Source organism: Molothrus ater, chromosome 4, assembly GCF_012460135.2.
Source record: "Molothrus ater isolate BHLD 08-10-18 breed brown headed cowbird chromosome 4, BPBGC_Mater_1.1, whole genome shotgun sequence".
Taxonomy (NCBI): domain Eukaryota; kingdom Metazoa; phylum Chordata; class Aves; order Passeriformes; family Icteridae; genus Molothrus; species Molothrus ater.
In genome coordinates, this window is record NC_050481.2 from 28,417,062 (window position 1) to 28,488,872 (window position 71,811).

The following is a 71,811-nucleotide window of genomic DNA, read 5'->3' on the forward strand; positions in this document are numbered from 1 at the left end:
CAGTCAGGCTGTTTATGAGGTCAATTTTTCCAGTTTTTTCTGAGAGCTGACAAAGAGGGAGAAGAGCAAACATACTGCACTTCATTCTCATTGTGGTTGAAGGTTTGTGATTAATTGCCATCAGTTGCATTGAATCTCTAAGGGGCAGAGCACAGGACTATTACAAGATCATGTTTTGATAGCCTTCAACTCTAGAGCTCTGCTAAGATTTCTTCCACAGATGTTGGGAAAATTGCTGTAAGAAGGAGGGGTACCAAAATTTTGCACTCTGTCCTGAGGAGGAGAAGAGAGAGAATCTGTGCTGGTTGATTAGACAACTCAGGTAAGAGACTTGCTTTGGGGGTCTGTACTCCCATCCCATGGCACATGGGAATAAAAAAACCTTTCCATAACTAATTGAGCAGATACAGTCAAGGCTAGTTGCAATTTCTCAAATTAAAAAAAAAAAAAAGAGGACCCATTTCCATGTAAAAGAAAACCCCCCACCCCAGCTCTAGCTGCACAGCCCAGAGCCTCTCGCTGCTGGGGCACCTTGTTGGAGCCACTTCCTCTCCCTATTCTGGTGGCCCTTGCATCCTGTTGGTTGCAGGCAGCTCTCTCAGGGAGACTTTCTAACATGAAGCAGCTGTGATTTTCAGCAGGGCCACTTTACACAGCCCAGATAAGAGCCAGCTGAGGGCTCTTGTTGCTTGTTTTGCTCCTCTGTTCCTGGCTGTGTTATCCCCCTCTACCTGGGCTCACTCACTGCTCACAAACATGTGCTTTGAAAGGATCCCAAGCTCCAGTAGGAAAGCTGGTGATGTATAATATATCCTAAGGAAAGATTTGCCTCTGTTTAAAAACCTTCCTGACCTCATGACTGAAGAAGAACAAAATAATGTATTAACAAAAACATGGTTCACTGCCAAAGAAAAGGAGTTCCTGTAAGGACTGAAACAATAAATCTCCTCTGTACTGAACTCCCAGAGGGAGTATGTTGTATTTCCTCCTGTTCTTTATCAAAGTCCCCAAAATAAGCAGGAATGGGCTGTGACCAGGCACAGTCACCACACACCTTTTTCCATGGAGTAATTAAGGCCTGCCTCAGAGTGAGAGCACTCCCTGCCCAGCTGCACAAGGGAGAGCTGACAGCACTACCACCAAGCATGAAGCTCCTGGCGACTGCCTTCTTTTTCCTTGCTGTACTCTGTGTTTGCACTGTGGGAGGTAAGTTCTTTGGCTTTTTTGGATAGACTTGTCACATCTCTCAAGTGGTTTGTGAACAAAAGCTGAGCTGTCAGTCGGTGTGTGCTTTTTCTTCATTTCTACTGCAGTGATTGAAAGACTGTGTGTTGGAGGAGAAGGTACTAACTGGCAGCTGAGTTATATGTGTTCTGTGAAAAACTTTCCTGCCATTGTATTTTTGTGACAGTTTTCTTTCTAGGTGTCATGAAGCTCCTAAATCTGAGAGGAGTCAAAAGCAGAGGTGTATTTACAAAAGTTTGCAGTTCTGTTTTTCTTCTACATGTTAAAGCATTTTTTGCAAAGATGGCTTTAAGGGGACAATTGAAATGCCTGAAAGATTTTGCAGTTTTTGCACTTGCAAATTAGATCCATCCTGATAGATTTCCCTTGCACTATGCCAGCTATAGGTTTGGCCAAGAATGACTTTAAGAAATTATTTTAGTTTTGGCCCCAAAGATATAGGGACTTAAAACATCTGTCAAGTGTCAGATAATGAGGGCTGCAAGCCCAGGGGTCACATTGGTTACTGGGCACAGTATCTTTTAGATATGATTCTTAAATGCACAGATTTAATACAATTTTTGGTGTTCAGGTGGTCACTGAGCTGATGTTTTCGTTATTCTTCCTCTTGAAAGATCATGCTTTTAAAATGGAATTAACTAGTAAAACTTGAAAGGGTGAAAGAACCTGCAACAAGGGCCAGAGTCTATCATCACCTTTGCCAAAAGATACATTTGAAGTAAAATCTGCCTTTTATCTGTACTTTCATTTCATTTCTCTCTGGGCTACAGCTTCCACAAATGCCTATAGATTTCCTGAAAAGGATCTATTAACCAGAATTAAAATTTGATAACACTAGATTACCTGATCTAAATGAAGTTAATCAACTTTTGCTCAGGTTATGTGTTGAAATCTAGTATTATGTGGTGTATCTTATTCTATTGCTTGGGCTCATTGCTGTTAGGAAAACAGATCAATAAAGGAGATTAAAAATAAACCTGTGCCACAGAAAGAACTGCTTTTAAAGTTATGTCAAGTAAGTACAAGCCCCAAAAGTCTGTCTTGGGGTGCTATTTATTCTCTGTCTGCTACTCCTTGTAAAAATAGTCTTCCTGTCATTGTCAAAGCTTTAATTTCACAATTTCTGAAAAGCAAAGTGGAGTTGCATCAAAAAGAGCATATTTAACACAACAGTCCATAAAGCTTACCAGAAAGCAACATACAAAGGTGGGAGGAATCCTGCTAATTTTGTACAGTCCTTTCTTAAAAAAGGATTTTTCCTCCTCTGCATGATATGAACATGGCAGAAATGATGACAGTGAATAAGCAGATTTTATATATGATACATTTGTTCTGAACGATTTTGGTTCTATAAAACAGGGAAAACCAGTATTTTTTAACACTTAATTGCAAGATAGATGTGGTAGTGAAATTCTATTGGTAAATTCATGCCAGAAAATTAAGGAAATTTATGGGGAAATTTGGAGTATGTTTTTTTCTACCTTGTGAAATAAAGTTATACGCTTTATAGCCAAGCTTGCTTCAGGCGGCCCCATGCACCAACCTGTTAAGACAGAACTGGTTTTATTGTCTGTTGTGCAAAGCTGGACCAGATTACTTGAATTTCCACTTTTTGTGATCTCTAAAGTTCTCTGGTCATCTGGGCTATAACAGCAGAATCTTGTAATCTGAAGCTGGGAAGTGATGGTGAGGAGACTCACACCACTCTCCCTTTTTTGAGCATTGGAGACAGCAACAAGACTTTTCTCCAGCTATTTAGTATTTTTAAATGATGAATTATAATATAATTATTATATATAATATGATTTTTAGAGAAGACCAAATCCCACCCCAGTGTTTCTATACTCCCTCCCCCAGGTTTTGGAGTAATTTGTTTTCAAAGCTCACCAAGACAAATGTGCGGGCTTCCAACTTTTTCATATGCTACACACAAGGTGTTTCTCTGTGTATTTTTTGTATATCATACATAGGACATTTCCACTGTGGTTAGTAAAGAATATACCTGGTCTTCTGTGGGGCTTCCAAATGTCATGCTTTTTCTTCAGCTGTATGCTCATAGTGCTTTTCTTTGCAATTTTCTTACTTGTCCTGGGATCTTTCATCTTTAAAAGCCCATAATGTTTCAGTGGAGTCAGCCCTCTGTCAGCACATTACTAGAGGCTCAGTTAGGTACAGATGTGGAGGCTGATAGCTCCCTGACAACTTGTTCCTCCTACCTAGACTTTTCTCAGCCCTCTAGGGAGTTAAATGGCATGCTTAAAATAGGAGTTTCTTCATGCTCATCTCAAGGTGTTCAGTTCTCCTGGCATATTGCCCTTTATTCTTACCTGTTCCAAAATGTAGCTCAAATAAAAATGCTTTCTAGGTTGGTTCATAGCATTTTCAGCTTTAAACAGGCAGCACTGGAATGTGTCAAAAAATACAATGTCAAATTATAGTAATCAAATATGAATGCTCTTGAATCTGCCTTAGGATGTAATTACTTTAAAAATGCATAAAGGTGAACTTGTTTCCTTCTAAAAGATGAGAGGAGAAGCCTTGGCATGTGCTTATAATGTAAGTGTTTAGATGTTGCATTTTCTTGTGCCTTGATCTTGGAATACAGTGTGGCTGTGGCTGCACAGCACAGCAAACATCCTCCACACAGTGCTGGTAGCACAGCACTGCATCCTTCTCACCCAGGCACCCAGGCTGGTGTCTTGCAGAAGTGGTGTCAGAGGACAGAGGGCTGTGCTCCTCCTGGCATCGGGCTGGGCGTGTCCAGGTTGTGCACCTGAGCAGAGGGGCTGGAATGAGTCACCCTGTGTTGGACATCTCCAGGGCTGGGATGTTAACACCCGATTGCTGACCCCTGTTGACAGCCAGAAGTAGCTTTATCCGAGTGCTCCGTCAGTGTGGATGGCACCACAAAGAAACAAGGAACTTCTTTTTTAAAGGTAGGAGCAAATCTTGGCATTGAGAGTTTGGTCCAAATCCCCCTGAAGTAATTTGGAGCTGCTCTGTTTCACTGTGGATCAGCCCTAAAATATGAGTTTCCCAGCCCCTTTCCTCATTATGGGGATGCTGTGTAGCATCCCAAACCTATAGCACAGCTGGTTAATCCTGACTCCCAAGCTGATAGCTTGAGAAAAGTTCCACTGAGCCAGGGCTCCTGTAGTTACTACACACATTTGCAGCTGTCTGAATGCTGCTCTTGTTGATGTAAATTAGAGGAGATGGATAGCCTTTTCCTTTTCCAGCTTCTGTGCTCTCTGCTCACAAGCCCTCAGGTATTTTAAAAATTAATTTTTAAAATTAAATACTAACTAAACTGTTTTGAGCAGTGAAAGCTTTTGAGAATGGTCTCACCTCACTCTGGGTTATTATTCATGTTTGTTCTCTGGAAAACCAGCAAGGCACAGACAGTCAAAGTTGGATCATTGTCTCATTTCTGGAAATTTGAGAAATGTGAATGGGGTTTAGATATTACTTTCTTACACCTTTAACTTGCTGGAGCCAAAAGTTTGGATGTCTTGAGAATTTGCCTATTGTGAAAAAAAATGAAATTGTATTTGGTGCTTTCACTGTTTTTCACTGTTTCTAGCGGTTTGCCAAGATTAGCTTTGAGAAAAATCAAATTATAGTGCTGGAACTTATGGTAGCCTTTAATGGAATATTGAATTTTTATTCCTGTGCAGATTTTTTTTTGTTCTTTTTTTTCCCCCTGCTGCCACATTCCTTTCATTCATTAGATCCTTTGCATTTTGGGGCAGCTTTTGACTAATGGAGTTTAAAGGTGTATTTATTACTGGAGAGAAGGAAACTGCATATTGTATCCCCAAACCTGAAAGCAAGTTTGCCGCATTTACTGAGGATAGAAGCAGATGGCTTGATACCTGCTTGGTTATGATTTACAGCCAAAATAAATGGAAACTGAGTATTAAGGGCAAGTTGCCTACAGCATTCAGTTCCAAACCTGGGAAAACATAATGCTGTGTAACATGCCCAAAAATTGATTATCTTTTCCGAAAATTTACCAGAATATCTTATCTTTTCTTTAGCTGACTCTTTTTATCTGTGTTCAAAACTAGAGTTCTTATTAATCTTCACTAGTTTATAAATTAGGAAAAAAAGATCTGCTGAGGTTTGGTTTGGTTTTGTGGGGTTTTTTTCCTAATTAGGAAAGTACCTCGAATTTGGACTCAAATTGTTTATACATCTGAGTCTTGTGTGGAAAAACCTGCTGAAGTACTTTAACTTTTTTTTTTTGTACTATAATTTATACTGCAAAAGTAAAAATTGAAAATAATCTTTAAGAATCTCTTAACCTTGAAATGGGAGTACATTTAACTGGTACTATTTGATAGCCAGACTAAGTTCAACATGTAAAATTAGTAAAATCTCATGGAAAACCATCATTTTTATTTATGGCCCTTATGAAATGGGGTGGGGGGAGAGGGTGGTGTTGTTTGTAATTTTTGCTGCAGCAGCTCAAGGAAGACTCATTAATGGGTTTATTTCACAATTCAGTAAACAGAGAGACAAAGTTGGATTTGTGTGTAGCAGGCGTTATTTCCAAATGCAAGTGAGGAATTAAATATTTGGCTCCTTCGGAAGACAAACAACTACTTTTGGTTTCAACTAGCACTCTAAAAATGGGTTTCTCTATTAAAATAGGTCTCCCTTTAAACCAGAAAGGTCAAAACTCTGATTTGCAGCCCTGCAAGTCACTGTCATTGTTCCAGCAGCTGGCATATCAGGTAGCAATACCTTGGCACTCCTCTTGTGAAAGTGGATCCTTGGATGCCCTAACAGTGGCATGTGGTATCAGCCAGACCTACCTGCCACAGGAAAAGGAGTTTGACACAATTTAATATGATCTTCTCTCCACACTGTGCCTTCTGGTCCTACCTCCCCATGAGAGAAGACTGAGCTGATGATCACTTGCTGATATGATGACTTGGAATAAAATTCAGCAAGTGTCATCTGCTGGGGTGTTGTAGGAAGGGGTAGAAAGCTCTCTGCTGCCACCCACACGTGTACTAGAGGCTGGTCTGGAAGGGTCCAAATTAATTTTAAAATACTTTTTTTCTCAGCAGTCAGAGTGGCCAACAACCCCTTTCAGGCCAGACTAACTAGCTGGTACTCCAAAGGTTATGTTTCAAACTAGGAACAGGACAAGGATTTTCTGGCTGCTTTTATGTGGAAAATGGATACTTGCCTTTGGTACAAGTGCAAATTCTATACATCAGTAGATCAATAGTGTAGTTTTACAACAATTTTGAATCCTTTCTTTTTTTTTTTTTTTTTTTGTTTTTGTTTTTGCAATGGCAGTAATGTGCTTCCGGGTGTTAGATGCATGTTGTAGATAGCAATGCATCTCAGGTTTCTGAAACCACAGAGCAAGTGGCACGTAATTTTGTATCACAATTTTCTGCTGTAACCATTCTGCCTTGTCTTATCACTTTGACAAAATTATGTCTTTTGCTGGGATGGGAGCACTACAGCAGCCTTTTTGTCTGCAGATTTCTACAAGATAAGTAATCATTCTAAAAAGCACATTCAGTTTGTCTTAATGGTGTGATTTCTCAGTGTGATTGATGGTGTGATTTACTTGGTGTGAGGAGTGTCAGTGTAACTTTAGGGTTAAATCAATTAACATTATGATATTAATGAGATGTTTGTTCTTCCTGCAGATTTCTTCTTTCATAATCTTTAGCAGGAGATTAATGTTGGGTTTGGGCTTGAGAAATTCAGCTATTGAAGCAACAACTCATAAGAATGGCAAAAACTTTGGATTTTAGTTGGTCTGAGGAAAACAGTGCCAGGAGATTTTCTAACCTTCTTGGCCAATTTGCATTATTTTCCTCTGCAAAATATTTATTTGTTGAGGTATCTTTCCACTGCATAATAATTACCTGAAGTGATCAGAACCCCATATATTCCTTAATTTTTTACCACTTTTCCTACTTTTTCTCATGCTCAACATTGAGTCTAAGGTTTTGTTTGAAATACAGTGTTGATAACCTTCTAAACATTACTATATGGGTGCTATCTATCCCATTGGGAGGGATATCCCATTGGGAGGCCTGAAATAATCTTTCCTAGACAGATGAATTACTCCTCCTCATCTCAGCATGGGTTATATATCACAACAATATAGATGTTTGCAAACTCATTCAAAGGTTATAGAAGCAAAGATATCACCAAATATTTCTATACAAAATGGCAAAAATAGGTGATGATTAATCTGCAAAGAAATGTGTAATTCAAATCCTTTCCACCCAAATTCCAGGTCTCATGTCCAGTAGAGAGGGGCAGCTTTTGACATGATACATGGCTGATGCTTCCATGGCCATTCAAAGTCCACAAAAGCAATAATTTGAGGGTTTTCTTTACCCAGCAATTCTCGACACTCTGAAACTTCTGCCAAGTTGTCAAACCTCATCTACCCCTAACTCCTCCAGATGCTCCTAAAGTCAGAAATGTGTGGTGTGTTGAAGGAAATGTTTGGGACCAGTGTGCAATTCCACTGTTGTTACTCATTCTTGCAAAGGACTGTTAAAACCTCTTTGTGAAAACTACTGAATTCTTTGAATTATGGAGCTTTCTGGACGTCCTATAGAGTCCAGATGGAGTCTGGACATCCTCTGTTTTGACTTAGATCACATAATATTTGGAAGTTGTAGCTACACCAAAGGCTGGCTGCCCAGAAAGGCTCTTTGTTGTGTTTTGACAGGAAGTAGGTTTTCTAGGGATATGCTGTGGTCACCAACAGGTGTTCAGATTTTAATATTGGCACCTGGTGTGGCCACTGGGCACATGGATATGCCTCTGAGAACACAGGGGTTAAAAAGCAGAGCACTCCCGTGGGAAGCTCTCTTGGGTTTTGGCGGGGAAAGAGTTCAGATCTCTCCCCCGTCCAGCAGCTGCTGCTGGGCCGGGGAGGGCAGCCATACAGCCGAGTGAAGTAGGCCGGGGCTTGGACAGAGAGGGGAGGTGAAGAGGCCCCAGCATGGAAGGGTGGGAGAAGCACCAGGAAGTATCAGGCAGCTCCCCCAGGAGAGAGAGAGAGAGAGAGAGTACAGCCTGTGCCTGTGACTGCTTCCTTGGAACTTGATAACATGTGCCGGCAGCACAGCCGAGAAGGAGAAGAAGGGGGGGTGCAGCGAGAAGGTGTCCGGCCGCTTGTGGGAGTCTCCATGGCGGTCAGAGCCCGAGCTTTTAACCCTTTTTTGGACAATGAAAACTTTGCAGAACATTAACCTTTCCTAGAAGAGAGATAGAGATTAAATGGAAGAAGGAAATGTGCAAGTGTGAAGGTCTGGGCAAGTGAAAGATTTCGGAAGAGTAGAGAAGAATCTTAGGTGGGAAGAGATGATGGAGTGGCTTTAGCTGGACTCTCCTTGTTATAGCCATGGACAGAACCATGTTTCCTGTGACACAGAGACTGCATCTAGGGGGAAGCAATGGCTCAGAGCCAAGAGGGTTCAGTGTTGGTACCCCTCGGCCCCAGGGGGTGAAATCTGGGGCAGACAGGTGTCCCAAAAGTAAGACTGTGCTCTTTTTGGAACGGGACAAAGCATCCTTAAAAAGATGACCCTAGAAGCAGCTCTAGTCCATGTGCAGTGGTGAGAGCACTGGACATGGAAGGAAGAGGTCACGATGGCAGATGTTCTCCAAGCGGTGCCACGAGTGACACGGAAACACACAAGGTTTCAACTGTGTTTCCAGGGGAAGCCTATGGCACAAGAAGGACTCCTCTCCTCTTGATGAACTGAGAATTGATTATCTAAAGGGTGGTGATGGACTGAGAGTTGAAATTTGGGGGATGGATGTATTGGAATTTGGTGGGGGGAGGAGGAAATGTTTTTGGAAGGTTTTCATTTTCCCTGTGTGTTTCTTTTTACTTAGAGTTGTAGTTTAGTTAATAAAGTCTTTTTTTCTTTATTTCTAAGTGGGGGCCTGCTTTGCTTATTCCTGGTCTCACAGCAGACACCAGGGAGAAGGTATTTTCATGGGGGCCCTGGCATTGTGCCAGCGTCAAACCATGACACTCTTCCAGCAAAACAATTTTAGGTTCTCTTTAGGAAGTTTTTTTTCTTACAAAAGTAGTTTATAAATATATTTGCTGTTATTCCGAAGATAGCAAATGTGTTTTAAAAAGTGTTGGGCTTGCAACAACTCACTAGTTTCCAACATGCCAGCAACAAAAAAAAGGACTTACTCAAGATCTATGCCAAATAACCCAGTCCTTGAGATGTGCAAGGGAAGGACACAGTACATGTACTAGAGGCAAAAAAATCCTCCCAGTGCACAGTGGTCTTTTGGTTCTCTGCACATTTTATCCTGTCTAGTTCAAATGGCTCCAGAGGATTCCACTACTTTTGCAAGCCATCCCCAGTGCTAATGGAGTCATGTGGCTGGCATGTCTTAATGCTCTTGAATTTAGGTGAACTAGTGCCCAATTTATCTTACTGACTTAGAGATGCTTTCTTGTAGTACACTGTCTGCCTCTTCCCTATTTGCTTTCGCCTTGCATTTCCAAGAGCTGGCAGGAACTGCTGTTTCCAGATGCAAAATAGAAAGTGGGGATTGATCATTCATGGGATGAAAGGTTGAAGAAGAGCAGAAAGGTTTGTGTAGGAATGGAACAGCTCATTCACAATTGTAATGTAACAGTTGTAATTGTCCTGGGAATACAATTGCTCTAATTGCCAATGAAAATACAAGGGATGTCTTTAGCTGTTCACCAGCATGATGGGATCAGCTCCCAGCTCACCATGGCTTCCCAGTGCACTGACTGGGAGCTGGGATTTTGACAGGCCTGGGAATCCTGAATGCAGGCCACTCTGTTGCTGTAGGAAGCTGTTTTTCAGAGTGGGAGCCAGCGTGGCTAATGCAGCAGTTCCCACTGCTCTTTGGTAGGATGAGTTCTCAGTGCTGACACTCTGTTTCAAGTCTCTTTGTAGTAACTTTGTTTTTAAATGGGCATACTTCGTTACGTAAAGTGTATGAGAAGATTTTCAGTTTTGCATCTGACCTTAGCAGTAGTATCAGATTGGTAGAAATTCAGAACAACACGAGTTATAATCAGCTTGGCAAGATAGAGACAGGCAAGAGAAGGTCTTCATCAGCTGTATGTGCCAATTAGAGGAATGAGATATTTTCAAAGTGTTCCCTTCATCCTTGCCTGTAAAGTAACTCCAGTGAGACTGTGCTGCATGCAGGGCTTGCAAAGCCCATTTGGGGCCTTCCCTTTGGGATATTCTGTACCATTTAACCTTTGTTCTAGGCAGTGTGGAAAAGATGAAGAGAGTCTCAATGGACCAGTGAGCATGGAATTACATTAATTATAGAAGGAATTTACAGTGTTTCCACAGAGTTTTCTGACAGGAACTGCTTTTGGATGTTCCAGAGGCTTTCAGAGCTTTGTCAGGAACAGAATGGCATGGGCGGGTGTGGCTAAAATGGGTGTCTGGGCTGATCCCGGATGTTCTAAAAATAAATACATCATAGCAGACACTGCAGTGACCCTTTCCTGAATTATACAATTAGTCATGCTGCTGGAGATGCACTTGGGTCACAAACATAGCACAGAGCTATATGACTTTCCTAACTTCTGCAGCACATTGAAAAGGAGAGCTGCTGATTGACCGGGACTCAGCTTCCGCTCTGGCTGTTCTGTATCTGCCCTACCCAAACGTGCTCTTTCATGGGAAACAAAAATAGGCTTGCCAATAGCATGTTAAGGAAAAAGCATTGTAAGCATTACAATTTTCTCTCTGCCTTCTGGGTGGGGGTGAATTGCACCAACACTTACCCCTTCCTGTTGCAAGGAAAAGGGCTCTCCTTTATTTCTTTTTCTCCTTCTGTTCAGCAATGCACAATATGTATAAAGCTTTCTATATAAAATAGCACCCTCTAAGGACATTTTTCAAATTTATTTAGCTTGACTAACACAAAGGGAGGGGGTGGCAGTTCATTTTCTGTATGTACTATAATATAGTCCTTAGAAACTCCTGGCTTTTATCTTACACGTGGACAAACAAATATATCATAATCAAAGGGTGACAATCTGGTGGTTTAAATAGCTTTAAAGGGTTTAATTAAAACCTGTTAAATACTTTTAACAGGCTTAAATAAAGAGAAGTGCAGAGCTTGGAGCCTTCATTCAAGGAAGGCTGGAGTGCTGATGAGCATGCTGAGCGCATTTATCGTTCTGTGGAGTGCAAACAATGTACTCATCCCTCTGTAGTACACAGTAATAGAGATATCCACCAACCTTCACGTGAGCAGAAGGCACACTAAGAAAACTGGTGACTAAAAGCCTTTCATAGGAAGTTTGCTTTTCTTCTAAGGCAATAAAAAACTCCCTTAAAACTGGCTATTTAAGTGCCCAGATTTCTATGTCCACACATGCAGAGAGGCAAATCATGCTGTGCTTGGGTTGTTTCAAATACTCAGTGACACAGGGGCACTCATCCAACATTTCTCATTAATGTTTTGAGGAGGGGAGCCTTACCAACCTACAGCCATGCTGGCTGAGGCTGGTCCTTGGCATCTGCCTTGTCAATATTTCTTTGTGCAGCAGGTCCCTAAGCAGGAGCTGTTTGCTGGGTGCTGTGAGCAGGCTTTGTGGGAGCCTTTTGCCTGGGGGTTGGTGATTCCCAGGAGCTCTATGCTATGCTTAGTGTTGGGTCATGCTAGCCCCATGCCTGGGTGAGCAGGAGGAGCTCTGGGGCAGTGCTGGCACCAAAGCTGCATTTCCTGCCTTCTCTCTGTTCCCTGCTGGAAAAATTGTGGCAGCTACCTCCCTTTCCTTCCTCCCCTCAGTTCTTACTGCTGGCTGCCTCCAGCCCACCCACTTTATGTTTCCTCTGCAGAAACCAAATCCCACATTGCCCCAGTTGCTGCTGCCCATTCCCATGCAATGCAGGAGGAGCCCTGGCCCTGTCTCCTTTTCCAACTATGGGGCTTCACATTTATGCTCTCCCTTCCTTAATATCCATCCCTTTTGGCTGTTTTCAGGTGCTTTTGCCCTTTGTGGGGAGAGTGTTATGTGTCTCTGACCCAGGAACTTCTCCTGCCTTTGTGTCCTCCCCATGCTCATGCCTGTAAGTTTTCCCCACTCTTGTGCAGCAGACTGTCTCTGGCATGTGACACCAGCCTGCAAACCCGGACCAGCAGCTACAGAGAAGAAGTAGAAACTTGACCTTGAGTGTAAAATCTCCCCTTGTAGGATTTGTATAGTTTGTTTTTAGTTTGTTGCTGAAGAGAGACATGACTGGAAGGAAGGTGACAGCTTGGCAAACCGGAGGTGGTTTCCCACCTCCCTAGGCAGTGGGAATCACAGGCTTCCAGCTGATTGGCATCAGGCAGCAAAGGATGTGGCCTTTCTCCCTGCCTTATGGTTTTAGCATTGCCTGCAGTATCTAAATACACCTCAAACATGGCCAGTGTAACTCTGTTCAGGGTCTGCATTGTCCTTCCAGCTGCCAATGTGAGAATTTCACAGCAGAGAAAATCCCGAGGTGGAAAATGCCTTATGTTGCAGGAGGCTGTGTTAAGAGCTTTTGCAGCAGTGCAAAACCATTGTGAGACCAGGCTGGAAAAACACTGTGCAATTCTGGCTTTTGGTGATAGGGAAGTGGCAGTGACCAGCATGGGGCTGTTACTGGGGACACAGCTTTCCTTTCACCAGGGGCTGTCACAGCCTGAATGGTTGTGTGCATGTCCTGGTACAGGCACAGCTGAATGTGTGTGTGAGGCATGCCACACTTTGGGTATTGCTTAGTGTACTAAAGAAATGTGGAAACACAAAGTTTTTGAGGTGTTTTGAGTTTGCTTCAAATTCAGGAAGCTTGCAAATGGCTGTATTTAATTTAATATCCTTCCACACACTTATCTGCTGTGTCAGCTGTTATCAGCTTCAGCCATTCACAGGATTACATCAGAACCTTGGTTCCCATTTAAAATCTAGTTTATGTGAATTTAGAAGAAAAATCTTAAGCATGAGTCCTTAAGGATGAAACACTAGAAACTATTAAATACTAGAAACAGTATTACTTCTCTAAGATGATTTCTTTCAGAGAAAAATACCTGGGGGAGGGGGGTTATTCCCTTTTTTCTAAAAATTTATTTCTGGAGTATTTCATAAATTTTTTTTTATTATTTTTGCTCTTTGAATAGCAAGAAAGGAGTTGATGTTTCCAAACAGCGCTGTTAAAATTGCACTTAAACCTCTTCTATTAGTATATCTGTATTTTTGTTCTTTGGATAATGTATGAACCTTTATACAAAATGCACTACAAAAGAAAAAATAAATTTATCTCAAAAGTTAGGGTAAATGGTCATGCACTGGAAAGGAAGACAAATGAGTAGTGAAAACAGAAATAGGAGAAGTGCAAGGACTGTACGGAGCCTGGGGAAAGGTGAGATAAGAGAATGTAGAGATGAAGCAGCATTATATGAAAGAGGAAACATAACAGACAACAGAGCTCCAAGGTAAGAGTAAGCAAGTCGTTTACTTGGTGTCAGGCAGCAGCTATTTCTTGGGACCTCTGAGTTCCCAGATCTGTACCAGAGTGTCTACAAGGACAGCTATTTCTTTCTTGAAAAAGGACCTTTTTTTTCTTTTACTGGAACAGTGGTTACAGGAGGCTCTTTCATGGTCACAAGGGCTGGCAGAATTATCATGGGCTAGAAAGAGATCACTATTTATTCCTGATGGTGTGGAAAAACAAATCAAAAAAGCAACTTTGACTTCTCCATAACTTGTGTGTAGTTGCAAAGGCCCAGGGTCACACAAAAAACCCCATCATATAACATCCTGAAAGAGAGTAGGTTTAGATCAGATATTAGAAAGACATTTTTTACTAGAATTAGAGTAGAATTAGTGAGGGTGGTGAGGTACTGGAACAGGTTGCCTGGGGAAGCTGTGGATGCTTTTTCCCTGGAAGTGTTCAAGACCAGACGGATGAGCTCTGAGCAAACTGGTCTAGTGGAAGATGTCCTTGCCAACAGCAGGGAGACTGGATTTAGATCATCTTTAAGATCCCTTCCAACCCAAACCATTCTGTGATTCTATGATAATACATAATACACAAACATAATATAAACACCTGTAGGTTCTGCTTTATAACCTTGAAGCAAGGAATTATCATGTGCAGGATTCTCCAGGACACCTCTTTGGTAATTGCTCCCAGGTAGAGCCTGTAGAGCATTGGTCAGGTTTGGAGTGGGAATATACCACATCCTCATCAGCAAAGTGGTGAAAGCACCAGCTGCTGGCTGTTATGCCACCAGTTTGACACAGGCACTGAAATACCTGCAGGGTTTATAGTCCAAATCCCTTGTCCATTACCTCTCATTCAAACTGCAGAGGACATTAGTTTATTCCTTTGCCTTGGCTGCAGCTACTCCTGCACCTACTGACTGCTGTTGTTGTGCCTTCCATTAATCCTTCCCTCTCTAGGCTGAGCAAATGTAATTTTTGCAATCCTTCCTGAGATGTCATTTTTCTCTAGACTCCTGATGATTTTTATGGTTCTCTGCTAACTCCCCACCTCCTGAAGTCCACATCCTTTTTCACATGCTTCTGAAGCTGGACCAAGTACTTCATCTGAATGAAAGGATTTTAGCCATGTGGTTTTGTCTATCTAGTGCACTGTCAAGTGAAAGAAATATCAAACAGGCCATTCCACTTGTTATCTGCAACAAGAGTGACTTTTCCATAAAAATAATTTCCTTTCAAAGTTAGGTATTGATGCCAAACCAGAAAGCACTTAAATTCAGTAATTCATATAATGAATATAATCAGTATCTATTTTGAACTATCTATTAATCTTTAAAAATGTTTTTGCTTTGGCATTTGGTTTTCTATTATCTGTTTCATGTGGTGTTTCAAACTTTGTCGTTCGTAACCTGTGGTATCCTGTAGGGTGTAAACAGAAGTACTGATATAATAACATGCAATTTTTCGCTTTTTTTAATGTTTTGATTGTAGCAATAACAGGCACCCAATTAATACGAGATCAGAACCTGTCTCTCTTTCTAGTGTAAAGGTAAAAATAATAAGAGAGAGAGAGAAAAGGTTATGAGAACTCCAAGCTCAGATCTTAGAGACTGAAGCCTATATCAAAAGCTGCAGTCTGAGGACAACTGTGGTCATCTGTCAGTCCTGTCTCGATTCAAGAGCTCCTTCTGAATTTAAAAGAAGAAAGTAAGTTCAGTGTTCTGGTTCATCCATTTCAAAATCTAAAGACCAATGCTTTCATTTTAGAACAAATATATCATTTAAATCCAACCTAGGAAAGACAATAAATGGAAATTCTGTGAACCTGAAAAAAAGCCCAAACAAGCCACAACAGTTACTCTCTTTTCAGTTTGGTCTTGTGGCCATGTCACATGTTCTTGGATCTTAATTCCTTCATATTTTTCCCTGTGACCCTGTCTTACTGTCTCTAGACCTTTCTGCCCTTCTCTTCTTCCTCTCTTGTTATGTTTCTCCCAGTCTGGATTTCTTTTTGCCTTATTATCTGCTTTAAAATATGGTGGGTTTTGGGTTTTTTTTCTTTTTGGATCTTACCACCAGCAGCATCCCCCCTTCACTCAGCACAGTGCTGTGTCTGAGAGCCTTTTAGCTCCACATGTGTTCTCTGGACACAAGGGTCTCCCATGCTCCTTTAGCTGGGTTTACTACCAGCAAACGGTGGTGGTTTCTGTGTGGAAACAGTGGCTGAGTAGATTTTGGCTACTTCTATGTCAGAGTACATCTATGTGCTCTCATATCAAAGGGTTCACTGCATTCAAATCTGCTAAAAAAACAGGCAATTGTAACTTTACTTAGTTGTCCATCATCTGAGCCTGCACCCAACCTGACATGAGCAGAAAAATGAAGATTTCTGTCCCTCTCTTTGTCTATCAGCCATCTCTGATGGTGAAAATTATTTTCTCTATCATTTTCTTTGATCTCTTACTTTTATCCCCCATAGGACTCTCCTTAGTTACAATTTAACATTGCAAATAAGAGCATAATAAGCCACCAGCTCTATCATATCTTTTAATCAAACAGTTCCCCCCACAATCCTGTCAAGGTTTAAACATTTTTGCATGATGTTTTCAACTTAATTTTAAAGTATAGTTAATTATTCAACATTTTAAGAAAACAATTAATTCATAAAACTCTATTGTACTCTGTTAATTGAATTTTTCTTAGTTTATCTCTAACCTGTGATAAAATCAACAAATAGTGAGTCATAATAGAACTGTGACTTATAGTCACTTTTTTTTTTTAGTTTTGAGGAAACCTTGGCCTATCAACATGGTTATTAAATGGAACACCTTTAAAGGATGAATAATCTAAGTATTGCAATGAGCTTCCTACAAAGTCATGCTGAGTTAGAGGAAGAGTTTTGGAAAGAATGAGTTTGGGAATGAGCTGATTGGCCAGCTAGTACATTTAGCTGGCATTACAGACATGGTAGCTACTGAGATATGTTAAAACAAAACCAGCTGAAATGTAGGCACTGTTGAAAAAACATTCTGTTCTACTGCTGTGGCCTTGTGGTGTGGGGGATTACAGGAGCTTTGTCAGCAGTACATAATGAGAATGAAGAAATGGAAAAAAGCTTGCTGTTTAGGGAAACAAGATTGCCTGTAGGTCTCTCTGGATAAAATTTGTTTTCCAAGTTTTTCAAGTGTGGGCTATGAAGCATCACTCTCACTGGGTAACCATGTGGCAAGAAAACCTGTATTTTAAATGCAGTGTGCACGAGTCTGTGCATGGTGTGACTGTGTCCACATGTTCTGGGGAGTAGAGCTGGGGCAGCAGCAGGCCCACAGGGGACACATTTAATTTTATATAGGATATGCCCACATCAAACTGGGCCAGCATGTGCCATGACAAGGCATTTTGGAGGCAACAGCATACCTAGAAAAGATGCCCAAGAAAGTGGGGCTCACTGGGAAGGGGCTGACACCAGTTAGAAAAATGCAGGTGCCAAGAGCACTGATAACACACTGCTTGGAGAGGAGTTCATCTGGTTAGACCTTAATACGTTTCTGCAGAGCCCCTTCAGTTGTATTATGTTGTGTGGGGGTTTTTTTCCAGGTTAGATCTGTGGCTCTTGCAGGCTTCGGGTGCTGCCTCGTGAAATTTTAATCAGAGCGCAGTACACCGAGCAAAGAGAACAAAACTGACTGTTCTGCCCTGTAGCCAAAAAAAGAGAGAATGCCAGCAGATATTACCATGAATGGAGTCACACAAGAATACTGACATGCTGTCCTGACTCAGTTTAGCATGTCTGTATTACAGCATGCTAATGCAGCCTGACAGGATGCCACGCTTCAAACCTGACAGCACATGGGGATTAGCCTGTGCCATTTTCCTCTCCCATTCAGTTACAGAGTTGATCTATTCCTCCACAAATGTACCCATACTTGTCTCACAGCAGTCTAAAATGGTTGAGAAATGCCTGTTTCTGAGTCAGTGCAGCTTTTTCACCCCTTTCAATACCCCCTAACTTCTTTTAGTAAAAAAATATGAACTCCACAGCAATAAGACTGAAAATCTTGCTTGAAGCCAAAACACTTTTTAAGTTATGATGTTAAAACCTTGCAGCACAGTAAGAAGAGACAGAAATTATTTTTCTCATTGAAGTTTCTTTTTTGGATTATTTATTTGTTTATATTGAAGCGCCACCTACTAATGATGCTTTAAGACTGGCATCGTTTATGGCAGTAAAACCCCAACAGCTGGATCACTGTGTTGAGGGCAATGGGGAAAGTCAGTCTTTCAATGTGGTGCTTCTTGAGCCATGATCTGGGAATTCTCCTCTTCTTCCCACATTTAGGCATTTGGGTGATGCTGAAAAGCCCTCCTGAAGTGCTTGCACTAGCCAGGGAACTAGTACAATTTTGTTACTTCAAGGCAGGAGAAGGGCTGCTTACTCCTGTGGCCAGTTATTTTAGTTAATCCTCCACCCTGAAGACTCAGAGCAGCTGTGGTTGTATCCACGGAGAGGAGGAGATAGCAAAAACCTCTTTAATTGTCTCCATTTCCCCCCTCCCAACTGGTCTGGTAAAAGAGCATGCAGTCCAAGGTGGGAGGCAGCAGCAGATGCTTCCCATTACAGCAGTCAGGGCAAAATGAAGAGATTTAGGCTATACCTTGAAAATGTTGGTAGCAGAGTTCTATGATTTATTTGCTTCTGCTGATAAGCTTCTGAACTTGATTTTCCAGGAAGGTCCATGCTGCTCTCTGCTATTATGACTGTGTAGTGCTAAAGAGATCTGGAAGGTACAGAAGTGATATGATTCTTTCTGTGTTTCTTTCAGAAGATGACATTCAAAACACTTCTGTCAAGACAACCATTTCTGCAGTAACATCAAAAGCTGGTAAGACTTCCAATTTGCTGTTATCTGGTGTTCTGAAGATTCTGTTGTCTTTCTAGCTTTCAGCTTTTCCAGCTTCTGGGAGAAACCAGGTGAATTATTTCATCCAGGGTGATCATAGAGCAATGTATTTCCCCAAATCTCTTATGAAACTCTGTTGCAAAGAAAGTATTGAAGTATCTTAGTATGGAGACACTTAATTTGAGCAGGCTGGACTTTTTGTTTCAGGTGAAAAAGGTTCTCTGAGTTCCTGTGCTCTCAAAGAGTGGTTCAAGTGAGATCAGAGATTCATAAATTACCAAAGACTCCCAGTTCAAGAGGACTTAACGGAGAAAATACATACTTCACATGTTAAAAGTCTGTGATTCTGGTCTACATCTTCAACTGTCACATTCAGTTCTCTTTATTATGCAGCTTTGTTATGAAATTGTATGAAAAATCAATACTTACCATATTTCAATCATGTGAACTTCTTAGTCTGAATATTGAAGACTGCTGCATTTAATAAGTTATACATATGAAAGGAGAAAATGTGGACAGAATGTTCTATTTTTTGATAACTGGGGATACTAATGAGTCTGCTGTGGAGCTGAAAGCACTGAGATGATGAAGTATACACTTGAAATGCTAGTAATGGAGGTGGATAAGATGCAACCAGGTGAAATATGTGTATATTATGTTTGTTACAGCAAAGGTTTTGACCTGTTCAAATTGTGTTGCAGCTCTTTTATGCAGTTCTCAAAAATCCTGATGTTTATGTCAGCTTAAAAGACACTTCATAAATGTACCTCACAGTGAGTTAAATCTTTGAATGCTTCACTGAAATTTTTCTTGCAGCTTTTTTCCATTGAAGGGAGAGCAATGTTGGTATTTATGCCACTATGAAAAAAGCTTTAGAAACCCAGTATGAGATTAAAACAATTTGTAAGTGTGGAACAAGCAGGCCCATTCCTCGAGGCATTGCTACTCTAGGTGAACAGCCAGAAAACTGAGAGCAGAGAAAGAATGTATAAGTCATATTTCAAAAGTTCCAGTGTGAACATTGCATTTAGAAGTACTTGAGTCTTATGAGAGAAAATTACATGGGGTGCAATGATTTATTCCTATTCTTTCACATATATCATCCATTAAAAATGCCAGAAGATTAGTATGTAGGTAGAGATAGTAGTCAGGTCTTTAGTTGAGCCTGTTTAGCTGACAGTAGCACTTCCTGTTTGCATTAGATCACAGAATTAAAAGCTGAACTCATAAATTGATTGGTTATAGGGTTTTTTAGTTTCCTGGCTGTAATTTGGTAAGTCCATTCCTTTGGGCAAGTGCTGGGGGTACATGGGACCTGCAATAGGCCATCCATGCATAGCAAGACAAGGTGATTTAAACCCTGCTATTGCTTTAGTGATCTTTGGGCAACTCTTCTCCCATCTCTCATAGCAGCAGTGGCTGGGAAGGGATTCCTGCTGCCTGCAGGAGCCCTTTCCCTTCCCCTTAGCCTCCAAGTCTCACTCCTCTTGAGGACAGAACTAGGAGTCACCTTACAAAGGGCACTGAGTCCACCCCAAGGAATATAATTTACTAGAGAATACTATTCATATCATCCACAATGTCCTAAGCTCTACTGTACTCCAAAAAGGAGGGCCTGCTGGGTGCTCCTTTTTCCCCAGAAATCTGGGTGCAGAGGAAGAAGGTCCAGGAAAGCTGGCCAGTGAAGAAGACTCAAACATGTCTCAAAGTGGGTAAACACAGGGAAAAAATGCCAAAACACTAGGGGAGTCTATTCCCCCTCATCTCTTTACCTGTGATCTATAAGCTGTGCTCCCATGTGCCACTCACACTACTTTATGGAGATTTTACATCCCTCCTCCTGCTCAGTAGGTATGCAGCAAAGTGCTGCTCAGAGGGGTAGTCCAGCAGCACACTGAACCCATCCATCCACTCCAGGCTCTGTTCCCCTCGCCTCTTCCCTTGGAAGTGAAGCCAAGCACTTCTGTATAACCCCCAAAGATCATGTGCCTCTCCTTTAGGGGCTGGCTGGAAGGTACAATTGCTCCCTTTCAGTAGGCAATTGCAGGTTGTTCACAGACCAAACCCCCCCTCTGAAACCAATGATATATACTTTGAATACTCTTTCAAAATGTGTCAGCAATAAAGGTCTGTGAGGGCCAGCCTTTAAACAGAAATTCACTGCCTTGGTAAGAGAACACAGCTAGAGCAATGTGATGTTTATTTAGGCATGATAAAATAAATCCATAATGATGTGAATGCCTTTCTTGCAGAAGGGGAATCGGTGACTACTTCACAAGGAACTTCACAAGCAACAACATTGGCAGCGTCAGTGGTGACAACAGCTACAGTCAGAGCTACAAATGAAACCATCACAAGCAGTAAGTGAAAATCTCTGAGTTAATTGATGTTGTTCTAGTGGTCACTGAGGGAATTAATTAGGTAGTACTTCTTGGCTTGGGAATTTGTTTTACAGGGAGTGTACTCTTTGGTGAAACCTTACAGGTGTGTGCAGGAGCTCCCTTCTGGTCAGACTTAAAAGCAGCTCCAAGCTGCACCTTCCAGCTGCATCATCACAGGCTTGTCTGCAGTGGGATGACCCAGCTATGGGACAGGGAATGGCTTTCCCTGCTGTCAGTGGGGCCCTGGCCTGTTGATCTTGAATTTCAATTAAATATCCTTTTGATAATCTAAAGTTAGTCTGCAAACAGGACAGTAGGTGTATTTTATGAGTGTTTACAAAAGAAAGGAAATAAATGGAATGTCTTTCCTGTGTTAGGCCCCACATCTTCTTCACCTAATGCTACATCACAAACAACACAAGGCACAACAGAAAAACCATCAGCTGTGACTTCAGCAGCAAGTACAAGTCTCAGCACAACAAACAGTAAGTGATGATTTCATTGAGCCATTTCTGAGTCATTCTATGCTACATTTCTGTAAAACTCTGCAAAACAGTAAAAGGAGGTCAAAAAGAGTAGTATGGTGATTTAGGGAACAAGGTCTATTCATCGTACCATATTATATATCTTAAATGAAGCTTGCCCTGGAACCCTCCACAAAGAATATTATACCTTTAGTTTGTAATGGAGGTGATCTGAATCCATTACACAGGATGTTCATCTCCCTGTAACTGGGAGAGATGTATTTGGAAAGGTTTTAATTTTTTACTTTCCTCTTGGTTTGGTTTTTTTTTCAATAAGTATGAAATAAAAAAAAAAATTATGTGATCAGAAAGCTGGCAGAACAATACCCCTTTGTTTCTTATTTTTATATGTGTTAGAACGCTATGCTTATTATGTTTCATATTATTGGTAGCCACAGTACTGAAAGAGAGGTGGTACTAAATTACTCTGCATCAATCTGGAGAGATACTTTTATTTCCCATAAATCTTCAGAATAGCATGTGTGTTGGCCTGGAATATCAGATTGGATTTTAGGGAAAAAAAAAAAAAACAAACCACACACAAAAACAAACAAACCCCCCCCCCCAAAAAAAAAAAAAAAAAAACCAAACAAAAAAAAAAACAAACAAACAAAAAAACCAAAACAAAACAAACAAAAACCAAAACAAACAAAAACCAAAAAAACCCCACAAAACCCCCAAACAAAACCTCAACCAAACAAAAAATTAAACCCACATATCCAGCAAGTAGTTGGGTTAATTTTAAATAGTATAATAGCATCCCAAAGGAATTCAGTAAACTTAAGATGAAATTCAGTCTCCCTTGTCTATGATAATGACAGTAAATATTTGAACCTGTCTTCTGATGAGAGCTTTGGAACGTTCCACTTTTTTATTTTTAATTGGCTAAAAAAATGAAGTACACCAGATATTTACCTCAGCAGTCAGCAGTACACCAAGGTACTCAGAATTGATGTTTACAGCATACTGAACTGTTACAAATTATTAGAATGTGACTTCTCTTCCCTTGGTTTATTTGTCTGAAAAGGTACTCCTGTGAAGCAGTCTGCATGCTTTTTTGTGCAAATTTTCCTTTAAAGCCACCCCTCATGGACCCAAGCCTGCCGAGCTTCCTGGAGAACTATTCCCCTTTCACTCCATGGTTTTATTTTCTACTGATGCAGCTTTCCCACTGTGTGTTGTGTAAGGAGTGGCCTGATTGTCAGCCCAAAATCTTTGGGGTTTTGGATTGACATTTAAATGCCGCTGTCAATGAGTCACAGAATACACACAGCCTGGCCAATGCACAAGCTGCTCAAAGTGATACCAAAGCCCCCCAAAAATCTCTTAAAACTTGCAATTGTGGCACTACAGGCCTGTCAGAAGCCCACAGCATGGCACATTGCATTATGGATGTAATTCCTGCTCCTTTCAATTTGGCAGAGGTTCCTGGCTTGTGGCTACCAGAGCAGCACAGCCACCTGGAACTAAACCTTGGTGACAGGTAGAGCTCCTGGCAGGGGAAGGAGAGCTAATGAGGAAAGGCATGCCTGCCAGTGCAGCTTAGCTCCAGCCACTGCTCTGTGCTGAAAAACTGCTGCTGGAGGTGTGATGGGCCTGGGCAGGAAGCCTTTTTTGCTTCCTTTCCATTCCTCTTGCATTCTCTTCCCACCAAGTAGAGTTCAGTCCCTAGCTGCTTGTGTTGTGGTTTGGTTTTAAAACTCCTCATTTTAGCTAAGCCCTCCCCCCCGCCCCCCAGACTTGTGGTAAAAAAACGCTTGGTAAACTAATCTAAAAACAGGGCTTTCCTGCCTCTCAGTCCCCTTTGTAAAAAGAAAACTGGCACAGCGTGTCCAGGGCATTAGAAATGCCCTGCATTAAAAAAAAAATTGTATCATCTTTTAATGCAAAAGTAGTACTTGGGAATCTCTGTATGTGAAAGCCAATTTTAGTGGGTTTTTTAAGATAAAATTGTGGTCTACATTTCAAGAAAATCATAGCCTTGGCTTCAGCAGAAAGGAGTGGGATGGGGCACAAGGTGTTGGTACTGGGACAGGGCATGGCCCTGGGGCTCTGTGTGTGTGACCAGCCTTGCAGAAAACCCTCAGACCCCCTGGCCACCATCCTGCTGTTGGCTACAGCCACCCTGCATTCCCAGCCCAGCACGAGCACAGCAGTGGGGATGGCCCTGGCTCCATTCCCTGCATCTTCCCAGCCCCTGCCACACGCCAAGAGCTGTGCTCCCTGGAGCCAGCGCAGGCACAGCAACACTCCTGCTCTCAGAATGGACAGGAGGGAAAAGCTGGCTGCTGTCTCTTTTTCTTTTTCACTAGCACTCATTTCTCCCTGTTTTTGCCCTGGCTGCATGAGGCAGAAATTGGTGGTGCCTTTATGACACCTTGAAATTTACTTTTGCTACACCTATTTTTAATAAAAAGCACCTTTGTCATTTTGTAATGGAAGCCATCCCTTTCTCTGCTTCAATCCCTGCTAAAAGCTCCAGCAAACGATTGCATTCACACAACTGAGATTTGACAGGGTTTCCTGTCACTGCTGCAATTTCTGTGGCTGCTGTCACCTTTTATTATAGATTCAGGAAAAGCCCCCAGTGCTTCATACACTGAAATCATGCAAACATCTTTGCCCTTTATTTTTTTTTTTTTTATAAGACTTCAGTGTTCTTTTCCTCTGCAGGCAACAAGTACAATCTCTCTCACTTGCTTTCCTACCCTGTTTATTATGTTAGAAGCCCACATCAGACTGGTCTCCTTAGCCTTCTTATTTTCAAGATAAGGTGTCAAATCCAAGAGTTCACATTTAGTCAGTGACTTCACTTGTGCAGTTCAGGCCTTTAAACCAAGAATTTGTAGTGTGTCACACCACAGAAAATTGCATCTGCAATCAGGATTTCATATAACCTGAAGTTATCAAATAGAAAAAGCAATGAAATGCAACGAAAATTTCTCTTCTTCCTCCCTTGGATATGGATCTTACATCTTATGTAAGATCAGTATTCAAGGTGTTATGTGACAAATAAGAGTGGATTTTTGACTGTTGTGTTTCTGAGTTACACCACTCTCCTGGATGATGATACATTATGGTGCAGTGGTATATTAAATATTAAAAAGTGACAAAGGGAAACAGTGGAGGATTTTTTTTAAAAATCAAACTACTGGTAATTAAAAAGTAAGTTTTACCTCAGGAACACTACCAGAAAAGCATTCTTGTAACAGGTATTGCTTAATTCTCCTCAGTTTGTTAGCACATGCTATGGGTAAACACTGGCTGTTGAGACATTTTATGCAGAGAGAAGTTTTAAAATATGTATTTTGAAATACTTTGGGGTTTTGCTTACCAGAAAACACAAAGCTGCAGAGAGCACCTGCAATCAACTATGGATGTAAACATTAAAACTGAGATCTGTTTGGTTACCTCCCTAGCCAGTTTTCATTCCTCTGAATGGGCAAAAATGTCATTGGGTTTGCTACAATGGGATTTTTCAAAGCTTTTGTGCACTCGTTCATGCAAATGGCTTTTCAGGCTACTGATTATGGGGGCAAGACCTATATGTGTGTTAATGCTAAAAATACAAGCTCAAAGGAAAAGCTTTAGTCTTCCATTTAAAGAAGCTTTTGTGCTGGTATTTTAACATGGTTTAGGTGGAGTTCATTTTGCCCCTTCAAATGTTTCCTTGATTGATTTATTGGTCAAGGAAGGTTTCAACAGACATAAGGATGTCCATATTCTTTGCAGAGCACAGAATATATGCAGGGTGTTTGTGGGTTACTTGAAGCATCTTAAAATGTCAAAACTAATTAGGTAGCAGCTTACTGTAAAGAAAATTCAAAGTGCTGTCTGGAAATCCCAAAATGTATGTGGATTATACATACGTTAAGCAGAAAACCGTGCTAGGATCAAGTGAGGATATGTGTCGAACTTCAGCTAGTTAAAGAAAATTAAGGGTTTTCAAAGCATAGAGAGTAAGGAAATTCCTGAAGCTCAGACAACAGCTTTGCAAGGCAGCTTCAGGTTCCCTGTTGTTGATTATCCCTTTGCCAAATACGTGTTAACACACTGTCATTTATCTTATCAAAATATCAGCAGGGAGAGCTGCATCACCACCAGAGAGTTCTGCCGCCCGCAGCCATCTTCCCCATTTGGACAGCTATTTTACACTCTGTACTGCTTTACCATTTTTATTCGTAATCAGCTGTTAACAACAAACCCATGAACCGATGATGCGAGCTCTGCAGCAGCAGGAGCAGCAGCAGCAGCAGCAGCAGCCGCCCTTGTGCGCTGTGCTGCTTTCCTGCAAGGGCAGGCCTCCCCCTGGAGCAGGCAGGGATCGGTGCTGCAGCTGGCGGAGGCGAGGCGTGATGAATGACTGCAGCGATGTGTCAGCGGCGATGGCAGCACTGAGTCACCGCGCCCGCGCCGTCCCCCGCCTGTCCCCGCGCGGAGCACGGGCACCGCAGCCAGGGCTGCCGCTGTCTCCTGCCGCCGAGACCCAATTAGAGCTCGCAGGGACAAGTTAAAGGATTTAGCGAAAAGGCACATCTTTGTTGAGTACATGAGCAGTGGCTGGGTATGGATGTTCCTGTTCCCACAGGCTTTGGTGCAGAAGCTGTCTCATCTGCTAAATGTGTTGGTGGTAGAGGCTGAGCTGTGCGTTGGGCGTGAGGCTTGGATGCTTCTTCAAAGCCACAAGTCAGCAGAGAATTGGGTTGCTAGGATTTAATCTTGCAGTGGAATTAAGGGAGCCTTACCCGCCAGGTCGCGTTTTCCCTCTTGGAAATGGTGAAAACTGGCACATGGATTTTTTGCCCTGTAGCACCTCTACTTTATCCCTTGACTGAGGCGTTCTGCAGTCTGGCAAAATAAATGCAACAACCTTTTGCCAAGCCCTAGGTAAAGGTGCAAGTCATACCTGGTGCTGCCTGGGTCACTGGGAGAATCATATCCAGGCTAAATTAAAAAAATGAAATAAAATGGAAATGCCATCATCCCTCCTCTCCCGATCCCCTGCCAAGGCATATCCAGTGCACAGCCCATGTTCCTGAGAACAATCTGTTCTCACAGCTCCCAAACACAAGAGGAGCACCCGAGGCTGGGTTGCTGCCAGGACTGATAGGATGCATGGAACGAGTGATCCCCATGGGAAAACAGCCCTCTGTGGGGTTACAGGGTAACTGGCTGCCTCCCTCTTCCTCTCTCCCACACACCTGATTGTTTTGCAGTGTTCACAAAGTATCTTTATGTTTGAGTATCTCTGCACTGTTATTCTGAGTTACTTTTCATTTTCCCATGCAATCCTTTTCTAACCTATGACAAGGGAGCCACAAGATGGTTGCTGTTACTGCTGCAAGCCTGTGCATCTTATAGGGAGAGGGAGGTACCTCAATTTGGGGTTTTTTTCCTTTTTTAAAAATTGATCTCAGAATAAAATTCAACATATAAAATTTGAGTCTGAAGCCATGACAGTAAGAATCAAATATGGAAAAAGTTTGCTTCTTAAGATTGATTCAAAGCTTCCATGAAGAGAATGTAGAAATTGTTAACATTATCAGATCCTTGCACTATATCATAGTATAAAATGAGGTAGAGGGGCTTTTTACACTCCTTCCTACTGTAGGCAGACCTGTGTATTGAAGGGGTACAATGCCGAAGTTCCCGAAGGAACCTGACATGAAATTCTGCTTCTCCTCACTAGAATCCCAGTGAAAGGGGGGATCAAGTTGTTTTTCATCATTTTCATGCCTCTACCTCAAAAGACACCGTGCCTGGCTGCCCAGCTTTTCTCAGTTTCCAAAATTGTATGAATCCCCCGACTCCAATGGCCTTGGCTCACTCTCTCTTATCTTACTGATTTTTGAAGCTTGCTTTTCTAAGGTACTGCACTTACTGAACAAGAGGGGAAGGGAAAGGCCAAGTTAAAGGTGTGTAGTTGTAGAATAAGGTGCTTTGGGTTCTTTGATTATCAAACAGGTAATCAGTTTCTAGATAAAGTGTGTGATGAAGCATTCCTCAAGATTTACATATTGCATGTGTGTGATGTTGCTCGCTGACTGAAACATGTCTTAGTTGTTTCAGTTCCAGTGTTTAAAATTCATATGAAGAAGCACTGAAAACAGTTTACAGCTCAGTAGCCTCTCTGATTTATATCAGACAGGAAGTAGAAAGTTACTCTTGGGCACCTCTATGTTTTATTCAGTAGGCACGCTCTTACCTATTGTTATTCTGAGGTTTGAGCACAGACGTAGGAATTATGGGCAGTGCTGGAATATCTTAAATTTTTTCTGGTCATTCCGTGACCTTCATTTCCACAGGCTCAGGTCATGTCCTCCACCATGGTCTTGGCCTCACCTAAGGCTGCAAATCTTGTGACACAATAGCCTTGATCTCCTGTTGGCTAAGTGAGAGGAAAAAAAAGACAATTTCTTTTTCATACATTAATATTCAGTGATATGTTATTTCCTAGGGCTTAACGGCACAGAATGAAATAATTAATTCTTTGCTTAATTGCAATCCCTAAAAATTATACAGTATCACATTATGTGACAGTTGTAACTGAAGCCTGATTGATTGATTGATGGATTGATTTTAAAATGAAGGAAAATCTAGAGGGCAGTAAGTTGAGCTTCTCCTGCTAATGTTGCTCTTGGTGCAACACTGTCTAACTATTCTAGGGTCCCAAGGGTTGTTTTCTGGCACAGATATGAGGCTGTTTCTCTTGCTACTATGTGCTTTGAAGGTGCCTCAGCAATTCCATAGGGATGGTTTGTTCCTTGGGAGACAGTTACCAGAACATGCAGGGCTTTCTTACATTTAGTCTTTTCTATGATGGCCAGAGCATTTGTCTGAGGGATGTTTCAGGATCTAAGACAATGCTTGTGTAGGTGCCTCTTCCCTGAACATCTCTCTCATTTCCAGCTACACAAGCAAGTGGAGCACAATTGCCACAAAATGAGAGTTTGGGTGCTGCACCTACTACGGGACAGTCTTTTACTTCTACGGTCTCTCCTAAAACAAACACTTCTGCTTCTGGAACCTCAGGTAAGTCTTGAAAACATGCACTTTCTTTCTCTGTACAAGCAGTTAAAAGATGCAAATAATGTTGAGTGTTTTCTTCATTTGCTGTGCATTGTGATGGAATGAGGGCCACATCTCCTTATTCATGCAGGGTACACTGTGTCCACGTCACCTAGCCTTGAAGTTGTGTTGAGTGATGGGTGAACTTCCAAACACTCAGTTGAGATACATGGTGTCATTACAGGAGGATATAAATTACAAATGATAATAGTAATCTTCATATATGCTGTGTGAGGTCATTGTGTAGCATTGGCTGTCAGAGGAGGTCATCAAGATAAATTCCCTGGCTGCAAGGCAGAGGAGACAAAGGAGAAAACAGCTATAATTTTTGCAGTTGTTATAAAATCTGGAGAGAAATTCTATGCGTATTACCAATTAAATGATGTTGTTCAAAGTACAGCATGGTCGCATGCAAGGTCAAAAATGTATCAACTCTTCTCAGCTCAAGTCTGGTCTTACTGTTTTTCTGGGTGTTTTTGGTGTATATATTCACTAAGAAACACTGTGGTGAATGCAGATGCCAGGTCATATGAATGATCATTTATTATACTTCTAGCTGGCTTAACTTCCCTAGGTTTTGAAGAACCACTTGTTCGGGTTTGCTTAAGGTCTCTTGGGCCTTCCCTTCATTTAGTACTTACTCTTAACTACATGTGTGTAAATCCAACAAGGAGAGTCTCTTTGTTTACGTATCCCTATTATTAATAATAGTGCTTAACATCCCCTAAGGGATACAAGACTCTTTTTGCAAACTCTGGATTGTGTCTGTGGGAGATAAGCATGTGTGTGTACTGTGATTTTTCCTCATAAAGGAGAGGATTGGATATAAAAGTGGAGCAATATGCTCACTTTTGCATGGATATGCAAATGCCTGGAAGCATGCAATAAGATTTAAGCATTTTAAGGAAGTTAAAGTAAACCCAAGGCCACTGATTCAGAGAGAAGTCCTTGCAATTATTTCAATAAGCCCATTCCCCATAATGCATATAATGTGACCTATGGTTACTTGACTTTCCTGTTGGGTTTCATGTCTTTTGGCAAATATAGGCACAGTACAGAAACCTCATCATTGCTATACTACAATAAAACATTAAATTATAACATTTTTAATTAAAAGGTCTCTCACTCAGGTAAATTGCCCAGGTTATTATTAAATTGTAATGCATTTCTGACTGTGCATCATGTGTATTGAATTACCTACTATGCTGTGTATATAATTACATTTTACACTTAAAATTTGTCAAGAAAGTTTTACAACCTTCCTGGGGTCTGTTTGCAAAAGTCATCATCTTACTCAGCTTACTCTGCTGTAAAACCAATAAATCATCCTGAGCTCAGAGACTACCCAAGATGCCAGAACTATAATTGCCTGGCTGAGACAGAAAGAACCCATCCATCCAGGGGCAGTCGGTCTAGGTATCATTGGCATAGCCAATGCTCCAAGTTCCCATAAAAATGCCAGTTCAAAATCACTTCTGCCCACACCAGGATTTCCACACTATCACCTTTCCTGTCTCCTCACAGCACCAGCCCCTGGCTTCTTTCTTGAAGGTTGTATATGCAAGAAATCCCCTTTCTCATCCTGATGTGTTAGGTAGCTTATTCCAAATGGTTAAGCCTTAGACCACCCTTGCTCCCTTATTCCCTTATTCTCTGTATGTGTTAAAAGCTTAAAGAAAAATGTCTTGGTTCCTTCTAAACAGATTTCTTCTCCTCTCTGCTCAGGCCCAGGGGAAGCCATATGCTACACCCTAATGACTTTAAGGCAATGCAAGTGTGAAGCCAGTTGTTTCATCCTGTGCTGAGACTAAAGGAAATGCCACCTCTCTCACTGCCATTAGATTATTTATTTCTGGGTCTCCAGAATTTCACATTCAGCAGCTGGGTGCCTTTTGTTCACCAAAGCAGGGGGCTGTGTGTGCCAAGGCTGCAGCTCTTGGGGGATAGAATAGCTTGCAAGCTGGAGGTGTCTGAGCCGCGTCTTCTGCGTGGGAGCTCAGGAGAAGACAAATTAATGTGATATGGATCCAAACCAGAACATTTCTATTTGGTATGCCCAACCAAAATTATCCAGCTGGCTAAATATGTTTAGTTTTGAGACCATTTTCCATTTTTAAAAAAAATGCCATTTTGGTGAAAGTTTCCTTTCTTGATGCAGAAAAAGAAGAAAGCACATTTTGCAGAGAAATTTCCAATCAGCCATATCAAAAGATCAGGGTGTGGGAGGAGTGCTACAGAGAGCTGGAGAGCGACTGAGATGAGTGGGGGAGCCTGGGAAAGAACGTGTAGGAACATCAGAGAACAGAATTGCTGTATTAAAGGAGATTGAAAGCACCAGCCACAGAGGAGGTGCTGCGTAGTGCTCACCCGGGCTAGGGGAGGCAATAAGGGCTGTTTTTAGCAAAGAGAGCCACCTGCATGCGTGCCATTGACACATGCTGCGCTTCTTTAACTTTGGCTGTCATGCAGAATATACCTCCCACTCCTCCTCCACCTCCACGGAGGATTGCTTGCTGATATTTCATTTTCTCCTTTTGTTTAATTAATGAAAAATTGGATATTAGAGTCTAAATACATCTGAGAAACTGCAAGCATTGTGGCTTTTTATTCTGTGATCTAAACAACGAAAAAAATCCATAAAGTAGTATGAGCTTAAGTTCACCCAGCAGGGTGGTAAGATTAAATGATCTATTATAATAAACTGTCAGATGAATCAACCTGCTTCATCTATTGATATCTTTATTGCACTCCTCCAATTATAAATCCTACTCATTTGATTCACAGGAGGCATCTCCCTAAGAAAAATTTTTATGAGTAAGACTAGTAGGGTTTGACTCTATCTGTACACAAACTGCAGGAACTCTGGATAGTGATATTAGATAAAAATTACTCACTGTATCTTCAGCTCCTTCACAAAGAGAGAGACACAAAACCAGAAGTTTCTGGGAGATGGAAAACATAGCAAAGCCTCAGTTAACACTATTACAGATCTATGGTGTGGTCAAGGCAAAAAGGCTTTTTCAAGTTTTTAATTTTGCTTTGATTTATATTGTGGTATATCCCCTCTGAGTAATCAGCCAAATGTATTCGTTTGTTTTGCCAGTGAGCACAGTTGAATGTGGCTGCACTCCAAAAAACAGAAGTAGCAAACTGCAGGGTATCCAGGCTGCTTAGGTAGCGGCTGTTGGAGAACAGAGTGGGGAGAGTTTAGTTATTGGTCTCTTCCTCCATCTGTCGAGCTTCTCACCAGTGCTGAACTGACTCAGGCAGGTAATTTCAAAACAAACCACGGTCATATGCCAAAGTTTTTATCCTTGTCCTTCTTACTGCACAAGGAGGAACCCAGCACAGCCAGTGTTGCACACTTCACTTTTCTTGATGAATCTGGAAATCTTCCCAGATTATTTATGCAGAGCATCTTGCTTGCAGCCCCAAAGGGGGTAGCAAGCTCTGTACAGGCAGCTAGAGCAAGTACACTAACTGTTACCAAGTGAAATGCTGCTTTTCCTTCTGTCCTTCTCTTTCTGGAGAAGAGCAGTATGGGAGGCCCACACCAAGAAGGGCACTTGATGGTTATTTGGAAAATGCAAACTGAAAGCACCTGCTGAATCACTCGGATAAGCACAGCTTTGTTTGCATGGCAGGGCTGAGCTATCTCTGAACAGAGGGTGAACTGGTGCCTTGCTTGCATGCTGGAGACAGGGAGAGAGAGGAAGGAGTGAGATTTTTCCAATTTAATTTTTCATGCTCTAGCAAAACCTGGGTGAGATACCTTCTGGAAAGATGCTGGTAGTATTATTGTGTGTAGGTGTGTGCAGCTGTTAAAAAATAATAGAGGCCTAGAAAGAGAGGGCAGGCAGCTGCTGTAATGTTTCCCCCCTAGGGTAATTTCTGCTCTCTGGGTTTATCAAAGAGGCAAGGTTTGGCCAGGACAGCTACATGGCTTTTGGTTGTGCCAGTGGATACTGAAGCACATGTTCCCCAGCCCTTCCTGTTTGCAGAGACTTGTGTCACCTGTGCTTATGTCACCAGCATTCAGGTTTGAAAAGCTGTTAACTCTTTGAGGTGAACTTGGATATCAGTTTTGGGCTTAGTATGCTTTTTCTATTTATTTATTTGTTTTAATTTGAGCCAAGATGCTTCATCTTATTTGTAAGAATGAATGTAAGGGAAAATGTGCAATTATGTTATCATGTTGGAGCTCTTTCAAAGGAAAGTTCCACAGACTTGAGAGACAAGGTTTAAAGTGACTTCATAGAGAAGTGACCTATTTGTAAGACTCAACAAATAGGTTGCTAAATCAAATCAATCAAATCTTCTGCCTTTCGTTTAGAATATGCACACACAGGGCCTTACAGTTTGCTAGTGTGCCCAGATGCTGTGTGATCACATGGTGTTTTTATCATGGCATCCCACACCTTACAGGCTGAAGGAAAGGCAGTATTCTGGTAATAAGCAATCATATAATATTTGGATGTTTCCTTAATGCCAGGTGTGTGTCCTCCTGCATTGTCTACTGTGTGTTGCTCCTTTGACAAGTGATTTATTAACTTCCTGAAGGCTTTTGCTTGGTAATGTTGCCCAAACATGCTATAAACATTGCCTAATGATTCATCACAGAGATCCTCTTAGAGCACAGTGATAGTGCTGTTTGCAGATGGATTGATGAGACGACAAAAAGCTTAGGAAAACAGTCTCATCTGCATTCTAGGAAGCCAGGGTGAGGTAACTGTATACATTCGGGATACTTAGCATGACAAATATTTAGTATGTTCAAGAAGAGCTCTTACTGTTGACTTTTAAGTACTTAGCTTTTCAACCTAAACATACTTTTCATGAACATTTGTGATTAAAATGCAGTTTAAGTTTCGTCACATGTGCCATTAGCAAAAGTGGTTATTTGCACCCCAGCGGCTGAAGTGATCCATGGTTTTAATTGTGGGTGGAGAGAAGGAAAAACAAGAGCAGCATTCTGGTTTTCAAAGAGCATGTTCACAGCAATAGAACAATGTCTGTTACAGCTCTGCTGGTAGGAGCTGTCTTTGTGCACAGCACAGAAGGTGTAGTGAGGGTATAAGAATGGATTTGTGCTCCCTGGGGAAACTGGTTTAGAGGAGGAACCTGGGCAGGCAGGGGACAGACTTAATGCCTGCCTGGAGTTACAGCTGCCTTCATGATGTTGCCTCTGTGATCCCCCACCCTGGGCACAGCTGGGACACAGAGGACACAGCCACTCTAATTTCCAAGCCTGCTACAGTCTAGACACACAGGAACAGCATGCTAACAACAACAACAACAAAAAAAGAAAATGTTGTGCACCAAAAACTTCTGAAGTAGCTGGGGGAAGCTAACAGTAGAGCCAGTAAGCATTGTGCCCAGTGCTCTGTAAGGTCAAGTTTTTCCTCATTAGCAGTGCCTCTTGCTTCTGCTGCTTGGCAGTCTGCTAGCCAAAAGCACCAAGATAATAAACAAAGATTTCTTTTTAAAGGGTTTTGTGACTCTTGAAGATGTGTCTCAATTAGTTTCTTTTATTAAAACACTTACTTGTCAGTTAAATGTCAGCTATTCACTCCCAGGCACTTTTCAATTTTGGAAGTAGGAGTTTTTAAGGAATATATCAATTAATTCAGTATTTTCCTCTCTTGAGCAGAATAACAACCCAGCATAGACTTTGGATTCTGCTCCCATCTGTAAGGGATGGCTGGAGACTTTTACAGCTCAGACTTTCTGGGCTTAGGAACAGTGTTAGCTTGTCACTCCTGGGGCAGAATCTGTTGTGGGTGTTACTGAGGAGTTCCCAGAGTCTGCCAGTTTGTATGATGTGAAGACTCTGGACATCTAAAACAGACACTAACAAACCTATTCTTTCTGTTTTATTGCAGGCCTTCCCATGAGCTCTCCAACACATTCAACAAGTAAGAGCAATAGAAGAGGTTGCTCTATGCACAGTGATGAAAAAGGCTGGTGTGGGGTGTGGGAAGGACAGCCTCAGGAAAGGAAATGTTCAGGGAGCAAGAAGGATCTAGGGGAATAATGTACCTGAAACACAGACCAGAGGAAGAGTGATGTTCAGCTTGTAGCATTGAGTAATTTGCTGTGATTTCAACTGAATACCATGATGGACTGGCAGATACTGGAAAGAAAACAGGGTGGGACCACAAAAAAAATCAGGCCTGGTATATTATATGAAGCAATGGAAAGCTGTTATAAATAGAGTGTTTACCAAGGAGCTTGTTCTTGTCAGTGGCTCTTGTTCCTTGTCCTGTAGTGAGAAGCAGAAAAACCCCAGAGTAAGGCAAGTTTCCTGTGCTAATGAACTTGTATTGTCCTATTTTCCTTTCTCTGGGCTTATCAGGAAACAGTCTCTTCTGTACTGGTCCCTGCAGTTCTTGCTGCTGCCTGCAAAGTTGTGGCCCTCCTGTTACTGTGATGGATGTATTTTTCCAATTAATTTTTATTCTGATCCCAGATTATTCCATAACTGGAAAATACCTCCCAGATCCAGACAAACTAGACAGGAGGGACTGACTTGTGAGAAACTTTAATGAAAGAAGTGAAGAAATGAGCTTAAGGTTTTAGTTCCTTACTCTGTTTTATTCAGTAATGTTTCTTTTCAGCTGTCATATTTCTCATTGATGGTCACAAGTAGTTTAAATGCTAACCTACCGATTTTTTCTTTCCTTTATTACTCACATCTTGGTGAATTAACAGATAAACAAGTTAAAAAAAAAAAAAAGCAACAGTGGATTTCAGTCCTCAGTTTTTCTCCTGAGGAGAGGCACACATCTCCTGCACAAATGTGGGGACACACATTCCTGTTTTTCAGTGCAGTTTGTTTCTGTTGACATTTCCAGTCAGTATCCAGGGTAACTCATTGCCGTGATAATTGCCTGCTTGCCCTGGCAATTGGTAGTATACCAGATAAGGTAACAAAAAGGCAGGAGTATTTCCTTGGGAAATCTGAAGCAATCACATGGAATTAAGAATGCATTGGAATTGTTTTAGTCACTTGGTGATGGCTCAGCTTCCAACCGTACATTATCACCCCTCAGCAGATAGGCACCAAGGGAAAGAGAACTTCTGCATTAAAGAAACAGTGATTTTTCAGAGATAAAGTCTTGGACAATGATTGTTTCCTGTGCTATAGCATCAGAATGTCTCAGCTATGACTGTATTGTTTAGGCACTACACAAGCACTTAGTAAGTGATCATTTTTCCCCAGGAGGCTTCTGTCTGTGTCCAGACAAATGAAGGTGGAAGAGTGGGAAAGGGGGGAAGAAAACGACCACCAAAACATTTTTTTAATAGTGGGCATGAGTTTAAAATCAGTTTTGCAAGGAAGAGGAATTCCTACATGGTTGGGACAAACAAACCTTATTTGTTACTGTAACTCCATGGATTAGAGTTACAAGTACTGCCTATGTAAAAGTTTCTGTAAAAACAGGGACATGTCTTTCAGAGACTTAGTAGAACAAAATTGTATTCTAGACCTCAAAATGGCCATAGGAGATTGGTTTTAATGACTTAATTAATTTCATAGCTTCCACCCTACAATTTGAGCCCTCTTCCGTTCTTGGGAAGAGGAACCTAGATTGAGAGTAAGTACCTGACCAATAAAACCTCAGTGGTTGCCACCATGTTCTCACTACATATATATGGATCTATAACCTCTGCTAGGGCCCATTTTTAACAGATCACCTTCCCCAGATGCCTCTGTTTGAGAGCCACTTCTGATATTTAGCCAGGCAATGGAAATGCTTGACCTTGCATCACGTCTGTCCAGCCAGTTGGCTCCTTCAGAGGCAGTGAGCACTTGTTCACTCAAGCCTCCATCCAATATGGAATGCAATCCCATGTGCTATCTAATGTACCTAGGGAAATGCCAATGTTTGCATTTTCTCTCTGGAAGTTCAGTGATTGTTTCTTCATAGGCTGTATGCAGCAAGGTGATAAATAATTTGTGTTGTTGATACCTGACTCAAATTCAGATTAGCACCTGAAGGTAGAAATGTATTCCTTTAAACCTAGCCCTAAAAGATGGCCCAGAGACTCACAACATTGCTGTCTCCAAATGGGGCAGAGAGCAGGCACAGTCCTCTATATCCACACTCAAGAAAACTTGCTATCTACTAATATTGCACCTCAGACTTCTTCATCTACTATAAGCGCTTTTTTTTTAATTAGCAGTGAAATATTTTGGTCTTTCTTCTCTTGGAGACAGGTCTAATTTTCACCTGCTTTCTTGTTTATTTTCTTGTTAAAAATTCTCTTGTAATGTTGAAGAGAACCATAACCTCCTAAAGGGAAAAAGTTTGTAGCTCATAACCTGTAAGTGGACAAGCAGAGGATCTTAGGGAAGTCTGCACCCATAAAAAGTGTGTGTTTCTTTAGGCCACTCTAGACAAACTTTTCCACCCCTCTTGCTAAGTTATCCAAGTATTATTGAGAAGAAATGTAGATGTGAAACACCAAGTGAAGCTCCAGAACTGAGGACACAGAAGTTGTTTTGTGAGGGTAATTTTTAAGAAGAAGTTGTTTGGGGAATTCTAGCAATACATTTTTACCTGAAAGGCACTATTTCTTTTGCAGAGCCAACTTCTGAAAGTCCTAAAAGCAGTTCTGGAAACCAGACTCATACAGGGAGTAATATCAGCTATTCTAGTGAGTATTCTTACTTAATTGTCCAGATTTTGAGTTTTCAGTTGATCAGTTTTGCTTTTGATGAGTGATTGGAGTAGCAGACAAATGAAACTGGCAGTTTTATTTCTAGCCTTACCAGACTTGGGCCCTATTACAAACCAAATTTAAATGCTGGCTATAAAACTCCTCTCAGAGAGAAACAGAGCTCAATAAGCTGACACTTCCCTCACTGTGGAGCAGCACAATTATTCCCAAGGATGGATTCAAAGTGGTGAAATTGAAAAAAAACCCCAAAAATAGTTATCCCCTGTGAGAGAAGACCTGAGGGAACATACAAAAAATTGCTCATATACATGTTGTACTTATTATATGAATGTATTGTTGTGACTGTATGATATGAATATATTATTCATATTGTCATAGGAGAAAAGGTCTAGGAGGCAGTCTTCTGCAGACTCTTTAAGGACTTGATATTTGCATGATGCATGCTACTTAATCTTTCATTTTAATATTATGCATCTCTGGGGCAAGAGTGGTGCTGCAGCTTTGCTATTTCCAAGCCAGAGTACTGACTAAGCAAAGTATGTTTGATGTTTTCCCACGTAAACTGTCTCCCTCTGGTTCCACAGATGCAAGGATGCATCTATATGAACATTAAATATTAATTGCATCAAGAGCCATTGAATGCAGCCTCCCCCTGACACAGGGCTAGGCCAGCAGGCAGGAGAGTGCCTGCTGAATTTGAATGTGGCCAGTTGCTGCCAGAAAAATGATAAAAAGGGAGAAGCTCGGCTTATATATTTCCCAGGGAAAGCTTCTCTTCATTACATAATTCTTTCCTTTTTTTGCTTCTTGGCTGGGAAACACCTGTCAGGAAATGACAGATGGTGGGAAATAATAAAAGGAAAGAAATGTCCTCATTTTAAAAGGAGATCTTGCATTTTCTATCCCTGGTTTTAAGTGCTGTGGGGAATGTTACTGAATTATGTAATTCCTTGGTGTCTCTCTGGGTGCACAATGTTAAAAGCAAAATAATTGCTTCAGTTGCTGAATTTTAGACTGCTCTTTTTTTTTTTCAAAAAAAGAGGAAAAAATAAATTGCATGTTTAAAAAACTATTTCTAGAACACAACTTTCTCACAGAGCCTTTGGAGGCCATCAGCACTGGGTTGAATGATGAGAGTTTTCAAAATTAAGGTGGGCCCAGTGGAGCAGGTGCTGAAACCTTGTTCTTTAACTGAAAAATGGGTGAAACCAGTTCCACAGGGCAGCATGAGTGTCAAGGAAGAAGTAAGGGTGGGAGAAGGAACAAGCCTGTCTTCCCTCCACAAAGCATCCAAGCCTGAGACCCAGTGGTGGCAGGAAGAAGAACAGGAACAGTAGGTTATCCTCTCTGGAGAAATGGGTAATGTTTGGTGAAGTGGAGCTGGAAGTGCCTCTCACCTTAGTGTGTGCAAGTACCTATACACAGAGGGAATGTAAGTCAGACGCAGCAGCCAAAATTATGTTCTCCCTCTTTTGCAGATGTTATCTTGCCAATTGTCATCACCCTGATAGTCATTACCCTCTCTGTCTTCTCACTGGTGGCTTTGTACAAAATGTGCCAGAAGAAAACTCCAGGTATTTGGTTTGCTTTCTCTGCAGGGGGAGGGAAATCAATGTCCTTTTTATAATTAAAAGATCTCTTTTGGATTACCTTAACCATCACTGTTGTGGTAATCTGATAGGAAAGCTTTTTGTATTTTGTGTTTTGCCTGAAGTGGGAAACTAACACTTCATTTTCAAAATCAGTAGGAAGACCAGAGTGAGCCAAAATGATTTTTGGAGAATAAATCATGCTGTAAAGCTTTTTGTTCATGCTTTTGCAGCTACAAAGAGCTAACAAACACTTCTGCTAACAGAATCAAATAGATAGAAATGGACAGTGAAAACTAAATTTGAAGATATTAAAAAAAATCACTTTATTTATTTTATCTTTCTTCTAGATACAAGCAAAGAAATATCAGTGGGCTTTTAAAGGATATATCTGATACATACATACACACACACAGGCACATGATGCATGAGTAACATTTTCCAGTTACAGTAAAATGTACATGGAGCAAAATCCCTGAGAAAACAGTATTTTCAGAAACAGTCATTTTGACAGAGCAACTAAAGTCAGTATCTCTTTCTCTGCTGTCCATTAAATACTTAAGATAATGGGTTATAGTTCCATCAAAGTCCATTTGCCAAATGTTTTAGGGTCTCCCAAGTAGGCCACAGGTAAGTGTAAATTTCCATTAAGTGAAAACCTAGATCTGATCCAGACTCTGGTTTTTCTGTCCCTGTGAGCTGGCATGAGTTAGGAGACCTGTGCAGAACTGTGAAATCACCGGGCCTTGGAAATACAAAATCACAACAGGGTGTTGAAGCTGTAAACCAAGACAAACAGTGTGTCACAACCAATTTAGCCAATGACATGGAAAAACAGACCCAGATAAACAGAGGAAGGTGTGATCCTTACTAAGGAAATGATGGAATATTCAGAGTCAGGGGATAAGGACGTGAGATGAAGAACATTTCCTTAGCAGCCTCCCCTATGCACAAATGTCATCAGACACTCTATTAGCAAACTCATTTGGAAGATAGAATCGATAGACAGAATCTGTAATGCTTCCTGTAGGATTTGCCCCGGTCTATCCAGTGCACTTCCCCTGTGCTTGGTGCCATGGAGTTGGCTCCATGTCTCTGATGTAACCCCCGGCCCCTTCCATCTGCCCACACTTGCACATAAGCATAAAATACATTTAGCATATGATTAATTTTGGAGACAAACCTGTTCCTCATTGATGGGGATGACAAACTGTTCCCAGACATCATGCCAGGCTGTACCCCCAGGAGGTACAGCCTCAGGAACACCCCTGTTCCCTCAGTCCCCTTACCCTGCATCTTTTAGCTCAGTTGTTGTGTACTTGAGAACCATGGCATGCTCACATCTTCGTTGCCAGCTACCCAGGGATTTGGGAGCTGCATGGAAAAATGTACTCCTGTTGTGCTCTTGGACAAGTCAAATGTCATTCTCCCTGGTTTCCAGAAGTGTTGGTACAAGGAACGTCAGTTCACTTCCACAGATGACCAGAAAAATAACAATTACTATTCAAGCTGGTTGATTGTGTTTATGAACTTAATGCAATACTGCAAAATTACAACTGAGCCTTCTGCCAGCAACTGCAATAGCCATGTCTAAATGTTTGGGGTTTGATTTCCAGCAATCAAAATGATATTAACTTTTTTTCTTCTTCCAGAGAGACAGGAGAATGGCGCTGAACAGTAGGTTGAATCCTTTTCATTGTTTTGAGATCTATCACAGGGCACTTGTAAATGTAGCAGATTTTGCATAGGATCTTCTTTGATCTTCCTCTGTTTAAATAGCATAATCAGTTGCCATTCCAAAGAGGAATATCCTGTTAAAAGTGCTGTGCTTGCAGTTATTGTAGACCTGGATGCATGATATGTAGCTGTTTCAGCATGGATAGAAATGTGGTGACTCTTAACTGTTTTGCAATTGATCCTTTTGAAGTGGATAAACAGCTTCTGCTGTGCCACAGGACTCACTTGCCCAGTCTTTTTTCTTTTTTTTTCCACTTTTTCCCACACTGATCCCTCACCTCTACCCCCACATCTTTTCCCACCCCACTTCTTTTGTTCATGCTTTCTCTCTTTTTAACATGTTTCCTTTTTATTCTGGATTATTTATATATATATTTCACTTGTTCCCTGTTATATCATGTTCTTCTGTGCCATCTTGTTTCCACTAGATCATTTGCATAGTTGAAATATCGTGGCTTAAGGAGTGTAGGGAGAGGGAAACTGAGAAAGATCCATTAGAAGATACCAACTGAAGGCCATTGAGCCTGGCAGTGGCTGCTTGCATGACCAAAAACAATGTTTAGGCTGCTGGTTTACTTGGTAGCCCTGACTCCCTGGACATCTGAAGTGGTCCTTCTTTGCAATTCAACATGGCTAAAAGGTTTGCATTGACAGAAAAAAATATTCCTCCTTTTCCCTCCTCTTCTGTGAAGTCCTAGATTAAACCTGGAGTAATTAAACCTAATTTATCACATATTTTAAGAGAAAGGTATTTTCAGAGGTGTTGGCAAATGGTATTTTCTGCTACCTGACCCTGTGCAAAGCCCATTTAAGCCTGCCAGTTTAGACTGGAGTAGATGCTGCCTCCTCAGGACCAAAATCTTAGAGTTTTGTTTCGTCATGACCAACATGTGTGCTGACTGCTTAAATGTTTTCTGTCTTCAACAGGGCCCAGTCAGATAAAGAAGGAGTCAAACTTCTTTCTGTGAAGACAACTTCTTCTGAGACTGGTGAGTGTTTCATTTGTATGTCTGTTTCCCTGTCTGAGCTCAGAGAAAAACCGTTTTTGGGACGTCATTTCCAATAGCAAACCCATCTTCAGTTCCTGTCAGGTAAGTCACTGCAAACAATTCTTCTACAGAGCAAATCCCCAGACTGTGATCCTGTAGAGCTGCTGTTCAGCTGTACTGTGTGTGCTGTCAGTATTTGGGAGTGAGAAGTATGACTCGTTTACGAAAATATTTTATTTAAATCATTGATGGTAAGTGATCTAGCTAGGGATCTTCAGGAATAATAGTGATCATGGCATTTATCAGCTAGATCTGTCTGTACAAGGAAGTTTGAATACTGGTAATATCAGAATCACAGCATGTTCTGAGTTGGAAGGGACCCTCAGGTGAACTTAAGTGAATGGCCCATGTGAAGATCAAACCCACAACCTTGGTGTTATTATTACCATGCTCCAAGCAACTGAGCTAATATCCCAGGGATCAAAAGGTTTGGGAGCCAGTGCTGTATGTAATCAGGATTCTGTTGGAGTTGGTGTCAGCAGTGTTCAGTCAGCCCCATACTCAGTCAACCCTTTGCATTCAAAATCCTGCTCTCCTTGCAAATCCCTCTGTCCTGTGCTTCAGGTTCTTACAAAATCTGTGGTAATAAAGCCTAAAGGAACAAAGGTTACTGATAACATACACAAAAGAAAGAAAAATCCTAAAGCGAAGAGATGGATGCAGTTATAGGTTCTGCAAAAAATGGAGTGGCGCAAAATAAGACTGAGCCAGAATAGAATTCTGACTAAACAACCAAAACCCCTAAATCTCTCATGGTAGAGGTAGTCATGGTGAAACTTCACACCTTCACCCAATGCTTTCTCAGTCATGTAGGTCCCCCCTCACCTGCAAAAGTCCTTCCAGAAAAGGTGTCTTACTTTCTAGTTTTTAGGTATAATATTCGTATTTTGTTTTTAAGCTTTTTGGCCATCTGTTTCCCCTACTGACATTTCTTAGTCTGACCAATAGCTGCTCTCTCCTTTTGTCCAAATCCTTGGGAAGTCCACTGAAATACAGCCCTTCATCTGAACTATCCTCTGCTTGCTGGAGAGGCACAATTTGGTCTCTCTAGCCTTCTCTGTAATTCCCAGAAGCTTTTGTGCAATCCAAAACACCCGCAGGGCATCTCTGGTAGCCCTTACAGCAAACCAGAGTTGTGCAAGGTCCCCATGGCCTCTTGACACAGAGCTGGGGGCTAGAGGGGGACAGGAAGGGCCTGCTCCATCACAGGACACATCAGTTCTGTCCCACTACTGCTGGGTAAAGGCAAACTACACTTTGGCACTTCAGAGGCTGCGCTTCAGAACTTCATGATTTGGGAAATTTATTTTTTTTTATTTTAGAGAATGTCTTTGGGAATGGACTTTATTTGGAGTATCGAGTTGTGTGTATGTTTTTTTAAAGTTGTATTTGTTTGTTTGTTTGTTTGTTTTGAAAGCTGAATGAAGTTAGAAACTAATTAATAGACTATTTTGGATTGATTCTGCCCTCATGCCATTTTGAAAACAAAGTGATTTCATTGACAGTAGCAGAATTGTTTGTGGTTTAAAGCAGGGTAAATGGGAAAAGACACAGGCTCAGTTTTGGGGTTTTTTTTCCTTTTTCCACAAGGTGAGCTCTGTGGCCAGTTAATCAGCTACTGGTTCACCAGATAACTGAACATCTTCCATCCAGAGGATGCTTGATATTCTTTTTTACTGAACTATTATGTGTGCATGCTATAATTAGAAGGTTTAAGTCATAACCACTTAGAAGACAAGATTCTCACCCTCTTCTCATTAATACAATTAATATTTAAACTGGCTGCCATTTTCTCTTGAATTCTTACATCGTTATACGTTTAAAATTAAACATGCTTTCACAGAAATTGAAGTCCTGCTTTTGCCTAGGTTTTTAGAGTCACTTTACTTCTTAAATTAAAAGCACTCTGGCAGAGGGGTCTGTTTCTTCCGGAAATATTTGTCTCTTATAAAGGAATATAAAATATGTGAGGATGCCTCCCCATTTGAATCAGATTTACTTGCTTTATTAAAAGCTCAGGCATAAATGCAGATGCTTCTCATGGTATAGACACAAGAACTGCCTGACTCTTGGGCCTTCTCACAACTACTGACAACAATTGTCCTGCATCAAACTTCTTTACAAGTGTTCTTCTTTTTCCTTGGTCCAGTTGTTTAGAAAGTGTATATTGTGGCTGTCTCTGTACGTACCAACAAAACTACAAAAATTAATGTGTAGAAAGGCTGAAATTAGAATGATCTAAAGAGCAGCAGCCTTAACTTCACCCCTCACTATCAATAAGCAGCTCCTCCCTAAGGTCAAGCATATCTACAATGAAGTTCTGCTCTGATACGTATTCAAATTAAGCTTTATTAGAAATAAACATTCTATTTTTTTTTCCTTCATTTTTGCTTTACATTCCAAACAGAAGATTTTGAGATTGTATAATTTTGAAAAGTATATGCAGGACAACTAAGGACCTACAAACTGTTCAAGCAAGCAGCCTAGAAAGACCCTGTGTCAGTGTTGTGCATAGATCTTGATTAAAGGTTATGGTGAGTTTAATCTTACCCTCTTTTATCTGTCTAAAAACCATGCTAGCTGCACATAGTTGAAAGACATGTATGTGTCCAGAGGGCTGTTTATCCCATCTGCCTTGGACATCTATCTTGAGCTGGAATGGACTGACCTGTGGCAGTCCACTGACTCCTGAAGGATCCTATTTTAGGACTTCTAAAATTAAGTTGTGAATATGAAATGAAAGGAAAAGGAAAGACTCCTTTTTCAGAGGCACAGCTGAATTAAGTTAATCAAGAATATTATTTCAAATACCTACAATTAATGTGAAAGAATGCAGGAGAAGAATAGTTTTCAATTAAGCCTGGACTAAAGTAATGTTTTTAATGGAGTAGTATCATCAAGAGAACTAGGTAAAATGGAGCTTTAATATTGTCATTTTTTATAACTCTTCTTAGAAAGATGGAATTGCTAATTGCCTTGAGCTCTAAGGCACAATTGGTGTAGAATTAATGTAAAGTATTAAACCAGAGAAAACTAGACTCAGAACAATTTTCATGCATGTTTATCAGTGAACTGCAACACCTGATGCAAGATAAGTGCCTGTTCTTGCATCTTACTTGAAAACTCAGCTGGGATAAAAATAATCTCAAAAGTTTCACACTAATGTACAAATGCAGGACTTTTGGCAGCCATTTCATGTTGATGGTACAAGCAAATTTAGGGTGGTTCCCTCTAGGGAGAATAAATGGTCTTTTACAATACAGCGTTCTAGGAAATCTACCTGCAAAAATCTTTATTTGTGATTCAACACAGCCCACAGAACTGCACACTTAGCTTGTAAGTGATAGTTATATTTCCTGAGAATATAAGATGAAGGGCTTTAATTGATGACTAAGAGATCAATATCATCAGCCATGAGGTTAAAGTATTGCATGTCTTGAAAACAGACCTAACTTTTTCTGCAAGGGTTCTTGTGTATTACACTGAAAAACAGCAAATTATTGATCACCTTTCCGGACTCATGAATGTTGAGAGATGAAAATTTCTCAGTTACAGAAAGGTTGGTGAATAGAAATTTGGGTAAGACTACTACATACAGGTGTATGATGTGTGATAGAAGCATTGATACCTGACTTCAGAATTTTCTTGTATGGCCCTAGCCTGGAATAACTATTCTAGAGCAGGTGAAATGTGTGAAAGGCCTTTTTAGTAGCAGCACACCATTTCAATATTCAGTGTAAAGTCTCATAGGGATGTGCAGGTGACATAATATCTCAGACATGTTAGGTATAACCCTGGCACCTAAGCATAAGCTGATCCAATAAAGCATGATTTATAACCAGACTGAGCTGTTTTGAGGTGAAAAGGTAGGATATTACTTACTTGGCTTGTAGAGATAGTGCCTGTTCTGCACTGAATTTGCTGAAAGGGTGTTAAATGTGTCAGAGCTGAGGTACCTCAGACTTTGGTGAGGCACCTGAAATGGAAGGTGGCTGCAGAAGGATTTGTGGCACATGTCTGCATTAGGGCTTCCTGAGATACCCACTGTGGACAAAAAAAAAAATGGAAATTCAAGTGTTATTACTAAACAGAAATGGGAAAATATATCAGGCAAAGATGGATATTTGGGAGACACCTGGCCTGTTCCATTTGAAACCCCTTTAACTTATTGCAATCACACTGGAGAAAGAGATCAGTTAATACCTAGAGGTGCTCTCTGATGGCAGTGCAGTGCAAAGACAGCATGAACCAAGGAAACAGGAAAATTTGCATTCTCCGTATGCTCCACATCTCTTCCAAAAGCTGCTGCTGTTCAACAGTAATGATGGCCTTAGAGCTGTTACCTGCTGCTTCAGCTGAATGTGCCTCAAGACAACCCACTGCGGGGCCAGGGCTTGGACATGGAAAATCCTGTGGTGTTCTGAAACAGTGTGCTGGGATGACAGTGTCTTCATCACTGCTTTCCATAACCCTGCAAGTGCTGAGACTAATTGTTCTGCCTCACTCATCGAACCATAGATGTGGTTTTGGTACAATGGGACAAATCAGGAGCTGGTGCAGACTTTGTTTCCTGTTATGCTGAGTACATCTGAGCATGGGCCATGGCATTTAAGTAGGTAAGAAATCTTTGGGGTTTACCTCATGAGGGACCCAACCCAGGGAAATTAACCCCTGTGAGGGAGCATGGCTCCATGGTGGGCCATGAGGTTTCTTAACATGCTTTGGGACGTTGACCTCTTTCTCATTATGTCTAGGGTCTCTATGGATGTCTCTAGGAACAGGTGAAGAATCTGAGTCACTAGATGAGTCATTCTGTCAATGGAAATCCCCTTCCCTCTTCCACTTCCTTGCAGGATAAGCAGTGTAGGTCAGTGAAGAGCAGTCTGTTGGCATGTTGTGTGCTTGGGAGTGGTAAGAGCAGGTGCTCCTGCTAATGTAGGGTTTGATATTGATTATTTCTGCTTCCTAGTCTGAGATGTGGATTCAGGGTCTTATGTTTTTTCCCCTGCACAAAGAACACCTAGAAGCTGCTTTATAAAAAAGGGTCCCCTGATATAAGGGCCTCTTCAAGCCAGGTCTTATGAGTTCTTGGAGATCTATATCACACCTGAGATAGCTCAGCCAAGTCAGATGGCATAAAATCAGCAGGATGGCTTCTGTGACAGTGTTTGAAGCAGAAAAGTTTTAATAAAAGGAAAAATAACAAAGCTCTTTACAGAGAAAAACCGAGCCAGGGCAAGAGGCTCTTGGTAACACCTCACAAAAGCAATTAATTCTTTTGTTGTCCTCTTTTTCTAGTAAATTGCCTAGTCGAGACTTTTTGGCTTCTGTCCAATTGGCTATCCTTAAGTTTGAGGTGAAGTTCCCAAGGTCCTATGAGGTGTTTTTTACCAAATTGAGGAGAGAAACTTCTGGGCTTTTTTCCTTTTTATGGAGACAAAGGATAATTTTGTCATTCCATCAATAGGGGGCACATTCCTACAGTCCCCTTGCAACAGAGAAAGGTACCAAGTACCTCCTTCCCTCTCCTTTTCTTTCTCATTTGCTGATACTCTATTTTTTTAAACTTGTGTTGTATAATAGCCCGAAGTTCTGTTTCTTTCTTCACAGGAACTGTAGAATAAACTTTCTTAGCTTGTGGTTGGACTCTGTTTGTGTTTACTCACACCACAAAGTTCTGACTGCACACACTTCCAGCTGAAACTTTTGGACAAAAATGTTGTCAAAACCATAGTCAAACTGTAGTCAAAATAGCATATGTTTCCTTCTGTATTTCTAATTTGGTTTGTGAGCTGTGCATATTTTCAAGGGTTTTTTAAGCAGTCTCTTGCATTCAGCCTGCTGAGGGTCAGGTGATGTTTTCCCCCGTGAAGCATTTGCTGACTTTCCAGCCTGCAGCTTTCTGAGATGCTCCTTGTGAGGGAGACACCTCCTGCCCTTTGCTGCCCCGTTGAGCAGGACTTGCCTTCCTGTCCTTCACTTGGATGTTTCCACACACCCTCTCTTGCCATGGTGGATTGTTCAGACCCTTCTGTCATGCTGGCAGAGGTGAGGAGCAGTTTGCAGGGAAATGGTGAAGTGTGTGGCAGGGGAGCTGCAGCACATTGCAGGTGCTGGACCCACTGGCCCACACCAAACCCAGCCAGTGGTTCCCACTCAATGCTGCTCTCCAGCATCTCTCTTTTATTTCAGTCTGGTAAAAATAGACATTTTGATTCCTGTGTCTGCAGAGGTAGTTTTATACTTTTATAAAAGATAGGCTTCTGCAATCAGATTTTATTAAAAGCTTGCTTTAATTCTTTGCTCCAAATCTGATTGCCACTTACAAGCAATTTCTCAGCAGCAGATATTACAGTGAAATAAGAGCACAACTAATTTCTTCTTTCAGACAATGTAATCTGAGATGCTGCACAACCTATTTTTTATATGAAAGACTGTTTTTACATCCTTTTTCTTGCAGCTTTTCCAACAATGTCAGAGGGCTTTACCCAGGTCAAAGACTTTCTGTACTCATAGTACTCAGTCTGTACTCTCTTTTAGGTCATGGTGTTCTGCAGTGTATGTGTATTCTGAATAATATATTCAGATTCTGAATCAAATGTTGAGGGGCAAGAGGAGAGGGAAAATTGCAGTGAGATTATTACAATAACCTACAACAGTAAGACAAAGTAATGTTTGTTTCAGAGCTTCAAAACTGATCTTATTGCAATCTGTAATTTCAGCTGATTGTACCCATTACTTATTCACATACACTGGCATCAGAATGCAACAGTAATGGTTGGAAATGAGTATATTTGCGAGTGAAAAATCAAAACAAATACTGCACAAGTGAAATTTTAATTAGGAAGAGAACACATTTTCACTGCAGCATTCTTTCTTTTCTGTTTATTTTTCAGCTTGGAAGAGCACTCAGTAGCTGGGTACCAAGTCTACTTTCCATGCACTTAAAACAAATCTGTTGAAGGATGAGGATTTATGAGTAAAATTATTTTTTTCTTGTCCATCTTCCTTGTCTTTATCCTTTTGAACCATGACCACGTTTTAGAGGAGGAAGTGTGCAGGGCATATTGGATCAGACCCAGTGCCTACACTGCCAATTTCTTTGGGAGGATCAGTGTTACTGAGGCTGTGGCAGAAGTGTTCAAGGGGTGCCACGTGGGGGCTGTGTGTCTGAAAGACCAGTGCTGTATTGTGCAAGTTGTTAGTGCACCATCTCCTTTAGTATTGAGGCTAAGGAACCATCAGCTGTACCTGCTGGGACCCTGGATCTCTGTAGGCTCAAATCCAGTCAAAAAGGATTTCTTAGAGGGTGGATCACATGAGGTGAAAGGAAGTGTGACAAACAGGAAGGGAGTCCAATAACGTGTCCTGCACCATAGTCTTCCAGCAGCATGTGGCTGGAGACATCCTTAATCAAGATAGTTATCCTTGGTGTTTCATACTTTTCAGTGGCTTTTAATTCCACAAATTTGTCTTGTTTGCTGTGGTATCTGCAGCCTCTTGCAGCAATAAACCTGACGGTTTAACTACAGATCTGTCTGTTATATGACAGTAATAGAGACTTCATGATGCCTATGTCTTGGTTTTTGCAATCCAATTTCAGGCAAAAATCAACAAACAGATCCAACACTGGAAGATCAGGAAGAGAATATAGGGTGTAATGGCAGGCTTTTCATGTCATCTAAAGCTTCCATGCCAGAATCTGATTTTTTCTGATTTTCCCTTTCATGAAAGGGAATAAAATCTTGTGATTTCAATGAGGATTGATTGGGAAAGCTTCAGGCCAAATTCCTGCACTTCAGGTCATCCCATTGGCTTTCCTTGGTTTCACCTAGTATCACGTTTTTTTTTCTTTTGAAATTTCAATTCTTCAGTTTCTCTTCTGTGTCCATGTTTCCATTTCTTTCCTGATTTTAAGGATTTCAAAGGGAATAATTTGGGCAAGTTTTGGTCCTTTTCCCTGCACCACATTTCATCCTAGTACAATTGGTTGTAGTCACTCCATTTCAGATTTTCTGAATTTTTCAATTTCATTTTTGGTTGACTTTATCTCCTTTCTGGAGTGTTTGTTCAACTCTGTCCTCCGATTTCAAGATTTTGGAAATTTATTGCCATAGCAGCTGTCAGATTGGATCAACAAATACCTTATGCAAGACACTGAACACCTATATCGTGAGAAGCTGATGGTTCAAGTTTCTTCTGGTATCTTCCATCTCCTGGTGCATAACACTAGAGCTTGTGTGTCATCCTTCCCTAAATGCATAATCCAGAATAAATAAGATCGCAGTTTTTTACTGATGATGTTGTGCAGCAATTTTGCTCTTGTTGGTTTATTTTGTGGAACTATAGCCTTTTCTTTCAATGATGGCCTCAGGTTGTGCCAAGGGAGTTTAGATTGATATTAGGGAATACTTCTTCACAAAAAAGGTTGTTAACCATTGGAACAGCATGTTTAGGACAGTGGTAAAGTCATCATTACTGGAAGTGTTTGAAAAATGTGTGGATGTGGCACTTGAGGACAAGGTTTAGTGGTGAACATGGAGATGTTGCTGGGTTGACAGTTGGACTTGATGATCTTAAAGGTCTTTTCCAAACTCAACAATTCTATGATCCTGTGACAGCCTTCAAGGCCTTGTAATGTATCTATGTACTAATTATATATCTTCTGAACAGAGAGAGACATAATTCTCCCAGAATTTTAGAAGCTGTGGGAAACTTAAAAGAAAAAATTCAAACTATTATTATCTCTCTTTCTGTAACCATTGTTTATCAATATAGTTCTCCAGAGTGTGCTATTCATAGTTCACCAATAGTGTGAGAGAAAATTCCTAAAGACCAATCAAGTCTTAAGTCCACCATTATTTCTATAAAAACTGTAGATTTCTAATAATAAAGTGGTTTTTTATACCTTCTAATAATAAAGTCTCTATATCACATTTAACTATTCCCAATACCCCTTCAGTGATATAGCTGGACTGGTTGAGCACCTCCACCACACCCTTTCTCAGTCAGCAAAAAATTCAGTGTGAAATGATTTCTTCAGTCTACTAAAATGCCATCTGTTCTAACAAAATACTAAATACAAGTATTTGTTTTTCATTTCCCTTATGGGAAGCAAGGTTCAGTCCATTTGTTTTGGTGGGTGATGGTTAGGGGACAAGTTTGGGTCTTGGAATCCCAGTCTTGGAATCTATTTGTGTCAGTTAAGGCTGCTTTGAGATCAATATAAATGTTTTCTTACTTACAGCTAACCTGAATGTTCTTTGTTTGCCCTTTGACTTGCAACGGGGTATTTAGCAGAATATCAAACTGCTGAACCATTGAACTCCAGAATTGATCTGATTGCAGACCTGTTCAGAATTGAACTCCAGAATTGATCTGATTGCAGACCTGTGCAGTCTCCAGGTGTACTGCAGCCCTGTATCTAAACCCATCCACCACCCTTTTATTTCTTGAACAGACAGCATCTGTGACCTCTCCTTCTCCAGTGTATAATCATCATCTCTTCATCACTGAATTGTTGGCTGGCACTAATGATTACAGACCTTACTACTTCAGGCACTTTTGCAACCATGGAGTAGCCTTAACTTCCTTTTGTTTCCCAAGGCTTGCAGGCTCTTGCCCTCTTGGAAGTGCAGCAGCAAAGCAACGTAAAACATCCCTGCCTGTACCCATCCCTCAGCGGACACTGCTCTTGTAGGAGGCATTGTCCCAGGCAATAGCTGGGGGCAGTTCCCTGGCCCAGGGATAAGGGGTACAGCACCAGGACATCTGGATAGGGCGTGTGAGTGTCTGTGTGCTGCTCTCTCAGGCTCTGCAGAAGGGCAGAGTCACTCCTCTGGCCTGGCCACCACTGCAGGCAGGTGCCTCTCAAGCACTCTGCCTTCTGCAGCCAGTGCTGCTCCCCCTCTCCATGCTCTGATCCATGGTCTATTGGCACAAATGGGATGTTGTCCAGGGAGCTACCTTACTCTGGAGCCTGCCCTTAGATGTGTAATTTTCCTGAGGTGCTTCCATGTAAATCTGTCTGCAGAACAACCAGCTGAGAGTGGAACTGATAACAAAATACTGATATTTATTACTACTACTGGATTTTATCTTCTGCATCATAATATATTTCTCAATTAATTTCTCCAACACCTTATTTTTTAAACAGTTTTGCAAATTTCTCTCTTCTGTCTCCTATTTAATCTTCTATTTCTGTTTCTATTAAAAAAGGAAAGTAGAAACAGGCAGAAGGAAAAATAAAAATAAAAAAAGAAATGAGAATTCTTGAAAATCTCACTCCTTTGCTAGTATAAAACTGTGCAATATTTGAACTGGTTCATTTTATTTTAGCTTTTCAGTACAAGATTTTTATCTAGCAAAAACGTTTCACCTACCAAAAATATGTCTTGTTAAGATATTCCAGTTTTTTCCTAGCAAAAACTTGTGCTTTCCTTTGCCCTACCTGAAATTTGACATAAGAGCTTCTGAAACTCCATCTAAACAACACTTCAAAATTATTTTAAAAATTTTTTTTTCCAAAATTGAACACATGGGAAGTGAACACCATTTCAGCACACTATTGTTGAACAGTTTTCAGCAGATACTAAGTCTTTTACTCATCCCCAAAAAGCTGCACTCAATTAAAGAGCCTTTTTTTGCTGTGAAGAAAAGCTGTCTGAAAACCATTGATAAGTCTTTTCCATTGTCTTCAGACGTGCAACTATTTAATTTGGCTGCTAATTATTTAAATGCCTAATCAGTGAATTTTTTCATAATCCCAATTTGTATTGCAATTTGCAACCCTAGACCATTGATCATTTGTAGGTTTTTAATACATATTCATTTCTCCTGGAATGTAATATATCACTTCCTTGCCTCTCATGTGGGCATGAGGAATTAAATTGTCTCCTGCAGGTGAGCAGGGAGGCAGAAGGAGATATTTGGGTTTTCCTGCTCTCGTGCCTGTTTCCATGTGGCTATGGCTTCTCCAGAGAAGGAATATTGAGACCTGTGTCAAGTTCTTAAATGTTCATCCTTCTGCTTTGAAGGAACTGAGCTGATGTCAGTGTTACTGGCAAAAATTAATTGTATAGTTCTATCTTCTTATTTTTATAATTCAATGTTCTGATCATAGCTATAAATTAATTAAAGTCTTATTCCTCTTCAACCCCCTTGAGAACTGCCTTGGAAAATACTTCGTGGTAGTAACCCAGCATTAATGAGCAAATCATAGGGGAAATAATTTATAAAATAGGAAGAGTGGTAAAAATCTATTTTGTGGACAGTTTTTGCTGTGAAGTAAATCTAACAAGGAGACTGGCTAGTTTGTACACTGGTCAGTGATGTGTTCCTGCTAGAATCATTTCCATATTTATCTGTCTTTCCATGTTTATCTGATGCAAATGTATTTTCTGTTTCTTAGGAGAGCACTCATCTCACGGGAAGAATAAAACTCGGCAAATCTTCACATCTCAGCAATAAATATGTAAGTTTATTGCCTTTGTTTTCCATCCTGTAACATTAGTGTTTGTTAATGCCTTTAATACTTTTTAATCTCAGTATTATGCCATGTAACAAAAAAAAAGGGGTTAAAAATGCAAGCCAAAACGAGAAATTACTTTAGTTGGCAGCAGCCTCAAGGAAAAGTGGCTTAAACAAAGCTCAGCTGGAGCACCCCATGGTGACCAGATTCACAGGCAAATTGAGGGGCTGAAGAAGCTGCCAGCTCACAGAGACAGACTTTCAAAGGCAAGAGCATGTGACTTTAACTGTTCAGCATTTCCTGGATGTAAACCCCTGGGTGAATTTTCTTTCTGTTCATGTGAGAAATAATAGATTTTTAAGGGCAGATACCTATTAAAAAAAAAAAAAAAATTTGGTACCCAGAAGTTTTTTACTCCTTTTTTTCCCATGAAAAATCTGAATCTTTTTCACTTCATGCAAAAGCCAGGAGTTTTATTGAGGTGGTTTATTTAAGGCTTAAAATCCTAGGTGGTTAAATTATAGCAAGTGCTGGATGGTAATTTTATGTGTAAGAGGGCAGAGGCCATCAGAGTACTCTGAAATACAGTTTTTTATAGGGATGCTGAGTTTTCCTTCATATATGAAGCTTTCTCAGGCACCACAATATCCACTTCCCATGGAGCTGCTTTTCTCATTCGTGGAGAACTGTGGAGGGCTGTGGTCCTTTACTGAGGGTGGGAGAAAGAAGCAGCTGTGGAAGGGCCCTGTGTGACCAGGGTGGAGCAGGGGACAAGGATGTCCTGAGGAACTGGGTGTCACAGCACATGTGGGATGGACCCCACAGAGGCTCTGGTGAAGCCCAGACTCCCCCCAGCACTGTAGAATGAAGCCCCTCTAGAATGGGTCCCATCAGTCTCCACTGAGAAATACCTGGTTGACCAGAAACGTGAAGAACATCTTTGATGGTTTTGACCTATTCTCCTTTCCCCTAGGTAGAGACTGAGCTTTCCTGATGCCAATAGTAAGGACAAAATGACCTCCTTTGTTCCTTGAATTAGAGCAGCAGAATACAATTTTGCCTACATTACTGAAAACCCAGAGGTGATTCAATTTGTGTGGAACTAGGAAAAGGGCCTGGACAATAAATTTAATCCTTATTGTCTATCCCATAATGGATTTATTCTGTCTTCCATTTTAGCTTACTCTTATGTTCCTGAACAACCTTACCTGGAATAATAATCTTGAGATGCTCTTGTCATTTCAGATGTGAAGCAGCCTGTTTTATCACAATATGCAAGAACATCTCACCAAAGTTGTGTTTCAATGGGAAATGTGGAGAAGCTGAAGCTTTTTACCATCAGGCCACTTGTGCTAATGACCAGGTTTTGACTTCCAAATCTCAAGCATCTCCTTTCCCTTCTGGAATGACATGTATTTTTTTTTTTGATGGCTTAATAACTGGTATACCATGTATATTTATTATTTTCACATATAGTAAAAGCAGGGAAACAAGGTTGAAGAGAATGTAAAAACAAGATGAATGAAGATGATACAAAAATTTGGGGGTGTTTGCATAGTAGCTACTAAAAATGTTTTCTGCACACACAGGAAGGAATAAGTCAGCATACTTTGTTGAACTTATGGTAGCTCAGGATATTTTAGTTGTATGTAGCAGAATACAAACAGGACCTGACCCTTGAAACAGGACTGGGCAAACAGCCACTATGAAAATTAATTCAGTGATTTGCATGAGACTCCTCACGGTAGCACATGCTTTGCTTGTCATAAATGTTTACAGGGTGGGATGCCTGGCTGAGATGCTGAAGTGTGTGCTTCTTTTCTGTGAAGGGAGGAATATACCTTGCACTGAGGCTCTTTGAAATTGTGTAAATTACTGAACATAATCCTTGCAATGTAGCAGGCAATAGCTGTTTTTCACCTGTTCCTTGGCTAACTGCATTATGTGCGCTGCAAATATGACTCCCATATAGCCTGGGGCACACAGTGGGAATCAGCAAGGTAAGCAATTTCACAGATGAACCTTCTTCCCTGTGTTCTGAGTAATGCATGGGATTCCTGCGGGTTATTGAATAACTCTGGAAGTTCAAAGAGTGTTTCAAGTGCTAATTACAGACACTCAATTTGTACAGAGCCGGCAGTTCCAAAATATCAAGTAGTGCTTCTGCCTGCATGTACCCTACCTTTCTAGAACTATAAATGTTTGAAAGTTGTATTACTGTGAGCATCTGCTCAGTCTGAATCCACTGACTGTGGCATTCCAAGAATCATCTTTTCTTAAATTGGGAAATGGAAAGAAGACAACTGGTGGTCTAAGTGCAGGGCTGAGATCTGGGACAATCATCTAAGTTTTGATACCTATTGATACAATTCTTTTGAGGAACTTTTCTCTCCAATTTCCTTCTCTGAAATACTAAAACTTGCTTAGCATGATGGTGAGAGATTGAGCAGATTTATTGCTTCATGTCTACAGACAAATCTGAAAAGTGTGTGTTTCCCTGTGCTTGGCCGTTGCTCTTACTTCTGCCTGGATGAGTCTGATAATCTTTCTTAGTGGCACCATGAGAGACTTTTGGTGAAGCTCAATAAAAGATGGGAAACTAACAAGTGTCCATGCTGCAGCTGAACTTATGTGGTTCATTCAGTATTCCTGGATCGCTTGTGTTCCTTGGGAGCAGAGAAGTCTTGGATGCCTACTTTGGAAAGGTCAGGCCACCTAAAATATGCTAGTTGGCATCTGCAACTATTCTGGTTCCTGATTGATGAGGTTTCCTTCTAAAAAAAGCAGTCATTGTGGATTTTTATGTTGATTAAAAATCCAAGGTATTTTGTAGTGTATTGTCTCATAGCGAAAGGACAGTAGAGAAAAGCAGAGAAATATTGTGAAATATCTGTTTGTTTTTGTGCAAAATCTGTTCGGAAACTACCATGTTATGTCAAGAAAAAAAAATTACTGCCTATTAAAATTTATTATCTTTATTAAGTAGCTATCCTTTTCTGTTTGCAGAAATGCAATCCATTGCATGTGTCTAGCACAGCTATTGTCCATTACTCCACATTCCTGTTTCACAGAATGAGGTGGACCCTTTATGACAAGCCTGGAGAGCAAACATTAGATATTCTGGGCATGGTGGTGGCAGGGACTCCATGAAACCTTGCAGAAAGCATGCTGGAGGTGGCAAATGGAAACTTCTCCTCATTACAATCAGTGATGGGGAGAGGACAGGCCTCTCTGCAAATCCTGATACTGGAAAAGTGAAAAACAACAAAACAGGGAAGGTGTTTGGGCTCTTCGTGATAAGGGGCATGGCAGACAACCAAGTGCTCATCAGAAGGCTGGGAAACATCTCTCAAAGGGACTGGCTTGTGCTGAGTGTGTATGAAGTAAAAGAGGTGAGTTCAGTGGACAGCAGAAATAAGAGCATGAGATCCTCTTAACTCCTGAAATGACAAAACTTGTGGTAAAGGGAGACAATATGAACTTCTGTTCTTGTTAAGAATCATGAGGGAAATTATGTTTGTATGAAGGAGAGAAGACAGATTTGCTTGAAGGATATCTGTAAAGCACAGAAAGGATTTGGAAGAATATTTAGGGCACTTTTCTTCTGCAGAGTTGAAGGTGCTGGAATTGCCTTTAATGGGAAGTGATGAACTGTCTGCAGAGACAACTCAGTATTTAAAGAAGTTACATGCAATGACTTAGGTAGATGAAAAAGAAATGAAAAATCCATTCAGGTTGTCTGGCTCAACAGCTCCAATCTTAATACGTGTCTAAAAGAGCCACTAGAGTTTTTCTCGTCACTAGTATGTAAAAAAAAGAAAAACCCAAAGTTTAAGTTGATCCTCCACTGTGAGGTTTGTCTGTATGAGAATACTAGGAAAATAGATCTAAATTTGTAAAAGTCTTCTCAACAAAGTTTGACTAAATCTTCTGTGGACAGTCCCATCTAAATTTAATATTCTTCAGCTTCTGTGTCCTAATTTGCTAAAGTGAATGACATCCACTTCACTGTGGAATTAACATGCCCACAGAAATGTAATTAAACTGGATCTGCTTACAAATTAGTTCAGCTCATGAGTTACTTGTTAAACAAGTTTGTAGGTCGAGTGTATGATTCTGATCTACATGTTACAATCCAAGACTACAGAACATATCTGGCTGGCAAAGACTTTGGGGTATCATCAATCACTGCCAGCAAAGTGTGCAGGGCTCAGGTTTTCCAGGATAAAGTGTTTTCAGCACTGCTCATCTCAGGCTTAACTTGAGAAGGCGAGTCACTGTCTTCAAGCACAGAAAATTTCCCTGAGCTCTTCTCAGACTCTAACCCTGCTCAGTACAAAGATTTGCAATATTTTGGGAGTGACCAGTTGCAGCATGCTGGGATTTTGGACACAGTCCCAAACAAGACAAGTGGGCACTGAAGAAAAAGAGCCAACGAAGCACAAAAAAAAGGTGTGCCACAATCTACTGGCAATTGGCTTTCTACTCTAAGATGCTGTATCAAGTAAGTTATTTGACTCAAAGAAAGAAAAATACTTTCATCACTATTTACAGTGAAAAGGTCTAGAAATGAGAAAAACAACACAGAAAAGTTGAAAATAATAATTTCTAAAAGGTAGATGCTGAAAAGGTAGGCATTAAGTGCTTTTCAAGCACAAGCAGCTTACTAGCCTTCTAAGTACTTACATATTCTCACACATTTGGCTGAGGGCCTCATGATGGCTGCTCATGAATGGGCCAGTCTTTTGGGGTTTATTTTGCTTATTGGATCTCAGGGATCATTCTGGCCAGTAACACTGCATTGTCTGTGGACAGAATTGTTTTACAGGCACAGCTTAGAAAGCTGTTTAAATGAAAAATATTCCTTGGTCTGTCTGTTGTGGGAAAGTTGTACAGCCTGCCAGCAAGGCTGCTCCAAGGGAGAGCAGTAGCACTGTCGGGATACTTCACCTTCCAAAACCCGCAGAGGCATCTGTGGGTTTGGAATGACTCCACCCCACTGAAGAGGGGCAAATCATTTCACTGCATACCAGTGCACAGTAGACTTAGAGAAAGGCATAATGCACATCAGTCTCTCTGGCTCGGGACAGGGAGGCCATCAGCAGCATCTGTGAGACTCCTTGCTTGTCAACAGCCCAGGATTTGGCTTTTCTGCTGTGCCCAGTGGTGGCAGCACTGCCTTCACAGCCTTCCCTTCAATTTTTGGGCAGAGTGCTGGCTATTGATTTGCTGTTGTATTCCTGCAGTTCTCCTGAGAGCTCACTCACCAGAGCATTCCCCAGCATGCTCAGTGGTGTGCCCCAGCGTGCTGGGCACCTCCGGCACACTGCCTACAGCAAAGCACTCTCCTCAGGAAGCTTTAAACATATCTCTCAGGACCTCTCTGGCACCATTAATTATGGCTCCTCGATGTCTTCAAATTAGAACCCTATATCTAATAAAATAAAAGAGCTTAAAGATTACTCTATTGATTTCCAATTGAGGCTGCTTTTCCGGTTATGGCCACGGGCAATCTATAAAACACAGACTTTAATTAACCCTGGTGAATGCAGCTGACATGAAACGTCAATACCCTCAAAATTTTCAGCATAGAAAGCTGAAGGATCTTCTCAGCTCCCTTGCATCCACTTTGCATGTTCCCTGGCTGGAGAGCTACAGCAGAGGCACCTCCCTGTCAGGCTGCACTGGGACAGGGACAGAAACCTCTCTGCTGCCACAACCATCTTTATTGCTGGCATCGCTGGCTGTGCCTGCTGACATCCCTCTCCCTTTGCCTTCATCTAGAGGGTTGAACTAGAGCTTAGAGGTCACTTTCAACACAAATTATTCTGTGATCAGCTCCCATGGCTTTGTAGGTAGGCAGAACAAAGACCCATGAACAGCCTGCTGGTGGCCCACAAGGGACACCCAGCAGACCAGCAGATCCTGCTGGTTCCTGGGGACCCCGTGCCATGGTGGGCAGCTCTGAGGCTGTTCTTCAGGCATCCACAGGTAACCTTTCATCCTGTGGCTGTATGATTGTGGGCTCTGCATTGTGCTGGGCCTGTTCCTTGGAACAGTGTCCTGTAATTTCAGGGTGTTAAGCTGCACAGAGCTTAGTCAATGATTTGAGGTCAATGCTACTGAGGTGCCTCAGCAGGGCAAACGCATCAAGAGCTCTGTTACATTTCAGGACCCTCACAGGTGGCAAAATTCCAAAGAGAGGAGCAACACTCAGGACCTCTGGCTGGCCAAGGGTGAAACATAAACCTGCCTGTGGGAAAGTGCTTCACTGCCTCACATGGCAGGACTTCTGCAGCAGCAATGCCAGATTTTGGGGCCACATCACAGCACTCAAGGGAGCAGCACTAAACAGAGCAGCCACAGAACTCACTACCATAAAAAACCCACAATATAAAACTGGGAAGAAAGAAAGGGCTATGTGGGCAAGGAGCATTTCATCGGTTTTCATCTCTGCTTTCCATAGGGCATTTATTTTCTCCAGATTTGGTGCTTTCTGATAGAAAAGCAACCGTGTTACTGTGTTCTTTACTATTATTAAGAACTTTCACCTTTCTCATTACATCAGTGGGACGCTTCCCTGGTCAGGGCTGCTGTTTTTCTAATGAATGTGGCTCATTTGTCTGTTTTCCTCCCTCCCTGCTCTGCTTTTGGTCTGCCTGCTCTTTGGGTAGTAATTTGATGTATTGAGCTCTCACCACCTCCGCTGCCCCTGGGGCTGAAGTTCTGACGATGCTAAACAGTTAAAATGCAATGCAATTACAGGCAGTACAGAACAGCAGAGAATAAGCCAGCAAAAATTCAGTCATGCATAACGCTGTGGAGACTGTGTGGCTGTCAGTCTCCAACTCCAGGAGATAATTTGGGCTTTTTAAGAAGCAATAATTGAGCCTTTTGCATATGCTGCGGTTATGAACTAGTCAAAAGCCTGTTTGCTCTGCACCCTGGAGCACCAGATGGATTGGATAGTCCCTGCAGGTCTTCAGGGGCTGCCAGCTTTACACTTCAAGACTTTTCTAGCTCCTGTACTTGGAAGTTATTCTTTTGACAGCTCTTATGCAAACAAGCACCTTGTCTGAATTTAGCTGGCAAAGTGAGGAAGGAAGGGTGACGAAGGGCATGAAATCCACATAGCTGGAGGGAGTTCAGAGCCAGAGCTGAACTCTGCTGCTCACCTCAATCCAAGAAAAACCATTTGAGGGAGAAAACCATATCAGACCTTCAGCCCTCAGCGTATGGGAAGTGCTGTGCACTGCAGGTCAGGCTGCAGCCGCAGGTATCCCGTGCCAGCCAGTCTGATCACACTGACTTTCAGTCCTATCTTCATGAATCCCATGTGCATATTTCCAAAGAAGACTCAGTACTAGGAAGCTCAACAAAGAGCTGCTACTAGAAAAAAAAGTGATTGGAGGGAGACTTTTTTTCCCTGGGATTTAGCAGCTGACTGCATTGGGGCACACACCTGATGGGAAGGGCAGAGAGGAGGTACCTGCAGCTGCTCTGCTGACTATCAGGGCTTTGCACTGGACTTGCAGGTCAAATTTCAGAGGTGGGCTACAGAAATATCTAAATGATCACCTCTTGCAGTCAGAGCCCCTGCTGATGGAAGGGGGAGCAAGAGGCAGGATGGGAGGGAAAGCACCCACTGGCTACCAAGCCCTCATCTGCCCAATGCTCGTTGGGCTTGCTTACACACTCTCCCTAGGTCCCTCCCTCACATCCTCAAATCTGTGGGCATTCTTTGCAGTCTGGGACAGAAAAGACTTAATCCTACTGCACTACAGTTTAAGCTCTAAGTCCTCTGCATGAAGGGCCTGACCTGCACCTCTGGGGGATGGAGATAAATGGGGCCAGGATGTGAACCAGACTGCACTTTGATGCTGCTTATGCCAGGTGCTTTAGGAGCTATGGCACACAACTGTGCCAGACTGTGCATGGCTGAGGGGCTGGGAGAGACTCTGGGTACCCACCCCACAGAGAAGCTGGCCCTGAGGCACTTGTGTTGCCCATCACCCCAGTAATTTCTTTCAGGTGCCACTACTGGGTAATCACCAGGGAGATTTTGCCTCATGTATCACCTCTCCTCTCTCCCAGGTAGGTTTTTTATTGTTGGGGCTGCTTTGCACCCTCCTAAATTATTCTCTTGGCAAAGGATGAAGGCTTTGGGGCATCTTCTGTCCTCCAAAAACCTGGATATATTTGGGTTACCTTCAGTTGGCCAAGCCTGGCTGCCCACTGAGGAGCAGGAAGAGGCTGAGTGCTGGAAGGAGGAGTTGACTGGGGATCTGTGCAGTAGTTCAGTACATTTCAGTTTGGTCTTTGGCATGGGATGATGATGGGTCTCACTGAGAAGGGAAAATTGTTATTGTCCTGTAGCCACGTTTCTTCCCTTTTGAGATGTGCTGCTTCCATCTGCTCCCTCAGGCAGTCTGCTTTTGCCTTTTCTAAACACCACGTTGTTACAAGGGGGAAAACACCCACCTCTCTCCAGGCTGTGTCTGCTGCCCCCACACAGCCATGAAGGTGTCTGCATGCTGAGAAGAGCCCTTTGTGATGGACACAACCGGCTCCGTCCACACAGCCAGCATCGAGCTCTGTACCTAAAAACAGACAGTTCAAAACTCCATTTTAAGCTCAGTGTTCAAGGTTGGGGCCCAACTCCCTGTTCCCAGTGCCCAGCCTCGAAACCTGTACTAGGTGCAGTCCGGAGTGATGCAGTTCAAACGGTTCCTTCAAACAGTTCCTCACAGCTCATCATTTTTAGACTTCTTTTAAACAGCATTTTGGCAGTTCTTTGGAACTTTGCTGGCCTGAAGCTGTCGCATGCACAGGACCACAACACAGTGAAGGTGATGGAATTCTCGTCCCTGGATGGAGAAATGTGGAATGAGAAGCATAAACAGGAGCTGGTAGGGAGGAGTCAGTCTGCTCCATCATGCAGTGTCTTGGGAGCAAAGGTAAGGGGTGGGTGTTGATAAATGAAGTGTGCCAATATGCTGCATCTCTGCTTTCTGGGCTTTCAAAGCTTTTTTTCCCTGTGCCTACTAATCAGTGGTGGAATGAGCTGTTTGGGGATTGTCCCCTTCGTGTGGTGTGCACCATGTACTCCTTGGAGGAATTTGCACAGGAGTCATTGCTGTGCCATCTGTAGTCTGAAAACACATCCCTGCATTTCTCCACATGGCTTTGTTAAAAACTGCCCTGTTAACACAGCAGGGCTGGGTCAGCTGTGGTGATGCTTTGTGTACACATTCAGCTTTCTACCTCCACACAGGTCTTAAATTGAGTCCAAAGTATATGAAGGAGGAGGAATCCTGACACTGAAAATGTCAGTGGGGTTCCTGCATCCCTGGGGCAAGCAGGTGTGAATTTATGTACCTGTGCATCCTCTGGGAGAATAAAATTAAAGCATGTCATCCTCTATTTTCCTGAACTGCACCAGGTGATCTGATAATATTGCAGCTATCTCTGAGGGACTGCAAGGCAGAACTGAGGGTCTGAAGAGGAGAGAATGAGTCTTGTTTTCTTGTACTTGGAAAAAAACTTGTTTGAAAAAACTGCAGTTTTTTGAGCCTTGCCATGGATTGCAGAATGGAGGTGACTTCCAGATCCAGAGATGTTTGGTTGAAAATATTCCAGACTTTTTTATTTCCCTCCTCATTAAATGAGGACACCTAACGTGATGGTTTACTGTGCCAGTTTAAGGAACAGAATCATTAGGATTCAGCTGCAGTGCAGAGACAATGCACTAACTTTAGCTGAGCCTCAGTCATTAGGCACACATGGTTTTTATTTTCTGTAGCTGTGTCTAACATAATAAATTAGTTATTTTGCCCCTGTGTGTTGGAAGCAGCAGGAATTAGTGCAGAGTATAAACAACATACCTGGTAGAGCAAAATAAGGAAAAGTTAATGACCATAAGTAGTGGAGAAGGAATTTTAGGTATTCAAGCTGGTGTTCAGGGAAGAAACCCTAACTATTGTGGATCAAATAATCTCACAGCTTTTAGACAGCTCTTTGCAATGGAGCACATGAATACTTGGAGTCTGTGTTTTGTAAGAGAAAACGAGACATTATTCCCACGTTACCACGGGGGAAAAACAAGAGTGAAAGAGCTTCACCTTGCCAAGGCATGGCACATGCCTGTGGTGGGGACAGGGACAGCAGCCATCCAAGGCTCACTCCCGCTTTGCTCTGCAGGTTTCATGCCCAGGAAAACACATTTCAGGCCTGAAGTCCTGCGGGTGAAATAGAAACCAAGGGAAATTGCAAGGCCCCATCATCTTTTTAGAGGCTAATATTGGGATAATGTTAGCCCATCCTGTTTTATTTATTTGGTTTTTATTTAAATTTAAATTAACTTTTAAATTGTTCACCCTCCATGGTTTCGTGGCTTACCTGAAGCTCTGTGACAGCAGGTGCCTTACCAGAAATATTTAGCTGGCAAACTTGTTTCATCAGCCTCCAAAACTGCCTCAGAGCATTGATGCCTTGGCAACCACTCCTTTTGCTTGCCATTTGCTTTCATCTCCCATATTAATCCAAACTGGTCTGCTTTTAGCTAAGCTGGCTTGCAATGTCCAGCACAAGACAGCAAATTGCTAGAGAAATGCTGAAACTTCTGGAGCAGGCATAAAACAATCAAACAATTCAAAGCAGTGGTTTGGATCGGTTGGGAGAAGTAAAAGCACAGCTTCCCAAATATACAATCTATAAAATCCATAAACTGCAATAGAGAACTAAAGAATTCCTATCCTGAAAATACCTGTTAAAAAGTTGCTTTACAAAATGAAGCAGTGCTTTTTGTATTGGACAACTTGCAGCAAACTTTAATCTTTTAATCCAGAGAGACTAGAAATATCAGTGTAAGAAAATAACCATCTTTCTTGATTTTCTTTCTCTTCAAGCAGCATGAAATTCAGTGTTCTGATTGCAAATGCCCTTAGATGAGCCCCGGGTGCACACCACATGCAGTGGTGGTGGGTAGGTGGAGAAGTCAATGATGGTTTATTTTTCCTTGGGGTTTCCATCCCCAGGAAGTGAAAACTCCACAGATGAAACAGAAGAATTTTTCACGGGGAAATGCATGACGAGCCCTTGTGCAGGGCTCCCATGCAGGAAAGGGTATTTCAGCAGTCCTTGAGCTGTGAAGTACCATGGCCAGCTGGTAGGTGGTGTTCACCAGCACTGGAACCAGAGCTTGGGAAGTGCAGGTCTCACTTGGGAAGTGCAGGTGGTTAAAGACTTGTGCCTTCAGTAGGATGCCTTCTCCTGAATATATGGACAGGTATGTGATACAAATGATCTCCTCGAGCCAGGTCTTATGAGGTCTTGGAGAAATGTATCACACCCGAGGTAGCTCTGCTACCTCTGAGGGCATAAAATCAGCAGGATGGCTTCTATGGTAGTGTTGGAAACAGAAAAGTTTTAATAAGAGGCAAAATAACAAATCCCTTTATAGAGAAAACCCAAGCCAGGGGCAAGAGGCTCTTGCTCCTGGTAAAACACCCCACAAAAGCGATTAGTTCCTTTGTTCTCTTCTTTTTCTAGTCAATTGCTCAGGTGGGACTTTTTTGCTTCTGTCCAATTGGCTCTCCTTAAGTTCGAGGTGAAGTCCCCAAGGTCCTTTGAGGTGTCTTTTTACCTAATTGAGGAGAGAAACTTCTAGGCTTTTTTCTTTTTTAAGGAGACAAAGGATAATTTGGTCATTCCGTCAACAGGGGGCATATTCCTACAGGTACATGCCATTGGCACCCGCTGGCCACATCCCATGTAACTCCTGAGATGGATGGGGCCACTTGCTGCAGCCCATGACAGCAACCTGGGTCTAGGAGCTGCTACTAGCTCCTCATTCCCTCTGGAGACAATTTGCTTTTGCAGTGGGAAAGGTAAATGGTGAGATGGTGATGATGATGATAATGATGGTGATGCTCATGGCAGTTGCTTTGTTTCTTTACCTGATTACTCACTTCTGTCTTCTGTTTTTCAGGCTGTGTTGAACACAGCAGTCTACACATCTGTATTCTTCTGATTGCCCTTAATCTTACAGGCTTTTTAGAAGGGTGAAGAGCTTCAGAGAAGCTGGCATGCTCCTGTCATCAGCTGGCAGTCATCAATGGAATGCTTTAACCACAACATAATGGAACAGCTTGGACCATAAACAAGCTGTCTGGATACCTACAAGTTATTCTCAAAGAAAACTGTTTTCTTTGCATCTGTGAACAACTTAATGTTCTTTCAATCTTCAGAGCACCAAAATCATGACATTTTCACCAAAACATCCACCAGAGTCTGGCCTGAGAAATACAAGGCCTTGCCCCCCAAGCAGGCCCTGTTTCTTTTTCCCCATACAACACACACTGGCCGCAAGAACTACAAAGCTTGTGGCTTTAGCACTGTCATGGTTTGACACTGGCACAATGCCAGTGCCTCCATGAGAATACCCTCTCCCTGGTTTCTGCTGTGAGATGTGACCAGGAATAAGCAAAGCAGGCTCCCACTTAGGAAAAAAAATTATTAACTAAACTACAAGGGAAAGGAAAAAAAAAAAAGAAACACACAAGGAAAATGAAAACTTCACAAATACATCTCCTCCTCCTCCCCAGCAAATTCCCAATACAATACATCCCCCAAATCATCGACTCTCAGTCTGGCACCACCCTTCAGAATACTCAATCCTCAGTTCATCAAGAGGAGAAGGAGTCCTTCCTGTGCCAATGGTGACCTCTTCCTTTCAGGTCCAGTGCTCTCACCACTGAACACGGACCAGAGCTGCTTCTAGGGTCGACTTTTAAGGATGCTTCGTCCCACTCGAAAAAGGCACAGTCTCAACTTTGGGACATCTGTCCCCCCCATATTTTTCACCCCCTGGGGCCGAGGGGTACCCACACCGAACCCTCTTGGTCCTGAGGCATTGCCTCCCCCTAGAATGCAGTCCCTGTATCACAAGGAACATGGCTCTGTCCATGGCTACACAAAAAGGGTCCAGCATAAGCCACTCCATCATCTCTTCCACCTGAGTTCTTCTCTATTTCTCTCATGGCCCATTTCCTCTTATCATATCTCTATCTCTCTTCTCATTCAGCTCCAGGAGGATTAGCATTTGTAAGGTTTCCATCATCCAAGAAAAGGGTTAAAAATCTGAGGCTCTGTCTGTCCAGAACTCCCATGGCTGCCCAGCCAGGCACCTTCTCGCTGCACCCTCCCCTTTCTCCTTCTCGGCCAGCCACTATTAAATTTCAAGGTGGCACAAGCACGGGCACAGGCTCTCTCTCTGTCTCTCCTGGAGGTGGTGGCTGCCCGATGCCTCTCAGTGCTCCTCCACCCTTCCATCCTGCAGGGGCCTTCCCCTCCCTTCTGTCCAGGCCCCGGCCTACCTCACCCGGCCGCATGGCTGCCCCTGCCCCGCCCAGCCCACAGCCGGGCACGGCAGCTCTGAACCTTTCCCTGACCAGAACCCAAGAGAGCCTGCCAGGGGAGAGCCCTGCTTTAACCCCGTGTGCTCAGAGGCGGGTCCAATGTCCCAATGGCCACATTAGGTGCCAATATTGAAATCTGAGCACCCATTGGCCTGACCACAGCATCCCAGAAAACATATTTCCTGTTAAACCACCACAAGCACATTGCCCCCAAATCAATGACTATAGGGAGAGGAAAAGAACAAGCTTCTGACTGCTCCAACCAAGAGCCTTACTTCCACCTGTTAGACAACATCTCTGCCTATCAGCACAGTCCAACAAAGAAGAGCAGACAGACTATATTTAAATCAGTCAAAACTTTATTTAAATTGAATTAATCAAAAATGAAACTATATCCATAAAGAAAGAAGTCTCTATAACTATCTAAGTCTATAACTATCTAAGTCTAAAACCATCTAAGTCTAAAACCATCTAAGTCTCTAACCATCTAAGTCCATAACCATCTAAGTCTCTAACCATCTAAGTCTCTAACCATCTAAGTCTAAAACCATCTAAGTCTCTAACCATCTAAATCTCTAACCATCTAAGTCCCTAACCATCTAAGTCCATAACCATCTAAGTCTATAACCATCTAAGTCTATAACCATCTAAGTCTATAACTATCTAAGTCGTCTAAGTATGTCTTGAGAAACAGAAGCATTCATAAATAAACGGGATGGTATAGTTCTGGACAGAGCTCCACCATGCAGATTGGGCACATGTGAGAAGCCTCCAGAGCAAGAGGGAGGCACTCGCTGCAGAAGACATGGCCACACAGGGTTGACATAAGCTGTCGTCCACGTTGCACAAACTGGAAGAAAGAAAACATGTATTGAGAGGAAAGAATTTGAGTTTGCTGCTCTCTTGGCACCAGAGGCTCTATTTAGAGCATCTGGAATCAGTTAGACTAACGAGGGACCCACAGATGTGCCAGTGCTAACTTGGCAAAGTCTTCTCCCTCTACATTCACCATCAAGAAGTGACTTGTGGAGTTTCACAGCAAGGGCTGTGCTTCCAGCCAGCTGCCCACAGCACCCCACATCATCCAACTGACTTGTGCAGCTCCCCTTCTGGCTTTCTCCTCCCACAAAGCAGAAAGGACCATCACAGGTGGATCCTTACCTCTGAGTAAGAATCCATGCAAATGGGACACCTAATGACAACTCCTTGCTGTGCACTTGAGGGAACAGAACTAGAAAGAAAGTACAGCCGTTAAGATCAGCACACTTCAATGGTTATTGATACATAACATCTCACATAATCATGCAACTGCACTGACTGGCCATGATACATCTCCTTTGAAGAACCCTGCTGTCTTTAAGTCTCTGTGTGCTGCATTTAATAAGGATTTGGGGGTCTCGCTGCCCTGAGGGAAAGGGTGTCCTGGTTTCACCAGGAGAAAGGTGCAGTCAGTCACCCTGCTCTGGGATTTGAAGTAACAGCAGTCTCTAGCACTGGCCAGTTTCTGTATGGCAACTTTGACTTCCAGTAGGTCATCAGTAAGATGAAAGTTAAAAAGTTAAAAAGTAAGAGCTTTTTAACTACAGCACCCAGCTGTCCTCTGGGAAGTTTTCACCCCAGAATATTCATTCGAGGACCCAGTTTTAAACCACAGAGTAACACAGCTCTGGCAAGATCCAGCCCTGGGAAGGAGCCTTTGGTCAATTTTAAATGCTGCAGCACTGAACTCTTTCAGCCTTACCTAACAGAGCAGTTACATTCAGTAACTGAGAAGCTTGAGATTGAAGGAACAAAATATGCCTTTTTTTATATTAACCAAGTGGTGGGATTTGTTCACCAACAGACTTAAAAACCAAAATTTAAACATCTACAAATTCATTGGCAAAATGCATGATGGCTTAGAATAGTAGAAGTCCTTTAGTGGCACATTTAAGGCCTGACACCTAAAAGTTCCATACTCAAGTTCTCTCCTATATTGCCTTTCCAAAAGGCTCAAAGCACACCAGTTATAGTAAAACCTGTGTCTTTCCCCCCACCCCAAAAAGCCACTTTAGAAAACCTTATACCATAATTCTTATGTTCTTTGTCATCCCTAGTGACACAGACACCCAATTTAATTTAATCAGTCTAATGAATTAATTAATCAGTCTAATGAATCTTTCTTATCCTGATGGAGTGCTCCTACAGCAGGACTTTCCTGTTTCTCTGCAGAAAAGGGATTTTACTGTGCAGGCATCCAACTTCAACGGCAAGATCTCCACCACAGGAGGAAACAAATCAAGGCTTGTGACATCCAGCACTGGCCATAAAAGCATGACCTCCACAACTGCCTGTGTGCAAGTCTACCTTGGAAGAAGGGCTCCAGCTCCAGGAGAAAGGCACCCAGATGGCACCATTCCAGCAGGGAATTTCTGCTGAAATTTGCCCAGCTGCTGCCTGCCAGTTCCATGATGCCAAGCCCAATTGATAACAATGGAAGCATTTCCATATCTAACATCACTACTAGAGCTTGCCAGAAAAAGCAGATGCAATACTTGCCAGAAAAAGCAAATGCCCTGTGACCAATCCCCCTTCCTTGCCATACCCCCACACTCATCTCTCAGGTTCTGTGCAAAGTTGTACATCTGCCCTGGGCTGCCTTTTTCTCCCAAAATGCAAATGGTATCATTTGATCATCATGCAACATGGGAGAGGGAGGAAAATACATAGAGTATGGGAAGGCCTCAAAGATAAACCAGGCACAGCAGTATAAGTTAGTGCTACACAGGAAAGAAAGAAAGGCACACAAAGGCTCTGTGTCTGGTAGGGCAGGAGCCATACATACTCTGAACTTTCAGTGTCCTCCTCTGCTGCTCCCTGTTCTGCAGGGGCTGAGTCAGCCACAGGTGCATCATTAGCTCCTGTTCCATTACCAGAGCCATCCACCTGTTCCTGGCTGTTCAGTGTAATATTTCTCCTTTCTTGTTCATGCACTGTAATTTAATTTTCAAAAGTTAGTGCTATTATTCTCTCTCTCCCTGGAGCTACCCTTGAAATGAGTTATATAAATAGTCAGCAATGGTTCCTATTTTAAAAGGACTCTATTCAGCTGGGTTAAAAACAATCTTCAACAAACTACTTTCCCAAATAGTAAGGTCGAACCCTTCCAGATATTGTGACTATTCTGCTACAGACCAACACAAAACATTTGCTCTATTGCTGTATATAAGCACTGCCCTTTGCCTTTCGCTAAAGGCAGTTTCAATCCCTGCTGCTTGAGTTTCTTTAAAAAAATTTAAAAAAATATATATATATATTATGTTTAGGACAATTCCATTGCCAACTGTAAAATATCAACTCACCTTCAAGAAGCTTCCATTGATGGGAAGGGAACACATGGGAAGGGAGAGAAAAGAAGATACAATTAGATTTGGTGAGCCCACTGGTGCTTCACACAAGCCTCAGCTCAGAAAGCAGTTACAGCAGGGGAGGTGAGCAAGGGTAGGGTATCACCCTCTATGTTTGGTTGGGAACATTCAAAGCAGTAGCACAAAGAGCTGCTGCCCTGAAAAACAAAGAAGTGGGTGCTGCTGATTCTGCTCTCATTGCTGCAACAGGGTAGAAATAGAGGCAGCTTAGGAACCCCCTGAACACCCTCCTCCCTCCCCACCTGTTTCAGCTCCCTAATTCAATTTGGCCTAGAGCTGTTTCTTTCCCTCCTTCTTCCTCAAAAGAGAAAATTCAAATGTGATATCCATAAACATTCAGTATAAGGTGAACCACTGCTGAAGAAAGGAAACCACAACAGGCATTGGGAGTAAAGAATTCCAGTTTGCTGCTCTATTGGCACCAGGAAAACTGGACTGGGAATATATGCAGTCTGTCACTCAATACTAGAACTACAAGGAGCACACAGATCTGTCAGTTCCAGAGCCCTCTGCCAGAGGGCTTCTCCCTCTATGGACACCACCAAGGAGGCACTTGGAGAGATGTTCAAGTGGGAGCTTCTCAGCAAGGGCTGTGCTTCCAGCCAGCTGCCTGTGGCACCCACCTCAAACAACTGAGTTGTGCAGCTCCCTTTTTGTCCCTTCCCCTCCCACAGACCAGAAAGGACAAGAACATGTGGATCCTCACCATTGTTTCCTCATCTGACCAAAATGAACGTTCATAATTACGTCGCTGCCAATCACTAGAGAGAGAGGAGAACCAGGAGAACATGCAACCATTTAAACATGGAGCCATTTATTTCCTGAGTACCAAGGGTTACCACCAAAGAAAATATTGGTACTTAAAACATCCCTTATTTTGATTTAGCAATATCTCAGCCCAACAACACAATCATTCCCAGAGCTTTTACATACTGCACGCATTTCAAGCCATACTGAAGAAGCATGCAGTAATGGCTTCATGCAAGAGAAGAATGGTTTCTACTGGATTTTTTTTTTCTTTTTTGTTGGCTTTTTTAAAATTACTTCTCTTTCTGTCAGGCCACTCTATTCCAATTCTGAAGTTTTGGCACAGAATCAAGCAGAACCCAAAAGCTTGACAAAATCTCCTTCTGCTATGTATCAGAAATTAGATTTTAGAGAGTCAATTTATCTGTTACATACACATCAAAATCGATTGGTTCTTCTTCATCATCCCTTGCCAGTAGATCAGGTGAATTCCCTGCTGCACTGGAAACATTTGGGTGCTGCTGGTTCTGCTCCCTGTCCTGCAATGGGGTAGAAATGGAGACAGATTAGGAACCACATTCCTCCCCTGTTTCAGCTCCCTAACTGGATTTGGGCCTAGAGCCATTTCTTTCCCTCCTTCTCCCTCAAAAGGGAAAATTCAAATGTGATATCCATAAACATTCAGTATAAGGTGAACCACTGCTGAAGAAAGGAAACCACAACAGGCATTGGGAGTAAAGAATTCCAGTTTGCTGCTCTATTGGCACCAGGAAAACTGGACTGGGAATATATGCAGTCTGTCACTCAATACTAGAACTACAAGGAGCACACAGATCTGTCAGTTCCAGAGCCCTCTGCCAGAGGGCTTCTCCCTCTATGGACACCACCAAGGAGGCACTTGGAGAGATGTTCAAGTGGGAGCTTCTCAGCAAGGGCTGTGCTTCCAGCCAGCTGCCTGTGGCACCCACCTCAAACAACTGAGTTGTGCAGCTCCCTTTTTGTCCCTTCCCCTCCCACAGACCAGAAAGGACAAGAACATGTGGATCCTCACCATTGTTTCCTCATCTGACCAAAATGAACGTTCATAATTACGT

At 41.9% G+C, this 71,811-nt stretch overlaps 1 protein-coding gene across 1 annotated transcript; it reads left to right on the forward strand.

Moving 5' to 3' along the window:
- Positions 1-1,079: 1,079 nt before the first annotated feature.
- EMCN (endomucin) lies at positions 1,080-56,127 on the forward strand. The gene is made up of 12 exons (XM_036383067.2): positions 1,080-1,206; positions 18,565-18,624; positions 20,895-21,002; positions 21,401-21,508; positions 28,457-28,579; positions 34,498-34,530; positions 37,205-37,276; positions 38,779-38,874; positions 40,542-40,566; positions 41,554-41,615; positions 53,086-53,148; positions 54,391-56,127. Exons 1-11 carry the CDS (start codon positions 1,146-1,148, stop codon positions 53,142-53,144), a joined length of 807 nt encoding a protein of 268 aa, XP_036238960.1. The 5' UTR covers positions 1,080-1,145; the 3' UTR covers positions 53,145-53,148; positions 54,391-56,127.
- Positions 56,128-71,811: the final 15,684 nt, after the last annotated feature.

Excerpts from the sequence above, each read along its gene's own strand:
- EMCN (XM_036383067.2), top strand. The coding sequence starts at position 1,146 with ATGAAGCTCCTGGCGACTGCCTTCTTTTTCCTTGCTGTACTCTGTGTT. Across the intron at positions 21,509-28,456 it reads AAGTCTCAGCACAACAAACA|CTACACAAGCAAGTGGAGCA; the intron begins GTAAGTGATGAT and ends TCTCATTTCCAG. Across the intron at positions 38,875-40,541 it reads GTGCCAGAAGAAAACTCCAG|AGAGACAGGAGAATGGCGCT; the intron begins GTATTTGGTTTG and ends TTCTTCTTCCAG.